Here is a 61,260-nt window from a genome sequence, read left to right on the forward strand (position 1 = left end):
TTACACGGGCACAGACATGACATACAATTAGAAATATGAATTACTTTCAATTAAGCGAATCAGTTTGAATCTGAAAGCAGAGAACATTCTGGTGGTGGCAGTTGTGCAGATGGGGACACACTTCAGCAAGCTCCAGGATGTCTGAGCACTTGATTCTGGAGACAAACCACCTCCACTGCCAAGGGCTAAGCTCTGGTCAGGGCACAGCACTATGCCACAGCACCAGCACCAGACACAGAACCGCTGGCCAATGTGCCTGCTTACAACTGAACTCCCTTTTGAAGCACTGGATGCTATCTGGCATTGAGAAAAGGCAAATTGAGTTTTTCTGCAAGCACACCAGTCCCAACCTGCTGTTTGATTAGAGTAACTGACTTCAGATTACACACAGCTCCTTCCAGGAGAATACTGCATTGCCACTTCCACCAATAATTGCAAATGGAAAATGAATAGAAAAGGGAAATCATGCTTTAAGTTCACATTACTTGCCTTTGGGGGGGTGGGGGTGGTGGGGTGGTGAGATTTCCAATATGGATAGCTAGTCTAACCAGAACATATCAAACTATACTGTTCAACTTGAACATATAAATCAAGTCGTAACAGCATTTGGCACCAAAATCTTTGGCAACAGAATGATGTGTTGCTTGCATGCCACACACGTTAAGTACTTTCAAGTGCTCTAAGTTTTGATCATTTTTAGCAGCATGTAAATATCTTGTCTGTAGACACTAGCAATGACCAGTTCTGAGCAGGTCCATTTGATTGGAACCAGTCTGCAGAAGATGAGGAGACAAAGATATGCTAGGTATGAGCACAAATCCAGTCCTCAGGCTTGAACGCAGTATAGGTGTTTGCCCTTAATCTCTTCTCCAGAATCAGTTGAAACACACTAACCATAAACTATAGGAAAAAAAAATCTGGGACATCCAGTGTTCAGGAATATTTCCACAGGTATTCTCAGCATGACCATTTCAGAGTTGAACTGTTGACATAGAATTTTTATTTAATCTTATCTGTTATAAATGCAGAGGTGAACGTAGAAGAGCAGCCCTTCATATCAGGGGGCTACACAGCTAAGATTCACTTAGGAAAACCTTAGTAAATTCTTTCTGCTTACATATTGACTAAAAAACACTACCGATGCTCAAAGGGTTACGAGCAGGCTCTGGAAACTTAAGGATTTACTGTTAGAGAGACACAGTATAGAATAGGCATACGTGCAAGAGCAAAAACCTACAAATAAGGAAGTTCTCCATAAAACAGAAGCAAAAGCCAAACCATGCATATCTAAGGGAAATAAGAGTTGTGGCTTCTGGGGAGAAAGGAAGGTTTGCTTGGGTTTTTTTAATTCCAAAATTCTGTTTGGTAAGGGCACTGACGAACCTGACCCCTTAAGGCTGGCTTCCATTGCCAGCCTGAGTATCTATGAACACACACCTGGGTGAGTTCCCTACTCAAAAATGCAAAATGCTTCCACATAAGAATGCAAGTAGTTTGTAAGCTTCCCTGTGTTTTACTATGTTCCAGTCTCCAGATAAATATGTTTTCTGGATTCAGATTCTCTTTGTCCTACTAGTTCCAATGAAACAGAGCTTCAGGACTCCATCACTGGACCAGTTCTAGCCAAGTGACAAACTTCCAGCCCTTCCATCAGTGAGGTGGATTCACAGCCTGGTTAGCAGCCCACTTTGCAAAACCACTTCAGTCGCTTCCTTCAGCACATGCATTGACCTGCAAGCATATTTTTTTTAGTCCAGGGTCTTGATTAGCCATCCACTTAATCCCAGCAATTTTTTTTTTTTTTTTAATGACACACTAGTCATTTATTTCCAGCTTGCAGAAAGCATCCCTGCAAAGCCACTGGGGTTCTCATGCTACTGGAATAGGTCCTTCAACAGAGAAGTAACAACTCCTAGGTAGACAGGGAGAAGAGGAAACCAACAGCCAAGTCACAGCATGCTGCAGCCTGCCACCACAGCCGCAAACAGAGCAGCAGTAATAGTTCCAAAATAATTATTCCTCTCCAAGCCTGTCCTGCCTGAATGCCAAACAGCATGCAAGCTTTCCTTACAGAAGCAGCTTACCTGAATGTGCTTTCTTCATAACTTGCTTTCAGGGCACTTAGATATTAATTTCATTTTTATCATACGTCACTATGCACATATAGATAGATAGATATAGATATATAGATAGATATAGATATATATATTGGGGCCCATACTCTCCAGTCTCTTCGATACTGCCTCTCTGTGAATTTCTGTTTGAAGGTACCAATTCTTTAATACATAAATTGGAAAGCTACCCTGTTTACTAAAATTCATAGATATGCAAGCACGTTTCTCAAAGAGACACATTAAGGTTCCTGTTAGACCCAATCAGACAGCAGTAGTGATGAAAAAGTATTTGAAGTTTAAGTTGGTTTCAGGGACCTCAAAACGAAAAAAAAGCCAACACAAAGCATGCATCTGCATGTCTTTCTAGTCTACAGTTGCCATTGCTGATACTGAGTCATGCTAGAAACACACAGTGCCACAAAAATAGCTATGTTAAGCTGGCAAAATGCCCTGTGAGCTCAGTGCCCAGGTTTCATCAGGGCATTATCTGTCATCCTCTGACAGACAATAACAGTTTAAAGTTGCTTAGTAGCATCTCCCCTGTCTTGCGAGAAAAGATGCCAAGCAACTACTGATAATAAAAGGTATACTCTTGCAGAAGGTAAATCACAGCAAAAGTTTAAAACAAGGCTTTAATTAACTGAGCCTGCTGCAACTTTTGTTGTTTGATAAAGTCTTGGAGAAATCACAGCCTCACTTAAGCCAACCAGATGTTTCAATAGCAACTTCAGAGTCCAAGATTTCACCCTTAAGATGTGGCTAGATTTTTAATGAAAGCTACAGAATATGGTTCGCAAAAGACTGCAGGGTATTTAAAGTCACAGATTTATAACTAGCAAGCCCTTGGAACAAAGTCTGCCCATTGTCACGCCACTTTTACGCCTCGAGCTCAATACAGGTGCAGTACAAAAGGTATAAACCATATTATTATGTAAGGATTAACCTAACAGCTTTGATAGTAATAGGAGTTTGACCCTGCTGGAAAACGATGGGTTTGATGAAAGTAGTCTTCATCAGGGCTCTTTAATAACGTGTTGGTCATCTGCCAACTGTTCTTCAGAAGGAAGTCAATCTTATCCAGTTTACTTCAGCAAAGGTATGGATGGTTAAAATAAAGAAGGGAGATTTTGTCCAACCTCTTCCACTTGTCAGCACTCACACACTTTGTTTCCTATTACAGCAAAAGAAAACATTGCAGAGAAACATCTCTCTGCAAATGCCTATTACACACTCCCATAGTTTCAACTCAGCCTGCATTGAATCAGCCAGCCAAGAACCCCACAAGACAGTCTTGCTTTGTCACATAAATAAGGTTCAAAGCAAGGAAGTAAGAAAATTAAGTGCAAGCCTCGAAAAATGCTTCTTGACTGAGTTAGAAGCCACATGAACTTGAACTGCTGATGCAACAGCCTGGTGGTCCTCTGTAGAGTAAGATTTTTCACAGCATGGATGAGGATTCAAGATTCTGCTGTCTTTTTTTTCTGCTCCCCTGTATGGTATCCTTAAATTTCTAAGCACCCACCCTTTCTGTAGGAAAACTGATAGTCCTTCCAATTCCTAAATTCAGTCCAAACTGTCAAAAAAACCCCCCAAACCCAAACATGCCATATGCTCTGTGAGGGTCACAAAATTCTCTACCTCTGAAATAAAATTTTCCAACTGAAGGTGTCAGATAGCAAAGGATTCTTTATCTTTCTTGGCCACACGAGTACCTTTTGCACATCTGAATTTGTCTAGTGTCAGCTGTTGGCTACTTGCTTGCTATGTTTCACACCGTAATTCCATAATCCATTTAATCTGTCACCACTCAGTGCTGCTGATTAAAGAGGCCAGTCCCATCTTCCTCCTCCATATTACAGCCATTCGTTCCACTATCTCCATTTGCATTGGTACTATCATTGGTGTGAGGAACCACACCAAAGGACTGAGTAAACTGAGAAACAAGTAATTTTTTTTGTTTCTTCTGGTTAGGAAATTCATCTGGCAAACCACCTCAGTTTCACCCAGGAAGCACAAACCCCAGAGCTAGCACAAGGGAGACCCAGAAATAAGCAAATAGATGACAGTGGGAATGCCCTTTTCAGCAGTCACATTAAATTATGCCAGATAAAACAGATCAAGGACCTACAGTACTAATCTGTCAAATTGATCAGTGTAACACCTCACTTAGGGAAGGATGGAGAGGATTTTTTGTGACTAGAAGACTAAATCAAGACTAGGTCTCCAAAACCATATGCTTAGCTTCTTCCAAAGATACAGGCTACATGAAGAAACACCTGGGTAAAACACTTTATTTTCTGTTCTACTACAGCGACGGCATTCTAGTGATCTCTTCTGGCTTTAAAATCTATGTGATTTATGTGAGAACAGCCTTACCCTTCCTGAAATACACTAGCTTATTAGAAATTTAACAAAACCCTGTAACAAATGATTTACATTTCTTAAGAAAGAATTTGTGACTTTTATCCATTGGTTTAACCTCTGCCATTAATACCTTGAGGACAACTGCCAGCCCTTTGCATTTACTGGCAGCCAATGCTTTTCCATCCACAGTGGGGGGAAGAAGGAAAAAAATAAACATCTACAGTTGTAGTGTAGTTCTTACTGTTCTGAGTGCATACAATATCCTAACTGAAGCCATAAGTCCATTTTTTCCCCACTTTAGAACACTACAAACTTTTTGTTAAACCAAAAGACTCCCTCAAAGTATGACGTATGGGGTCTGCACTATGCACCCAGTCTCACAGTGAAAGCAGACATGGGGGCTGCTTTATTCCAAACCCACAGATCTTCAGTCAAAAAAAGGTGCTTAAATATCTTTGGAATCTAAGGGGGTTTATACTGAACTTCATACTTCTTCCTATACTGGGTTTTACCAGGACTCTGAAATATACTGTTATGAAAAACTGATTAAAAGGACAAGATCTACAGACATCTTGCCCCTGAGGAGGAAGGAAAAAATTTTTGGGGGTGGAAAATTAAAAAAAAAAAAAACCAAACCAAAAACAAGAAGAATGAAGAGATGTTCTACAGGTTTTCACTGCCTCCTGCTGGCCTTGAAGCCACTGTTTTCAAAGGTATATGGTGCCCGGGTATCTGCCATTATTTTGCTCCCTTTGCCACCAAGCCAGACTCTCACGGTGGAGCCCACAGAGTCATGCAGTGGGCTTCCAGCTCACTGACTCAGCACTGAGAAGTACCCAGCAAGGTGCAGCGCTGCTGATCTCACCTCCCAAGCGCATGGCTGGATGATCAAACAGACCTTTGGTCCAGCTGTTTTTGGTATGTCAAGTTTGAGAGGAGGATAAAGGCTGCAGAGCTGCTCCTACCGCCCAAGACCCAATATCTACAGCGTTTCCAAATGCCTGAGACTTCTGCTCTGGTGCAGCCTCCCAGTTTGACACCCTTTGGCAGCCCTGGTCCCTCTCTCAACAGGTGGCTTGAAGTGCCACTGAGGAACTGGCACAATGGTGACATTATGAGTGGCCTGTTCTTAGCTGGGCTAATTAGCCTGAGCACAGCACTCAGTGTTAATGAAGCTCTATGGCTTGCAACGCACAAGCTCTCTTTTCTGAAGTTGGCTCAGACCTTTGCACAATGACGCATTATCCTGCAGTTACAGACAATAAAAATCCAAGGGAAACAAGTTTCTAGCACTCTCTCTCATACCTCCCACCCCTCCCCGCAGGTAGCCCACAGGCAGTGTTGATACACAAGAAAATTCAGATTTCTAAATTCCAAAGAATTCACAGTCAATGTTCAACACACATTATCACAAGCATTGGTTCTTAATGTCTCATTTCAAAGATCTTAAATGTTAAATTCAGCTATAAATCATCCCCTCTGGCAAACTTCAAACATCAGTAGACTCCTCAAAAGCTTCTAGTTAGGTCGTGGGCTGAGCAGAAAACTTTATTCAAATCACATAAGCCTAATTGATTGGCTTTGTCACCTGCACATAAACCTACAGGGTTCAGCAAGAATACCCAGTAGCTCCTCACAAAACATATTCAGGATTGTAGTTCCAATTTGAAAGTTCATGATGCCAATGCCATTTGGAGGTTGTTTTTCAGTTATTCAGCTCATTCATGTTTAGACCCTGCAACTGTCAATTTGACACTCAAGAGACCTCTAAAAACTCTTAAAGAATCTGACCAGGAGAATATATCTGCTGCTGTATTACACATCCTAAGAAACATGTGGGGTGGTCCCATGAGGCACAGGGAAATCTGCAAAAACAACATTAAGTTTCTTTCCTGTTGTGCAACCTCCCACTAGAACCGAGCCCTCCAGCCAACTTCTCTTTCACACTTACAAACATCTTCCAGGCTCTCCAAGAAACACAAGTTCAACCTTTGAGTTGGAGAAGTCAGTAAGAGCAGAGCAGACCTGGTATTTCCCTTCTTGGCTCCATGGCAAAATACCCAGTCCTGAGGATTTCAGTGGGGCTCCCACCTTCCATAGCCACAGAGCATTACCACCCTTCCCCCCATGATGGCAAAGCAGGACTTTGGTAAACAGCATCACTGCCAGAAGACCATTGGGTCACTTTCTCTTGTCTTGGACATCCTCTTCTTTTCCAGATCCTGCTTTCTCAAGTTGTAATACCATCAAGTACTTTTTTTGGTTTGAGTGTTTTGGTGTTTGCTTGTGGGTTTTTTGTTTTGTTTTGTTTTACATGGAGAAACAAGCCCTAGAGACATTCCAACAGTTTTGCTAAGGCAGTTGCTGTAAGTACATTTTGGAGTACACAGACTTCATTCTACGACCACTCGTGAATTAGAGCCCTATGAAAAAAAAGGTTACATTCTCATTTCTCAAACTACCTCATCTGAGGCTGGTGGGACAAAACAGTATGGTATGCAAATATTTCACATAGAAGCATATATATATATATGCATGAATTTTAATATGTAAGTCTGTGCATTACATGGTTAGTTCTAGGGAGCTAAGTCTTCCCCGGTTATGAAAGTGTGAGAGACAGTTTAGCAGGTCTCCTTGACATCACAGTCATGTACTACTCTTCAAAACATTTAATATAACACATTGCTTTCAATCAGGACAGCTGACCGAAGATACTCAAATAGCAAACATACCAAAACATGCTCAAGTCTTGCAGTGCTCACATACTACTACATATAAAAAGGGAAGATTGTAAACTGGCGTTTCTGAAACTCCTCTTTCTCTACAAAAGCTGCACTTGGCAAAAGCAACCTTGTGGATTGCGTTTGCAGGGCTTCCCAGATTTGTTGATGTCTGATCAGTGTGCATATTATTTTTAAGCTCTCATATTCTGGATGGATAATTTGTTTTCAAACCACTGAGCTGAGGTAAATTCTGCTCTAATTATGCTCCTCCCCCAAGGAATCAATGCAGTTCTTAAATTTAAATCTTTTTCGATGTCTGATTAATCATAAGGCAAATCCTACTTTTTACAAAAGATCAAGAAGAAATCAAAGTTATGTTTGAGACCGTAACAAGTGCTTGTTCTTTCCAAGAGCATCCCAGCAAACCAGGCAGATGTAGAACATGAGCTCTTGCAGATCAACCAGGGCATATACCCTTATGATGCCAGTTACTTCGTAAACTTAATTTTAGGATCCAAATTTACATATGTTGTGCCTATTTGTAGATTACCAAGTTGCTCTGCTTATACAAGGCAGTTGCCTTTGAGGTATGTCCCTGCTAGTTCTAAGTGTACAGGGGCTTCTAAATCTTAATAGCTTGTGTAATTTTTTTAAACATTTAGGAAAAAAACTCTAAGTGCAGCTGCAAGCATATGATCCCCACCCAACACAAAGGGAAAGATATGGAAACTAAGAATGGAAGCCTGCTCTAGAAAAAAAGGTTTATATATACAGGAATTTTTTTTTCCGACCTTGATTCTGGGTTTTATCCAGAAGAGAAAAATCAGTCCCTCATTTCTTATTATCAGAATCCTGCAGGAACAAGATCCCCTGTGGCACGTGGGTATACTCTCCAAGCACAAAGAGGAAATAGTCCAGAGAATTTCATTCATCTCGGTATCTTCAGCTGTCTAAAAGTCAAGTATCTAATCTAAACTAGACATCTAGGCTGCCTCAACAGAGAGAGAAGCATCTCCAGACAGTGATTCATCTCACCCTAAAAATAATATTTCAGTTAGGGGGAGGGGGACTTGCACAGGTACCTGGAGAGTATGATCACTCTCTCCCACCAGAAAATGAGCCTTCCTGAGGAACATCCACAAACTTTTAAAAAGCTGAGGTCACAGATTTGCTACATCTGCAGGTGGCTCTGCGTCACAGCATGAGATGTTTACATCCAAGCAAGCTTAAAACTAGCTGGCTGAGGGACTGAAAACAGCAGCCCTGTTGCAAAGGAGCACCATGCACAGGCACTGCAAAACCGCCCCGAGCGCTCACGCTGTCAGCCCACGATGTGCTCTACCAACAGCTGCACTGCTGCTGCTTTGCCAGAGAGTTTAGGACTGCTGCCTTGGCCACCATCATCACCGCCACGTCTAACACAGAGGTTCAAAGCTCTGTGAACAAGGCTTTGTCAGAGCAGCAGAGTTCCGTGGGCGTTCTGTTGTTTGGCTTTCCCTCTGCAGAAGAGCACAAACACAATGGACCACTGCTGACCCATAAACAAGCCACGCACCTGCCCTTTGCAGGCTGGTCTTTGGAGGCGTTTAGAACCTGCAGCTGCCAGAGCAGTGCTCTCAGGCATCCTCTGACCATCCAGTTGCAAAAAGCTTTCTGTTTAAAGACATTGTCTTTGGTAGGTTCCTTTCCCACATCTCATTCAGTAACCTGTAGCCTGAACCAAGTGTTTTTCATCCAATGAAAACCCATTTCATATAAAGAACAGGAATTTAATTTCCTATCACAGAGAACAATTACAGGAACGGTTTTGTCTCCTACAAAGAAGTGTTCGATATGCTTACCCATTTCGCAAAAAAGAGATTATCTCCAAATATCATCTTCCCATCCTGAAACCCTATTGTTAAAACTGCTGCCAAGATCTGCAATTAGCAAATGCCCGTATCTGCTGAGGGACTGGTCACACCAACTGTCACCAGTACAGACAGCAAACAGGAGGAGTGTTCTTAAGGAAGTTTAAATAAATCCATGAGCATCCTGTAAACTTAGCCTCTCAGAAGAAAAGCAATAGAACATAAAGCTTTACATCACAAGTCACAGTTCAAAATTTGTTCAGCTCAACAGCAACTGGAAGGCATTGCCAAACCGAAGCTTTCACCTACAGAAGCGTGCTGACTCCACAGTGTAGAATTAGTCTTTTACAATAGCATCTGACAGCTGCTTGATATTTCAGCCTTTTAAAAGGAATATATATGCCAAGAATCTCTATCATCTGAAAGGACTTGATGCAACAGACTGGCATCCCCCAAGGAGGAGGATGTTGGGTGTGAGACACATCAGTGGTGAAAAATGGAACTCTCAGCAGCTTGTCCTGCTGTTATTGCTGAAATCTTTGTCTTTCAGCTCTATGTGGAGGACATGTTTCAGAAGCACAGGGTTCAGATTTAACAAAATATGGGAAAAGAAACAAGGGGGGGGAAGAACTTTTAAAAATTTAGGTAATATTTCCAAGGGATCCTTGAAGATCAAAGGCAGAAGTCAGCTGGACCAGTTGTGCAGCACACTTAGTACAGGCTTCAAAGCTCAGAAAGCCAGAAGTTGCACAACTGGAAGTTAAATTGGATTTATTCAGCAGCATTGGACTGGGAGGGGCACAGAAGCTTCTCCGTATTTCACAATGGGAACTCTTCTTTATTCATCCTGCCTAATTATATACTGACAGTGGAAAATTACATTACGAGGGCAGTAACTTCTCTGAGTAACTGTCACTCAAAGCCATTCTGCAACGCTTTGTGATGCCTTCCAAAGCAGGCTATTAGAAGACTGGAAACACTTTCATATCAGAACAATTGGTTCATATATGATTATCTGAGGCATTTTGTTTTCTTCAGCTTCACATTATAAAAGCAGCTGCAACACCTGTTGGCTTAAGACATCTCATGTGTGTTTCATTTATCTTTTTGGATCAGCCACTGGAAACCTGGCCCTGACACTGAGATTATGAAAACTGGCCAGAGTTAAGAGCATTTGGTTTTGGCTTGGTTGGAGTTAACAGAATGTTTTCTTTGTGTAAGAAACTAGATGAAAGTTGCATTTTAGGTCTCAAAGGCTTGGGTCTTACCTTACAGTTTAACCCTTGAACAGAATTAATGCAGACTCAGTACACTGCTGGGAACAGTGAGGACCGGGCTTCAAGAGCTGGCCACAGGATGCTCATGATTCACTGGTCAGAAAGGAGAAGAGTAGCTGGGTAGGTGGGTTCAAGCATCTAAGACGACATGGGATCAAGGAAAGGACACAAGTAGCCACCGAGGTCCCAAGGTCTGTGAGCAACACAGCATTTAAATGAATTAACTAAGAAATTTCAAGCTTTACATGTTAGACACTCTGACCTAACCAGATTGTCAAGGTTATTAGATATATTATTGGATACTCTGATCTTCAGTGTGAGGGGAGGAATGAACACAGCGTGAGGACCCTGAAGTCTCACCTGTATGTCTGAGTAGTCCAATTTTCCAGAATCAGCCCTTAATATTAGAATGTATCAGGAAAGAATTTGAAGAATAGAAGTGTCAACCACACTTGATCTACCAAGTCAACAGAACTTCCACAAAATTACATCTAATAGGCCTTGCCAGGCATGGTTCTAGTTACACAGTCACTCACTAACGTCTCTGTGGTAGCAAACAGCAGATTATCTAGACATGCACTCGTATATGTAGCAAGCACTGTCAAAACTGCTTTGAAATGTGCTTTTGAAAGAAAGGAGATGTAAAAATCCTGCACTTACTCTTGCTTGAAATATTATCTTTCCAAAATGCTCGTCTAGATTGGAAGGTGAAAAAAAAAGTGTATCTGAAAACTTCTGTGGGCAAAACATTAGTGTGGATGTTTAAAAGCAAACAAGGAGTTGCCTTTTTTCCTAGTGCTCATTAGCTGTTCAGTTATAGACTCCTCAAGCAATACTGCACTGTGAACACCGTTAACCTTGCTGACAGAGACAGCAGGAACATTTGTGTCTATCAATATAAATAAATGTTGTGTATAGGTATGCACACACGCACACTCTTTCCATAAGCCTCGACTTCTTTTAGAGCAAGATTTCCAGGTCCTAATTACTGCCTCAAAGTATTAAAATAAGCAAGCATATAATGTTCTTACCAAGCTGATATTCTCATTTTCCCCTCCTGAAATCATCCTTCCAATAAAACCTTTTCATCACATTCTCCACAGCACACTTGTTCAAGTCTCCTTGGTCCCCATGACACACAACGATGCTCCAGCAATACTCTGGGGATGATGCGACAATATATTGGCATAGGTTCTCGAAAGAAACAACAAAGCGGGGTAAGTATACTTTCTGTTTACTTAAATGGGAAGATTAGCTCAGCACTAAATCTGGCTGTGCTGAATAATTGTGGTTTGCTCATCTCTGCAGATTTGTTAAGAAAGTTCCTAGTATGTACTATATAATGGAACTGCTTAACACCAAACATCTACCGAGATTATTCCAATATGTTGCTTGAGCCCGAGTGATCTCACACAGACTAAACTCCTGGTGACTTCAAATGGCTGTTTACTGCAGTTGCACATTTCTGGCCCACACCTGTGCTCAAGCACAATTGTAAAGCACGGTAAAAATGAAGCTGCAAAGGGCATAGGCTAAAGAGGAAGCCAATTTTATCAACCTTTATTTGGTAACTTTTTTATTTAAAAAAAAAAAAGAAGATAAAAGTGGTTCCACAGATAAGGGAGAGAGAGAATAACCAGACTTGCAGACCAAAATATTTTACATACCCACACCTTTTGAAGGTAACTTACTGACAGTCGTTTTAGCCATTCCCTTTCTCCTTGTAATATTCTCTGGTTTAATTACTGAGAATAGAAAATTTCCAAGTACCCTGAATTAGGGGAATCACACCAAAATGCATCTGCTTTATGGTCAGTTTTCCATTTTATCATCTCTCTGAGCATCTGTGCCCAATGTTAGTGATTACGAGTTGTACCATTCATTCCCCAGCAGGGGAAACTGTGCCAGAAATTCTGCTGTGTGTTTTGCTTGGCAAAAATAGCAAAATCCCTCTGGAAAAAGAAAAGGGAAGGAAAGTGGAAAGAAAAGAAGGTACCCGAGTCTGTTACATGGGGGTTTTGTATTTGTTCAGAACAAGTTTCCAAGTACAAGCAGGTGAGAACAAGTCCTGTACAGTCCTAAGTTTAAGGCAGAAAAATAGGAGGATTTAAGTGTGTCTATACACCGAGTTATGGCACGACAAGCTGACAGTTGCTGTTTCCAATTAATTTTTTTTCCTCCCCAATCTTCAAAATACTTGACCATAGGAATAGAAATCAAAGAACATACATTTTTCTACCAGACTTACAGTTTTGGAAATATCTGAGGATCCATATTAAATTTTTGTCAGAGAATTTCAAACAAAGAAAACATCTTTGGATCACAGTGTCTAGCAATGAAACTACCTAGCTACAGATTACAGAAAAAAATATCTTCTTTTTTAAATGGTAGTAAGGCAGTGACCATGTAACAGTTACTTATAGTACTTTTCATATTAATATTACAGAAAACTCTGTAATTTCTTCTATTTTGTCAGAATCCTAGCTTTCAGAAAATTTTGTGGCAAGAGAATTTTCAGAGATGCTATATGGCTTCTGTAAGTTTACAAGTACCCTCTACTGCCTTCCTAAAGCCAATCACATTCCTTCAACTTAAAAATGCAGTAAGATCCATGTGGTGGCAGGTATAGCATACAGCAGTCAAGCTGATTCTTCCTTTATTTCATATGAATTTCCAATAGAAATTAAAGCCCCTAGTGTATAGTGCTCTGATGAAACGAGCCCACCAACGAACATACTTCTTCCAGCCAGCAACAATTTTTGATTACCTTATAGCATATTATTTTTTTTAAGAAGTTTTTGTTGATTTTTACACTTCCATTCAAATACATGGCAGAAATGGGACACCACCTTTCAAACCTGCACATCTTGGATAACCTACTCTGCCCTCATAGGATTTTTAGGGTTAGAAAAAAAAAAAAAAAAAAGTCAATCTGTTAAAAATGCCTTTCAATGGAATCCACCTCTGCTGCTGTAGGAGGAGGGAAGCCACTGGGGACTGCCAGGCAGCAGATCCCACGGGTGTGAGCGTGCATGGGAACCCACGCCTGCCCTGACTTGCACATGGATTCAGCGGAACATCCACACAGGTTCAAAACAGGGCAACTGAAATGACAGCATAAAGACACAACTGACTTCTGACCTCCCCACAGGAAAAGCCTGGCCAATCTAAAGAATCAGAGGACTCTGTGCTTAGCCTTTTAAATTAGCTGTTTCTCCTCCGTACCCTTTTAATTATTTTTACATGGCACGTGCTAGGGAGGCTGCATAGAATTCATTTTTCTTTAGGAAAGAGAGATCTTGGGGCCTGCGGCAGCATCCCTCTAGTTTGCTTTCTCTATGACTGGTCCCTTTACTGGTAGAATCAGGCAGGACCATGGGAGTTAATAAGCAGTTGGCCAGATGGTGCCTGTCCAAAGGTGTTGGCTTAGTAGGCAATGGGAACTTCTCTTTGGGAATAAATCAGTGGTACAGGAGAGCCAGACTGCATTTCAATCAAGCACAAGCAGACAGACTATTAGTGGAGATAATTACCTTTGGTTGGGTTTGTGGTGGTGGGTTTTTTTCTGGCCTCCCCCTGCTTCCCCAAAACCAGTAGATACAGACCCAGGGAGTAAGAGACAAAGGATCCCCAAGGCTAAAAAGAACATTCTTCCAAATGCTACAGGCAGAAAGCTAAGTGTTATTTGAATAAATAACATGCTATCAGATGCTATCAGCACTTACACCCCCACTGCTATGTTAATACCTATGTACTAATGAAATGGCATGCAACAATGAAAGCCTTTGATATCGTAACTTAAAAATTACTTAAAGCCATAAACTATTGGTCTCGTGTTAAGGCCACTCCTGTGGCCTTTTGACCATTATCATAAGACACTTCAAGTGCCACTCATGCAGCCTTGGGCCATAGCAGCAACTATGTCGCTAGTGCCTCAACTAACTTCATATTCCAATATGGAAAACGTTTCAGTGCAGCTCAGGCCTGAAGGAGGGATCTACTGATACGTCCCAACATACAGTGTCACCGAATCCAATTTGACATCAGAAAAACATCTACATGGCTACAAAAGAAGATTTCTGCCAACAGAGTACTAAGTAAATAGGATAAGGCTGAAGATTTTTTCCTCAAAGAAAAATGACAGTTAAGGTAGTAACTAGGAATCTGAGATTGTTTTCCTTTTTGACCACAGACTTCACATTACTACAAACTAGTCACTTCTTCCAGAGCCCCTGCTCCACTGTAAAAAAGGCATAATGCAGGTTGTCTTAGCATGGTGTCTTTGGGCTGCAGACCTTAAGGACCCTCAGGAGTAACAATTGGAGCTACCAAGAAACTCAACACTAGTGTGCCGATACAGAACCAAACTAAGGACTTGCATGAACTTTCTTTACCCATTCCTTGAAACAATCTGGAACCAATTTGTTCTTCCAGAAAGTTCCCTCTGCCTGTAAACACACGCCTTTTCAGCAAGATCCCATTTTAGGCAGCATTAGGATCTTTTCCAGCTATTCCAGCGGCACCACTCCACAAAAGGTGTTTGCACTTGGAGAGATGACACGTGAGTTCCCTCGGAGCTGCAGCAATCAAGTCCCACAGTACATAAGCCCCTTCCCTCCATCCCATAGCACAACCACATAAGCCTGCTATACTGTCGCTGTCGTTAAGAAAAATGACCAGTTAGATCATCTATATTTGTTCCTCTCATATAGTGGGAAGCAATGAACTGCTCTTTACTGAAGAAAGGATTTCTGGAGTCACAGGCTTCTGGGTGGGAGCAGGTTCTTTGAAAACAGACTGCTCTGACAGTGTCATGCAACGGCTCCGATACATTTCAGATTCACATTGTTCCCTGCTGCATCATGTATTTAGGTTCCCACACGCAGAGCCTAACTGCAGCGCACACATCTTTCCAGAAGAAGAAGAAAAAAAGGAAAAAAAAGAAAAGGCGCTCTCCTCAAGTAACTTGGCAAACAGCTTCATTCTAGAGTCAGTGCAAGGACTGAACTCCAGATTATTTTCAGATCCTAGTTTAAAAGGAATCCTTTTTTGCACAGTACTAGGCTAATGTGAATAGCCTTTTCAGAGTCTTCACTGAGGAGTGCAAACTGAAAACTGTTTTGCAGTCCCCACATTTTTACTTCTTAAAAAGCATCTAAGAAACCAGAGTGATGCTATTTTCAGTTCAAGCTGTCTTCACTTGAGTTTCTCATGCAAGATTCATACTAGGTAAACAATTAAATTATCATTGTATTATGTCCAAAGCTGCTATCAGCTACAATAGAGTTACAGAGAATGCTCCTACACTGAATGTGGAAAGCATTTTCTGCAATGTCAAGTAAATCCTTCATGCAGATGACCCACGAATAGCACCATTTGGGAAGAGCACAAAACCAGAAAACCCACTAGCACACTTTTCTGAGCTTTTCTGCCCTGACACTTCTTTCATGATATTATCCCCTTTTCCCATCTGTGTAATGCCAATCACAGTATAAAAATTCAACTGTAGATAGATCCTTGGAGTCCACATAACAGAATTTTTGCATGACTGCATTAATTTCTAAGTTACAAATCTGTGATTTGTCTTCCTCCTTTCCAACTCTGACAAATGGGCATGTCATATGTTCATTAATGCCATTCACTCCATTTAAAAATCCCATACAGATGTATCTGCTGCCATTCTGTTTGCAGTTATATCCCTAACACAATGGGCCATGGCCACTAAAGAACAAAATTCAAGCACTAGGAGAAAAAAAAAAATCATCACACAAAGAAAAGTATTAGATAAAAGACCCTGCAGCAAGACTTCTGTTCCTCAGCTTCTTATCACCTGCAGTTTTCTTTTCATAACAGACTCGAGTGATTCCCCAACTTAAACAGCAGTATGGATGCAGCCCATCAGGCTTGCATCTTCATGTAGTCAAGGTAATGCCTCTGCCTGGTGTATTTACTCTGCCATGCCACACATGCAAACGGCACAACAGGATTAATCTGCCCATCTTTGACATCTTGTGCATTATAGAAATCATTGAATCACAGACTCATTCAAGTTGGAAGGGACCTCAAGAATCCTCTAGTCCAACCACCTGCTCAAAAGATCGGCTAGAATCAGACCAGCTTACTGAGGGCTTTATCCAGTTGAGTCCTGAAAACCTCCTGGGATGGAGGCTCCACATCCTTTCTAAGCAACTTATTCCACTTCCTGACTGTTCTCAAAAGGGAAAAGATTTTCCTCAGAGCCAGTCCATGCTGATGGTTCCCAAACACACTCTCCCACATCTGTGCAGAGATGTGCTCCAAGAGGACTCCCTCCATGCTTTTCCCACAGAGCAGAGAGAGGCTGCAGAGCCTGCAATTGCCTGCATTGCCTTTCTCCAGCCATTGGGGCTCTTCCCCGGTCTCCATGACCATCCAAAGATGACTGAAAGCAACCCTGCGCAGACACAAACCAGCTTTCTCAGGAGCCTTGGATGCACCTAGTTATGTCCTATTGACTTTTATGGGTCAAGTTCTCTCAAGCCCTGACTGTTGCTGTCCCCCGATGGGACTCCTTTCCCTTCTTGAACCCTTTCATTAAGCACAGAGGCCCATGAGGCCTCATTAGTGAGGACTGAGGCACAATCACCTCAGGCTTACCTGTGTCCCTTGCCACTAATTCACCCACCCCACCCAGCAAATCCCATCCTTCCATGTTCAGCCTGTTCCTACGGAGCGAGCAGCCAGTGGTGCTTAGCTGCCAGCTGGGGTTAAACCACAACGGTTTTCCCAGCAGATTTCAGAGAGGTTCAGCCTGTGAGCCAGTCTCCCTCAAGCTGTCTAAAGACTTTGTATGTCTCATCATCATCAGATGAGGCTCTGTAACAAACTCCCATCATGATGCACCCCTTAATGGCCTATCCCTTTATCATGACCGACAAGCTCTCGACATGCCTGTCCTCTGCCCCACAAAGAGCTTCATATATCCAAACTGCTTCCTCACTGAGAGGGAAACTCCCTCAATCCCTGTTCTCCCATCTTTTGTGAAGAACTTGTTCATTGCAGCACTCGTCATGCAAGTTGTCCCACCTTTTTGAAGTAATTCAAAGAGTGTTGTAGCTGCGTGACCACACACAGAGTTCTAGCTCCTCTGCTCACCCTGCACAACCATTCCTAAGGTCACTCTCGTGTAACTGTCACCCTGCATCATTTTCTTCTTGGTCCTGTCTACCACTTCCTTGCTGTTTACAGCTCTGTCTCCACCAGGCTTTCCAGCCTGTTGGCAGAGATGCTCTTGCCCCACTTAGGTGGATCTCATATTTTCCCAGCGGTCTTCAACCCCCAGAAGCTTCCATGACTACAAAAGCCAAATCCCCCTCAAAGACCACAGCTGCACAGCCGGATGTTGACTCACAGAATCCATCAACTCTTCCCAAGTCTTTCACCTTCACCATGGAGCCCCAGAGCCTTGCGGCCATTCTCAGTATGCTCAGTGTCTCCCTGCCAGTATTGTTGGTGCTCAGTACACAGCAGGAGGTGACAGTTCAGAAGACCAGCCTCAGCAGACTCTCCACAACATCCTGGCTCTAAGCACCTGGTAAGCAGAAAAACCCCTAAAACTTCAGGTCAGTACAGCAGATGGGTGCCTCCACCCTACACACGAGAGATCCTCCAGTAGCTATCACCCTCCTCTTTCCCTTTGTGTAGAAACCTATTTGAAGCTCATCTATCTCCAACACATGCCCTAAGGGAGGTCACCTTCCTCCCCCAGTTCCAGGGCACTGCACCCACTCTAACTGCAGCACCAGCCTGCAGCAAGTACAGAATTTCAGGGCTTTGGGAGAGCATTTCAGAATAGTGCAGAAGTAACCAATTAAATGAAAGAACTATTTCCCTTCATACAGATTTTGTTTGAAAAGAACAACCAACCAACCAAAAGACTTGATACAAGTGTATGAGGAGCACAAAGGATATTTACTATTTATTCGATTAGAAGACAAAACATTTGCAGCCTCCAAGAACGTGCACAAATCTCACCCAGTGAGTGACTCTGCAAGAACAGCAATGTAAGATTCCCCCATGTGAACAAGTTTTAACGATCCCCGAGTCCCAGGTTTTGTGCACCCATTTAGGAAAAGCATTCTCCCCACCTTACAACAAGTCACAAACAATTGGTCTGTTCCACCTCAACGGCCCCATTATCTTCAAAATATGTGCTGGGTAACACCAGTATAATAATTTTGTCTGTAATGAAATTCCATGGGTAAAACAGACTGGAAGAGAGCAAACACTGCTGGTGGAAACAAGGAATGAGCCCCACAGCTCACTCTGCCGCGGTCACATTCAGCACCAACTCCGCAGCCAGAATAGCAGCAGTTACCTCACAATGCCACCACCACCACGAATCACGACCAAAACTACATAGAAACAAATGATTACAAGATGTGATTTTTATACCAGACCACAGATGATGGAATTTTATAGTCATGCTATAGACCAAAACTAATTTCCAAAAGTTTAGGAATTAGATTTTTAGCATAATTATATTTTTATAGCCTTTACTTCAGACAGTAACCACCACTATATTACCTCCCAACAATACCAAAGCATTCCTTACGCTTTCTGACTAGCCGTATCAATCTGCGAAGACCAAATTTCACTATAAAATCCTCTACCAGACTGTGCAACTGTTACAAGCTCAGGTACACAAGGAGTGCAAATTTAGTGCATTTCTTGGCTGCACGTTATCCAAGGTGTAGATGACATTTTAGTGCAAAGTAGTTACATGCAACTGAGCCCTTATTTATACACCTATTCTTACAATCATTTAGTAGATGAGTTAACTTAGATAGCATCACTTTAATAGCTTTATATTGTACTTATGTAGCTAAAAATTACATAAGTCGAAGGCATCTGAAGTGGTCAGAATAAACCAGCAGAATGGTCCAAAAGGTCCAAGACCTGGTCTGAAGCTGAAGGCCATATAAGACAATCCCTAGCGTGGCTTTTTGCTGCTACAGCACAGACTGGAAGCATTCTGTTTATCTGTTTGTATATCAGTTTCAACCTGTACAGGAATATCAATTACTTTCCAAGGATAGCCTTCACCTTGTTGTTTCAAAAGTGAAGAGTGATAACAGTATACGTTGATTTTCTTATCTTTCTCACAAAACCAGTCACAATTTAAAATAAATACTAACCTTGCATTTCACAGACAAAAGGGCATTTATTTACCAGAATATTCTGAAGGTGTGAAAATTAAATTTAATAACAGGTATATTAAATAACAATGCTTTAGAAAATATATGTAATTAGATGCCAACATAGTCATTTAAGCAGATATTTCTATTGAATCTTTGCTAGACTCCATGCTTGTCACCAAATTAGATGTTGTCCCATGGTATGCATTATAAATGAGGTGATTCATTTCATGAGGTTTATAACCAGTGACTGGAATTATAATCAACAATATACATCAGTGTCTTCTAATATTTACAATATTTTGGAGCTTATTTTGATCTCGTGTTAGTTTCATATGACAGTAACTCCCTTGTCTGTGTATAGGCTCCCAATTTATGCTGGGGTAGGTTAGAATAAAGCCTCTGATTTTATATGAAGCATTATGGGGATCAAGTATGTTTTAAGGTACGTAGTAATATCAGATTATTTGCATTCTCCAAAAACAGTAAAGAGGTTGTTGGGTTGTTGATGTGGTGTTTTCTTTTTTCTCTTTTCTTTTTTTATTGGCTACCATCATTAACAAATTGTAGTCTTTCCGCTTAGTTAAAGCTGCAAGTCACCTACTCCCTTAGCCCCCCAGAAATAAAGGAATGGGATCATTTCTTTTCCTTTTTGAAGCTACATGCTGCAACCCATACAGCAATCCTGGCTGTCTTCTGCAAGTTTGATTAAAAAATTAGACAAAAAGATGCATTTTCTTCCATCTGCCATTGAATCCTACCAAGAAGTTTCTCCATTGCTCTCCGCAGCAGATGTCTCCACCTCCAACAGCTGTAATTATTTACAATGCATCTCAGCAACCTCACCCCATAGGTACCTACAGAATTTTTTTACCATACACAGCAGGTGCATTCTCTGTTTACATGTCAAAGACACAATAAAATCATATCTGAAGTCCCACAAAAGCAACAAGAAGGAATTGCTACAGTGCCTGCATCCCTACAGAAACTTGGAGAAAAAAAATTGTCTCACATGCAACACATTTGGACATTGGGTGGCATCTGGAATAATTGAAAAGCTGAGCTCCTCGTTCACAGAAAATGCCAGACTTCAGCTTGAGCAAGGCTAAAGTCTGGAAGTATTAACCTCTCTACAAACCAGACACACAAAGAAAAATTCAGTCATATTGCCCAGTGAAGACTGCCTGCAGGATCTCGGCAAAATTAAGCGTTGTTAATTTTCTGTCTCCTCCTTAAATATCTGCTATTATATTAAATATTATTCTCAGTTTTCATCATCAGCTACACAGGGTCCCAGTACCTACAGCTTTCAAACAGCCCCATTAGACATATTGTCCCAGAATCACTGACCTTGGGAACACTTCCTGGGTTTGCCATTCCTCAAATCCTGCCTCCGAGACCTCCAAGTTCCTTTCTACATGGACAAGGCCAAGCCTATGTGACAACCAGTCTCATATGGTGCCTGGCATGGGAGAAGAAAGTGTGGGAATTCCAGCCGAGCTATCCAATCTGATAGCTCTGCAAAGGTTTGTCATCCCTAAGGAAGTCTGCGAAGCAGGTTTGCTGCACAGCAACAAAAATTGGGAATCCCAACAAGCCAAGCGCCACAAGACTGAAGATGCAGGGCTTTCAAGACCCCTGGCTCAAAAGCAGAACTAAGAGGTGGGCAACTGACCTTAACACCACAAGGGTTCACGTCAACCCTGTCTCAGATCCTGCTGAACTGAAACCCTGCTCATCTAAAAATGTTGAAGAGAAAACATTCCAGGCTAAAGAAGGTGACGTTCTTCTGCCCACAGCCAGTTTCATCTGTTCATCTCTAAATATTCATCCACAGTCAGCAGCATCTTGTCTCAGCGCCTCATTTTCTGCACATTCATCCTCCATGCTGAGCAGAAGGGAGAAGGAAATAAATCTTTGCAATCAGGAAAAAAGTTTCCTAACAAATACTCATGAACTGAGTTGAGCTACACTCACTCTGTTCAACTCAGTTCCAGTCAAAGCTATCAGGTATAGGACTGAGTATTACACACAGCTAGGAGACACGGAACAACAAAAAAAGATTTAGATGTTATTTGGGGATTATAATTAATCCACTGTATAGCACTCATTAAACTAATTGATAGCAAATCATATTCTTGCTAAGATTGCCAGTGCAACACGTTCTCATAGAAGCTAGAAGTGGCAGGAAGAATTCTAAGCTCTGAAGAGTCCTTTGACTTGATGGGATAAAAAACACAGCTTCATGAGTATGAAAAGGAAGCGTAGCAGAACCACATGTATCCCAACAAAGTTGTCTATCCTGTTACAAGTAGTGATGTTGTCTAGGCTAACGAAATACCATGTTAAAACACTTTGCTAGAGAAAGACATAGGTTGTGTTTCTCTTCTTGTTACTATAAGCATAAACCTAGAGTATTTCCACTGAAGTGATTCTGCATAGCAGTGCCAGAGAGCACAAGCATACCACTATCGACCAAAATTCTGTAACTTTTCCCGAGTTGAAAGCTATAGTTAAGAAATAAAAATTAAAAACAAACAAAAAAACAAACAAACAAAAAAAGATAACCATAATGATACCAGCATTTTATAATCAGAATATGAAGGGCAAGAATGACTCAGCATAAAGACACTAAAGTAGAAAAAATAAATACTTAAAATTACTTTAAAGGAAGAGATGAACAAGACAGAAGAAACCATAAGCTTCTGATAAGGTGTAAACCAAATATTTCTGCTTTTAAAGAAGGCTTTGTAGCAAATCCATGACCAGTCTGAAACAGCATGAATATAAAAATCACTGAAACTTCATACTTAAGAAACATAGTAGGTCAGTTGATCAGAGAAGCACAGAAGCTGTTAAGCCGTAAGCCACACTCGGTCCTTCAAGCCAGACATTTAGGGGGAAGGTGAAAAAACAAAAAACCCACAACTTGGTGGCCAGCCACTGAAAAAAGTGAACAGCAACACAAAACATTAAGATGTCTTGGCCTTAAAAAGAAGGTTTTGCAGCACATTCACTGGAACTCAGCAAAAGGGAAAAAAACCCCTACATTTGACATTGTAGGGCTGGAAATAAATTGGTGAGACATCAGCTAAGGTGAAGGCCTTTTTGAAGGATGTGAAAAAGGCTGAAGGTTCTCGCCTAGTCACATCAAAACAAGGAAAATTAGTTTCCTCTAATACGGATCAGTAAGTGGTAAGTGAAGCAAAGGCTATAGGGGTACGAGCTGGAATCTCTCAGCTCACTTACAGACTTGGACAGGGATGTCGAAGGACTTAAAAGGAACAAAAATAAGGATTCAATTCTTTGCTAATCAACATGACTGCACAACTCTGATGTCTCCTTGAAACCTCCCATTTCCCGTTTGTATTATGAACATTAACCCACACTGACGCCAGTCAGCTGGGTCCTCCGAGCAATCTAACTGATGTACCCTCACTCAGTAGTCATGATCAAATGGAAACTACTTTTCCCTGTTCCTCAGCTATCCCGTATGCACAAACACAGCTCTTCACCTGCCACATTCATATGCAGCTTCTGCTGCACTATGCTTGGTTCTGCACTACAGATTTCAGGAAGCAATGCCACGATTGCACAGCCCAGGCTCCCCACGCCATAAAGCGCCAGCTTTTCTCCCTTCAGCAGGTAGGGTCTTCTCTGTAGCACCTAGCGAACGAACAGAGGTGCCTTGTATATAAAATATGCATAGAGGGCTGGACCCTCAATGCATGCCCTAGTACCTGTATTTTTGAAGCACTATTTATCATCCCTTAAAACAGAAACAAACAGAAGAGTAACAGCATCCGAAACAGAGTAGCAGATTTTAAGATATGCAGAAGTACAGAAATGCACATATTTTGCCTTACAGAGCACATCGCTTCACACAAAAAAACGTTACAGCATGCATTAGTCTCAAAATGTGTGTCTAAAGCAAGTTCGCTGGTTTCAGTAGCAGGCAGACCTGGTACATGGGATTCTACTGTTGATACCTGAAACTGAAAATACAAGCCCTGGTGAGACTGACAGCCACGTGAGCAGGGTATAGGAGAGGGGACTGGTGCTCCAGCAAAGATACCTAACGAGCAACCTCAAAGATTAGTAATGGCGTCCAAGTCATGGCATATAGTGAAATAGCATTCAGAAGCCTGATATATATCCATATATATATATATATATATATATATATATATATATATATATATATAATGTCAGGAGGCTTTGCTATTTATGACTTCTGTCTTCCAGAGCAACTGCCACGTATATTGAATATATATAAGTAAAACTCTAGACAGTGAATTACTTTTGACTGCAAGAAGAGAGCTTCTCATACAACTTTTTTCTTTTTTTTTTTTCTTTTTTTTTTTTTTTTTTTTTTTTTACAAAGCACTTTTTCTTCTTTTCAAAACACTTTTGGGCTGGTTAAGAATCCTCCTCATGTCCCAGATGCTGAGAGTTAATACAGGACACTTTCTCCTCAGCTGTTACAATACAGCATAGAAGGGCCCAGGTGACTTTTTTAACCTTGCCATGGAACATGTGTCTATTAGTGGGATGGTTCTGCAAATAACCTTGTGAGTGCCTGCCTTCACACCCAGGAACAGTTACAGTGAAGTCCTGCAACATATGAAGGTATGTTTTCAAACCGTGCAGGGGAAATAGACTTATCACAGTCACCTTGTTTACTTGCCTTGAGTCTTCTGAATAAAAGACAAATTGAGACAAACTTTTTATAACCATGTTCAAAGAACGGCTGCTTTGATCTAAGTCTCTCCTGTACGGTTCCCGTGACTTGCACATCCAACATCCTTGTGATGCATGGAAACAGCACTGCCCTCTTCCCACCTGGCAGACTCACGTGAACTTTTCCAGGTGGTGGATCACAGCAGCGTTCTTCACCAGGTACACACTCTCCTCTGCAAAGGAGGCTCTTTTCAACAGCGTCAGGAATGGGTTTAACACAAACAACATTTCTCATCTGCAGTATCCTGTGCTCTCCCTCTTTCAAACATGCAGGTATTTGTGTATGACCAGAAGAGGAGGGTTTCTCATTTTACTAGCCCATGCACAGGGTGAAGAGTTCATCAGTTTATCTGCTTTCACTAGAATCAAAGAAAAAAAAAAATCTTCATTGATTTCACTGCATTGCTGCCATATTACATCCCTTCATTCTGTTCTCTGCCTCCCGTACCCAGAACCCTGCCAATCACATTTGATAGCATCTCTGCAAAGCTGTAAGGGCTGCAGAGACTTTTCTGCTGATTTTCAGGTGAACAGAAGCAGCTATCCTTAGGTTCAGCCAACTGAGCTCTCAGATATTACTGGGGTATTGTATTGGTACCACCAGAAGCAGGGCTAGAGCCTGGAAAAAAGACTTCAAGATTTTATCAGTTTCCAAAAATACTTTCAGAAATATTGACATAGCTTCATATTTTACTAACATAATCTGACTGGAATAAATAAGAGTAATGGAATATCTACAAAATTACTATATAGTAAACGCCATGCTGACCATTATAGTGTTGCTTTTACAAGATTAACTTTCTAGAGATATCTAGCATAACAAAAAGTCACATAGGTTTCAAAACCAAAGTAAACCCCAAAATCAGTTATAACAGACATATATTCCAGTGCTTATCAGCTAGTATGAAACATACTTGCAATACTTGGCTTTTTAAGTCTATCAATATGGATTGCAGAACTAGGAGGTGTTTTATGTATCAAATACTGCCAAGCATAGGAAAACAAATATTTAGAAACACAGTAAAAGAAAGCTTAAACAGCTTCAAAACTGGAAGAACCAGGGCCCTTCCATCAAAAATTTTCTTTGTTGTAACAGAAAACATCGTGCTTGTACAGGGTCTGGCAGAGCCCCCAGCAGCACTGTGCTGGTACCAGTTGCTGGAGAGGTGGTGGCAGCACCACGGTGCTTTGGCTCCTCCTGCACTGGTGGGCGAGCTCTTGGGAAGAGTGGGGACGACAGGGGACACACAGCCAGGACAGCTGACCCAGGGTGGCCAAAGGGACATTCCAGCCTCTATGACATCTGCTCAGATAAAAAAAGCTCAGAGCAAGGAGAAAGGGGTGGGGGTGGCATTTATCATTTACAGTGTCGGTATTCCAGAGCATCCGCTGTACATGCCGAAGCCCTGCTTCCTGGGAAGCAGCTGGACATGCTTCTGATGGGAAAGAGAGAATAACATCTTACATTTTCCTTCACATCTGCACACATGATTTTCACTATTGCTTCATTAAACTTCCTTTATCTTGAACCACAAGTGTTTTTTTTTCCATCTTATTTTCTCCCACCACCCCATTCTGCTGAGGAGGGGGAGTGACATAGCAGCTTGGTGGGCACCTGGCACTCAGCCAAATAAACCCACCCCAGTGCTACATTATTTAAAAAAAAATAAATCATGTTTTGCAAACCACTATGTTATGAAATTTATTATTTACCTTGTTGTTCATGCTGGAGTATCTAAAATGCCTGTTATTCTGCTGCTGTAGTGCTGAGGGCTCCCATTTGCACATAAAGGTCTGAACTCCATGGTTATTGTGCAGCTCCTGATCACGTAAACCCTCAGCTGAATAGAACTTCTGCTGTAGTAAGAAAGGCAAAGCCTACCCCAGGAAACAATAGAAATTAAAATAGAATTAATTTAAGGAGACAACAGAGAGGGGAATCACAAAGGTGCTTAAAACATTGGTTTGTCCTTCACTGTGTTTGGTGAACTGAGTTGCAGAGGTTTTTAATGAGGATTGATGACCAGCTGGGGTTAATGGCCCTCAGCTGCACCTCAGGCCATTAACTCCTCCCTATCGGTTATTAATCCCCAGGAAATACCCTGTACCTCTCACTTTATTGCTTAATCATAAGTAGCAAGAGTTGATCAACCAGTCAAGATCCTTGCATGGTGTGAGTACTCCTGTTCCTGCCTCTTCACACAGCATGTCTGATGCTGTAGAACAAGCTATTTAGATATTACCCCATTGAGGTCACAAAAGGAAGAAGAAACACATGTGAACACAGAGAAAATAAATATTTTGCCTGGTGACTGCATTTTATATTTCTTCTTTAGAATAAACATAATATTTATAGCTTGTATACTTTGTGGGATTATACAAATCTGTTTGCAATCCCACTGCTATTAGACTACTGGGGGCTTTTTTCTTTGCAATTCTATAGCATGTAATGGGGCTAGTGTTCTTATTACTGCTGGGTTTAAAGCAAGAAAGTACCAAGCAAATGCTGTAACATATAGCCAAAGAAATACTTAAAGGGGACCTACAAGAAAGCTGGAGGGGGACTTTTTACAAGGGCCTGTAGTGACAGGACAGGGGGGAATGGCTTTAGGCTGAAAGAGGGCAGGTTTAGATTAGATATTAGGAAGAAATTCCTTACTGTGAGGGTGGTGAGGCACTGGCCCAGGCTGCCCAGAGCAGCTGTGGGTGCCCCATCCCTGGCAGGGCTCAGGGCCAGACTGGACGGGGCTGGGAGCAACCTGGCTGGTGGAAGGTGTCCTGGCCCGTGGCAGGGGGGTGGGACTAGGTGATCTTTAAGGTCCCTTCCAACCCAAACCATTCTGTGATTCTATGAAGTAAAAGCACCACAGTCAACCTAAGACACTGCAACCGAGAGATGCAGAGAAAGAGCAGAGCTCGAAGGAGAGTCAGACCACCCCTGCCCCTGGTTTTCCCCACCCTGAGAAATGGGTAGTTTGGCCTAGTCTCAAGCTCATATGTTAGCAGAGGACTATCAGAGAGTTTGTGCATGGACTTAGTGTAAGTGTATGAACACAACCTTTACGTTTTAATTTTGTTACAGAGAAAGACTGTACTGGAAGTTGTTGTGGCTGAGGAAGGGAAGTGGCATTTGTATGATACAGCATCCTACAGACAAAAATTATTCTGTCTTTCTTGAGTATCTCCACTCTGGAATCAAAATTTCTGATAACTTGACTATTGGTCAGGACACATATAAGTAACATAGTGTAGTTCATACCTACTGAGTTCAACCACTCCAAAAGATGACACACAAATACACTAATAAGTGGTGTGAAGATCATCTATCTTGACTGCATCTTCACTGAGTAACCCTACATCCTCTTGCAGTGTCCTTTTAGATCAGTCTCACACCAATGGCAAAAAAGGATTACTTTTCCATCTCATTATTTACCTTTCTATTATATTTGGACTGCTCGTGTCGTGAGGCTTGTGGGGCACTAACATTTTTTAAATCGATCAATAAATTATGTCCTGATGTCTTTCTGAAAACTCTTACAGGTAAAAGAAATTGTAACTTCCATCCCACGAACAATCCCATTCATGTCAATGGGAACACCAATGTCAATAAATGCTTGAAAAATTCCAGTCTTTAGGGGACAGATGGTACCTCAGTCCCCAAAGGCTACAAGATGTTGATTACTATTATTCTCTTTAAGGGGAATAAGATCACATTGAGCTTCAGACCAAAATATAGATCCTTTCAGGTCACATTTACCAATGATCCATGATGATATAAATTAAGTCAATTACATCTTTTATTTGTATACAAACCATAAGTTAAATGAATGTTCTGCTGCCCTACTTAAATGTTATTATCTATAAACACACCCAACACTTTTTGTGCTCCTTCTTCTGACAATCTCATCTATTCCTTACTTACAGGCAGGACACATTTTCAACATTCAGTAGAATAACCCACACTTAGAAACAATATTTGCTCAACTGAAGTTCTCTCGAGCTGGATGCTGTCAAAATTAGCAGAAGAATTGAGAAAAAGGTTGGAAAAAGAGGTAGTATACTTAATTTCAGAACACCTTGCTTAGGTCCTTACACTGCCTCAGCTGTAACAACATTTTCATCAACTTCAATAGGCTCTGGATCAGGCTCCGAGTTGGAATGGAAGTTGATCATAATAGCAGGGGTGCACTGACTGATGCCAACGGGCTTTGAATTGGTCCATTATTATGAAAGCCATTTATAAAGAATGAATAAGTAATCCACACTGTGCTATACACACTACCTCTCTCCTCAGAATAATTAGGCTACTGTGGCTTACTGAAACACTGTTTTTACCATTTGCACAGCCCCTTGATGTCTTGATGAACATTTCCAAAACCAAATTTTTAAATCTTTTTTGATTTGAAAAACCAAAGGTTTTCCTGGGGTTTATTAAAAAAAAAAATAAAAATTATAAGGTGGGACCTCTCTTCCTCCTACGCTAGTTTCTACTAACCTAACAGCCAAGCTAATCCTGATGAAACATCTTTACACAACTACTCATGTTTTACAGAATGTTTTTTCCCTAATTAATTGAATCATATGCATCACAGTCGCCTTTATTAAATTTTGTTATTAGGTACATTCTCACACATAAAATTTTAAAGATTTGTTTAATGTCATATCTATATATGGTAGACAATTAAATCATTATATTAAAATTATTCATTTAATCCCTTTGCTTGGCAGTAGGATATGGAACCATGTTTCAGTTCAATTTAACACTAAAAGCACACATTGCAAGCAGCAACAAGTGTACGTTTTTAATAATCACTTGTGAAATGTGCTGGACTTACAATGTCAGATTCTGAACCCTTCTGTTCCTGTAAAAGATTTACAGAATATAAGAGGCTCCTACCCAGCTATTGTGCTTGCCTCTTAGAATGGGGATTAAATAAGCAGTTACATCCACTTTAGCTTTTGTACTACGTTTTTTGTAAAATACATCAACTCAACTGATCATCAGAATGGGCTTCTGCAGAGGCTGACAACTAAAATTTCTTGGTTTATATTATTTAACAGTGGTTCACAATGGTCTCGCCTGTCCTTAAAGAACATAAATATATTATGAAAACAGTGCTACTGAGTAACAACTATAATAAAACCAAGTTTGTTTTCATGTCGTTGTACTGATCGTACACTCATGAGCGAATTGTACATGCAGGCATCTATCAAACGTATAATAGATGGTGATCACAAACCACTGCGTATGGTCTTTCAGAAATGTTTGTTGAGGGAGTTTTGGTCACCAGAATTCATAACTCACAAACCAGCCAACCCAGGCATTCAAGTTAGCAGCTGAGAGTAAGTTCTAGAAGATGGGTCTGCTTGTAGTTCATGGGAAAAGATGGCCATAGGGGCAGTTCATCCCACTGAAAATCTTTGGACAAGGGTATGTAGACATGGAGCTTGGGCTCCCAGTTTCAGGTGCTGTCTTAGCTCATGTTCCAACTCTGTACCGGGTCGGGATCAGGCACGCATGATCTATTCTCCCATTCTGCCGCAGTTACTACAAGAAGGCAATCTGACCACCTTGGACAGAGAGGAACTGCCATCAGCGCCAGCTAGATCCCTCAGTGGGACAAATCAACCTCACGGCTTGGACACCTGCCACACCGTGTACACACAGGCTGGTTTACGTACAGCCTTCCTCCTCACAAGTACAGCCTGTAGATAACACACTTGTAAATTAGATCCCTTAAGGTAAATGCTTGCAACTGGTTGGGATGAATCCAGGCTTAATAGCTACTTTGTTAATATAGTCACTTATTAATAGCAAAGCTTAAGACATATTAATCACTAATTGTCGGAAACACAAACCTTAACGTTAGTGTAGTCTGACGCCTTTCAATCATTCTACAGACGATAGTGACAAAACAGAACAAAACACAACAGCAGTATAAAGCAGCACTATAAACAAGATGTATTTTCCACCACAAAACTCGCATGCATTTTTAACACTACAAATATGGATCTACATTCAATTCTTGAGAACCCAGCTTGCATTTCGAACATAAATTTGCTTCGCCTTACTCATGGGGAGAAGGAAGAAATCTAATCAAATTCTACTGAGTGTTTTCTCTGCTATAATTTAGTGGTAAAACTGGCAGGCTGCCTAACCACGTCAAAAAGGGATACATTTGAAATGCTGTAACTATAAAATAACAAGGAAGCTTTTAGCCACATTCATATAGTGGAGACTATGAAAATGTTTACTTGTAATGTGGTTAGCATATGAAAAGATTAATCTAACAGGAAAATACATTTTAAAGTTGTGAAATTGTCTTGCCTGATGTATAAATATTTTATGTAAATAAAAGCGGATTTGAGATTCATATAACATTTATATATTTTTAAAACTAAAGGCGTAGCAACTGACTCTGCAAAACATTTTGCAGCAAAGCTCTCGCTCCGCTATTGACACTAATGCCTTTGTTTATAATTAGCTCTCACCCTAACGAAGATGGCGCCGTGGTTCTGTCTGGCTGAGCTGCTGACAGGACACCACCAGCTCTGACCGAAGGCATCACAGAAAGCAAGCAGGTGGGTTTCCAGATCAGTGACTCCGATTGCAGGCTATGGTGAAAGCAAACCGATGTCAATGGCAGGAACAAGGGAAGATGACTTTTGCCCAAGACTGTGGCTGGAGGAGTTTGAGAAAATTGGGGTGACATCTAGGGATGCTGTTCTAAGTACTTGGAACATCTGAGCTCATTTCCTTGAGTTGTTTTCTTTTTGCCACTTTCTTCATTAAGTGTGTCACTAGAACATAAAAGTCATTTTATATTCTTGAAGATTTGGAGACAGATTCTCAATTACATGCCAGAGCAGGGTAAAGGGGCCTAAACATAAATGAAAAGCCAGACATTCTTTTTCAGTTCTGACCCAACTTAATTGGAGCAATTTTTTTTATTATTTTTGTTATTTGGGACAATTAACAAATTGTCCCCCATCCAAGAAACAAAACACAACGGCCTGGCAGACTAATGGCCAACTGACAATAATTTTCCTGAGATGCAGACAGCTTTTTGATGAGTTTTGATGAGTTTTTGATGTGATCACCACAGCCTTCACTTCTGCAAGATGAGGGTGGATTACTTGGTGGATGAACCAACACTTTCCCCCAAAATTTCAAAGCATTTTCAAAAGCTGTGGCAGAAAATGAATGTCTGAGTCATGACCCAAAGCAAAGACTGACAATTTTACTGCTTTGGTGGCTAAAATTCACAAGTTTGTAGAGAACAGTAATGTGTTCATTAAAGAATACACAAAATGACACTTATTTTCTTTGGAAGCCAGATAGCATTAAAACCCAACTGAGAACAAAATAGTCTGTGACTGGGTATTGGGAAATGTAATGAGTTACCGCTTCTCACGTCATAATTATGGCATCAGAAAATTTTAATTATTTTATATATATAAAAAATTATATAACTGTTCTTAAAAAAGGAAAACCTCTGTGATCTATATAACTTTGATATACTTGTGGATTTTTTTTAAAAAAGACTCATTCTAACTTAGTATCATAGTATAAATCATTTCTCTCCTGTTAAATCTAAAGAAAACTGAAAGTGATAAATACAGTGAAGTCTATGTATTTGTGTCACCAAATTAATCAAATCAAAGGTGTTACATTCAAATTGAAATATATTTTTCCTGGATGGCCGCATAGCCAAGTTCACACAGTACAGCTTTGTGGATCATTCTGCCATTGTAAATGCTTGTGAATTTGGGGGGCAGGGGAGAGGGCTGTGAGGTGATGCTAATACACACAAAGAACTGGATGATTCAAGCACTTTTACAAACCTGACCTTGGACCATTGGCTTGACCCCTCTCCTAATGTGCAATGCACTCTGTACCAGGTTCCCAATTTTTTTTTTTTAAAGACATGTAGTTAGTACTGGACTCCAACAGGATGTCTCTGAAAATCAGATAATGACCTGCCACATATGGCTCCGAAATTCTCTCTTAAGCGGTAAGAACAGCATGGGCTCAGCTGGGGTACAGACAGCGTGTACCCTGAGAAAGCTCCAGCAAACTGAATCCAAGAGAAAACTTCAAAATCTCTCAAAGATTCCTAGGATAGTTTTACCAAAAGGCATACTGTACACAGAATAGATGCTCACAGGGTGGAGCTTAACGTTTGAAGCAGCAAGAGGTTAACACCAACACTCTTACCCGTTATACACAACCTGAAAGCGGGGCAGGGAAGGGTAACAACCACCTAAACAAATAACCCAATTCCCCAATACAGATCTGTATCATTCAAACCAAAGATTGTTTTGTTATTAATCAGAATAAGAGAATAAGTAATTTCTTTTTATTTTTTTCAGTATCAAATGCATCGAAGCAGCAGTAATTTATTTTATGTCATTATTTCTTTTGATACTATGCAAAATGCCATTTCTAAATGCTGCTTTTCTAAAAACATAACCATTAGGACAGTTGTTACATATTTAATTTCATGCTCCACTCAGCATAAAGCAGTTGAGAGACTGCCAGCCAGAGCAAATTAAGTAACCGGTTAGATAATTTCCTGCTTAATTGAAAGCAGGTAGTTTTTAAAAGTAATAATTGATTTTGTTTCTAATGAGTGTGTAGCTATTTCTTCCTTTTTCTATTCCTGTTATTAAACAAGATTGCACTGAACCTTTGTACACTGCTAATGACAGACACAGGAGGAAAAGAATGGGAGAATACTGTTTATTTAATATTTTAGCTTCCAACTGCAGTAAAAAAAAAACAAACAGCGGAATGGCATCTTAATATTGGTCCTCCACTTCAAGATGCAATCCAGGTCAAAAGTTCTTACCGTCATGCTCTTCAAGGGCAAGAAGTGAGCCAGCAATCCCAGCTTAGTTCAAAGTGAAGAAGCATCAGTCACCCTAGCAGAGAATAACTGACCTCAGGGGAAAAAAAAAAAAGGAATGGGGGAGTGAGGGGGTGTCTGGAATTACTACTTTCCTTTTACTTTTGGGAATGGTCATTCCAAAAGAAAGCCATGATGCCTAAAGAGAACAGATAAAGAAATCTCTGACTGACACTGTTATATCATTTGGTTAAAAAAGGACTTAATTCTCCTCAACTGTTGAAAAAGTGCCTGTCACAAGCAGTTAATTCACTTGAAAATTATATTTAAAAACAAAAGAATAATTGTTCTATTTAAAATGTTTGAACAAAATATTACATTTTCTGATCTAAAGAAAAAATTGAGATGACTGTCCATCTTATTTTCTTCCACTACTTTGAAAATTAACAAAAGGGAAAGCACATTCTACATGTGTAGAAAGTGTTCCTGCAAGCTTTCCATTACAATCCAGTGTTTTGACAAGTTAATATAAGAAACAGTCAAATTCCAGTGTGACTCATTTTAGACTCTATTCTCATAACTGAGCACCTAACTGCTTTCCTTCCACAGGTGCATATATATAAGCAATAATTCCCTGGAGTGATACAAAGCAACCTCGAGTCTAAAATCGATAATACGTCTGTATAAAAATCAGAAGCTATAGCGTCACATATACATATACACGGAGTACACTTAATAACGATCACAAAATGCTGAGATGAGTCTCCCAATGAAAAATCGCTGCTGATTTCAGGCCATTAACTAATTCCCATATTGCTATTACTGATTAGTGCGCTGAGACAATTAAGACCTGTGCCAGGCAGAGCAAGCAAGAGTTCTGCAGGCTGCCAGTAGCTTGATCCACACATTACTGAAAGCATCGTGTGCAGTTCTAAGTATTTAAACCTGGTATTTAGTATACAAATCCTTATTCTGAATCAGGCAAAGATTGAAGGAAAAATGCGGTATCCTCACAGAGCATAACAGAGAGGTATGCAAGGATGTCACGAGATTTGGCGTTATCTTTAGTTTGTGCAAAGAAAGCACAGTCACTGGCATTTGCTAGTATGCCAAATGACAAGAGGGTTTTTTGGTTTATCCACACTGGCAAATCTCTAAAGCAGTTAATAACCTTAACAGCAACACTATGATTTTTTTTTCTGAAAGTCGTGGCTGCTAACCATAAAAAATTCTCATTTTTTTAAAGGTCATCGGTACAGTACTTAGAGTTTACCTATTCATACATGAAGACGCCAGATCATGCCTGTATTTGTGATAACACACACCCCCATCCCCATTTTTCACATGTGAGTACATACATACGAACAGGGCTGAAACTATTACACGCAGACATGTGTGTATCCACCTCAGCCTATAATAGTGTGGTATAGAATGCAGGGGAGGTCAATGAGTTCAAAACAGGTATTTTATTCAAAGAAGAAAAAATATGAATAAGCCATGCAGTTTGTGCCGAACAAGTACCTGAAGAGCACCGTGTCACCACGGACTGCTTCTGTAACATAGTCATCCCCAGGGCAAAAGAGCCCTACAGCTTGCAGTTTCTCCACTGCAGATTAGGAGTGCTTCTCCTGTCTCACCACTTATGAAGCTAAATTCTGATGCTCCTGTCAGTTCAAGTTTTCAGTTCTCAGAGCAAAAAGAAATAAAACCCAACACACATGCAAACACTGCAAATCCTGGCATTAAGTAATATGTCTCACGCAGCGAAGTCACACATTTCATGTTTACTGTTAAAGCTATTTTGAGTTCAGCAATGGGATTAGGGCTGATTTACAATCTCCCCTTCCAATATTTGTGGCATTTCATAGTCCACCTTTTGTCTCCTTAGAGATTGAAGAAAACGACCATTAAAACTGCAAATTATTAAGTTGTCAATCACAAACCTAGGGCCTGGGTCACTTACAGATCAAACCTGTACACACAGGAGTTGTGGGAAAGGAAGACAGAAAAAGAGGAAGAAGTAGAAATATGACAAGGACGCATGAAAACTGGAAGTAGGAGAGAGGGAAACGCTTTACTTCATGATATCCAAATGAACACTTTATGAATGGTCACCCCAGTAAAAAGCTGTGATGCCTAAGGTCCATGGAAAAACTTCTGGCATTCTCCCCAACACCCCCCAAAAAGGACTTCATTCTTTATACTTATCCAAATATCACTTGGCAGACATCCAAACTCTGCTTTAAGATCTTAATAATTTATATCAAGTGACTTGGTCTTGTTGGTGCGGTGGACAAAAGCCAGCCAACACTAAAAAACATCCAAGATGCATGGTAAATACTTTCAGTCTGTGACTGCACTGTTACTATACTACATCTACACATGTACGGTGCAAGTACACATACATGTAACTCATGCAAATACACTCCACGTGTTTAGATTCTGCAGTCTGAAAAAATGCAAATAGAGGTCCTAAACACATGCTTCACTTCCGATACCTTCACTAGTCCTTCCACTGTTGAGGACAATGGATGTTTTGCTATTAGGATGGACTTCAGAGCACTACATTGAATAAGGACCACAGGTCACAACTACATGAGCTGTAGTTGACCACAACAACTGTGTGAGCTATTTGTAAAATCACCCCAAACTGACCCCACCTTAGAGGTTCTCAGTTTTCCACCAAACATGTGCCAAGAGCACATGGACAATTAATCTGTAAATATCTTATGAGTACATCTAATTTCTGAATGACTTTCTATAAGTGCATCTATTGAGTGCAGCTATTTTCCCCCCGCAAGCTTTAGGAAGGAAAGAAATTATTAAAGATTACAAATTTATAACAATAGGTTAAGGTCTAATAAATCATAATGATACTGAGTAGAAAGTCATGGTCAAAGCATTCACAATTATAAGAAAAGGTTAACCATTCTAAAGCATGTGGATGAGCACTGCAAAATCTGTTCTGTGGAACAGAGGCACTACTGCAAAACCAAACAGGTAACACATTTTGGGGGGAAATTAGAGACAAATATTATAAACTCATGTCCTTCAGAAGTATATGTATGTATGTGCAAACACACACTAATTCCAGTTCTACCTTTTTTGTAGTTTCAAGCTGAAGTTAATTGGGTCCAGAGAAGGCTGTGCTATAAGAGCAAGAATTTCTAGACAAAAGTATGGTCCTAAGCTTGTCTTATCCAAATGACTCAATGAGAATTCTACCATCAACCGAAGTAAGATTTCTGTCTAGTTCTTAGGAAATTCAAAGACACAGTAGCAAAGAACAATCTATCCTTTAACAAATAAGGTATTTGAAGAGGACAGCTGGGCCAACTGAAAGTCTTCAACAGATCAAGATTAATTACAATTCCTAGGAAAGAGAATAATCCTCTGTTCTCACTCCAGTCTTAAGAACACACTAGCTCAGAGAAGTCTGCACAAAAGCTAGGATAAAGCTTGAGATGCCTCTTGGAACTCACCGTGCTTAATCTTATCTTTTTCCGAGAGTTTATAGATCTTATCAGGTGACCCTCTGTATCATCTAGACTTATCTGTCAGTCAGCCTGGAATCACAGCTGCCACATCTGAAAGGAAGACAGGGAAGGATAATACTGGTGATTTTCTATAGAAACTATGGCCAAATCAAACAAACTTCTTTAAAATGTTAAACACATTTTTTAGACTAATAGCTAGAAAAATAAAACTTGACTTTGGATGGTTAAAAACTTCATGTAAATCCAGAGCAAGTTCCACAGGAGGGCTCTGATCTTACAAGTTGACTTGTGCACAAGGTCATACTTAGAGATAAATCAATTTAAAATTAAGCACTATGGATAGACCAGCTTCCTTAATGGTTATTAATCTCAAACCATCTGCCCTAAACCACCTTTATCAATGTGTTACCCACAGGAAAAGAAAAATTGTGGGGGGAAGGGATGGGGGAAGAAGTGTACATTGGAGAAGACATGAACTCCAGCACAGTATTTATCATGCAGTAAGATAATCAGCTACATAGCTTTCACTTCTGTATTTTAAATCTGCTTTGGAAAAATGGTAGTTCCTAGGAAAAAACAGCACAACATGGGTCAGCCAAACAACAACAACATCATCTGTATATATATGCTATTAAAGTCCCTGAGGGCTTAAAGAAAAGTATCTTTTATCCCCTGAAGGGAGAAAAGAAATGTTTATAAAAATCCAAATGAACTAACAAATAAAACCCTACTCAATAAAATACAGCTGTACTGGGAAAAATTCATCTGCTCTCCCTCCGCTCTTGAATAGCAACACTGCTAATGGGCTCAGCACCTAAGGGCCCCGTTGGAAGGAGTAGCTATGACTCTCTTAAGACAGGACCACAGTTACTAACTGGGCTCTGCTGCAGAGGTTATAGTTCCTCCTGGTCCCACAGGACGCCCCTCAGGGTAAGCATGTTAGCCTCCACACCAGTGTTATGTGGAATTCCTCCCTGTCGGCTGGCTTCACCCATCACTCCATAGTTTTCTATTGTAGTCCAAGTCCAACTCAATTGGCCTCACATGGGGCACCGATTGTTGCAGCACAAACAAACTAGGAGGCTGCAACAAGGCTTTTACTGTCCATATGGTTTCTCCTTCCTCCAGAGGCCAGACCACACTGCTCCTCCTCCATCCAATACCCTATCCCTCACTGCTCCTCCATCCAACCCCCTATCCCTCACTGCTCCTCCTCCTCCTCCCAACCCCCTATCCCTCACTGCTCCTCCTCCTCCTCCCAACCCCCTATCCCTCACTGCCCCTCCTCCTCCATCCAACCCCCTATCCCTCACTGCTCCTCCTCCATCCAAATATCTATCCCATCATCCTCAGGGTTATTTAACTACTTAGCAGGAAGGAGCTACAGCTGCACATCATCCATATCAATCAACCCACTGCCTTCGAGGCAAGGCCACATATTATCAATGCTAATCAACCCACTGCCTTCATTCCTTTACAGTTTTCTCTTAGTTGAAATGAAATTTTGGCAATCTATCATATGGATCAGAGCCCAGAGTCTGTGCCCACGGCTACTGTTGGGCAGGTGTCCAGGGACCTTTTGATGGGTTTTGCCTGGGACACCAATGGGTTTTATTGACTTGTGCTGCAACGCAGCATTTAAGGGCACCACCTGCCATGACAGACCAGAGGAAGAGGGAATGGATCTTGCAGGACTGAGGTTCTAACTCAAAATGCATTGAACTGAATGGTGTCATCCTTCCTCCAGGACTGACTCTTTGGCTGGGTTACAGGGAGCAATCTCCCCTCTCCTCGACCTTGGCCAGTACTCTCATATTGCCATTGAGTCCTATCTCGGCCACCAAGGTGGGAAATTCCAGAAAATAGTGCTCCAGATGATGACGGTCCTGGACAGGAATCCATCACCAGAGGGAACGTCCAGCTGGTAGTGCTCCAATTGTGAGCGTTCTGGGGGGGTATTCTGTTGCTGGGACCTCCACTTGGTTGCACTCCAGAAGTGAAGGTCCCAGACAGATATCCAATGCATCCATGGAGCACTAACCAGATAGGAAGAATGTAGGGATTGGTGGAACACACAAAGACCCAGCAGAAGAAAGTGGCTTGGTTCTTTTTCTGAAGAGCCCTACTAAACACTAGTAGCCATTTTCCATAATTTGTGAGCCACATGGACTAGCTTTGACTATATATAAACTGTATCTGCAGGGTTGTTCATGACATGCAGAAAAGGAGGCCAGTGTGAACCCTGTATGAAGGACAGCAGGTAGGACATGAAAAGGGAACTCTATAGCCATGACGTGTCACCTCAACCCACTGACATCAACATACCAGCTTTGGTTGGGTGGACAGGCCACCTTCCCAAAAAGGAATATTAAAATTATATACGTTCAAGAAATAGACTGGAATTTCAGGGTTAGAATGCTTAGTTTCTTGTTGCTGTTCATTCCAGGGAGATGTACATTATTTAGTAATGGAATTTTCCCACAAATTAATTAATTTTAATGATGTTATTAGTAATCAGATTGGGGGGGGTGGATATTTTATGTATACACACACACGCACACCACACAAGAACATTTTTCACACAGTTAATACAGTTCATAAAGTTGATATGAACCCGCTCATGCCCAAGCCCACCGACTGGGCAACTCTGGGGATGCAATCACATGTAATAACAAAGTACTATTTTTCATCTCTTATCCCAGTTCAAAGCCTGGAATATAACTTTCAGCCCTGGGCCTCCTTTCATCTCCTCACTCTCAATCAACAATAAAGAGCGACCTAAAATCCCGCCCATTTCATAGATCCTCTCCCACGCTCCCTTTTCCCTAAGACCACCTCCCAAAGCAGCATTCCATGCAGGGTTGTTCATGACATATGGAAAAGGAGGTCAGTGTGAACCCTGTATGAAGGACAGCAGGTAGGATGTGAAAAGGGAACTCTATAGCCATGATGTGTCATCTCAACCTGCTGACATCAACATACCAGCTTTAGTTGGGTGGACAGGCCACCTTCCTTAAAATAGCTCCACACAGACTATGTGGAGCCACACGTGAGGGTTCTGTGCTTGTTGCCCTGCACACAACTGTCCCAGCTGGCTAACGGCACACCTGACGAGCAAATTTCTTTTGCATACTGAAAAATCTGAAGCAAATACCTTTTGAGTAAACCCTGGTAAGAGACTCTGAACAGACACTACTGTGTCTTCCATGAAAAAGGCAGATCCTGCCCTACCCTGTAGGTGACAGGGGTCTCAGACAGAGCCTGAAATAGTTGCCCAGACACTGAGGAAAGAGGCTTGCGCAGGTTACTTGGTTGGTCACTAGGGCCACCACTGGGAAGCACAGCCAATTCCTCAGCTCCTGCACCTTGCAGAGGGAGTTACGTTTTCTCTGTGACACTCCACTGGAGCTTCTCCCTCCATACTATAGCCCATAGCACAGGCTGCCTGAAAACACATCCTTCAGGCCTCCACCTCCTTGAATGAGCACAGGGGGCTCATGACCATTTAACCCCCAAAACCCTCCAATAATTTCTGACTCGCTGGCACCCAGCATCCCTTGGCCTCTAAGCAAAAATGAAGAGAAAAAACTGGTTCAGAATAAGACAGCATGTTTGAATATATTCCAGTTATCAGAAGCAAGAGCTGTGAAGCCCCAATAATGCAAATAAACTCCAAAGATGAAAAGAAAATTCTGAGTCTGAGACAGCTGTCACTGATACACCCAGGTAAGCGTTTTGCAGTACTGACAAAGAAAGTGTATCAAAGGCTGTTTACAAATCAATAAACAGTTTCTAGCACATGAAAAGCTTTCAATATAATGATTTTATTTTTACACTAAGGGATTCTTCCCTTTTTGGACAAAGCAATTTCTATACAGGCAACTGAAGACTAGGCTTCCCATATTTCTTTATCAAGTTGCTGCCACCATCACAATATACAGCCAGTCCTCTTTTAAAAAATGGGAATTGTTTGTTTGTATTTCAAATGGATAAGAAAAGCATAAAAGGCTTTGAACGTGTTTCATAGGCACGTTGGCCCACACTATGTCACCAAAAGAAGTCCTCCAAGTTCAATTCTGACTGCCAAGGCTGCATACATGACATTTGCTATTTGAGTTCCTACGGGAGGCTCCAGATAAGATCCTTATGGGTAAGGAATAATGCTAGGCAATCTGTAGCCAAAGATTTCAGAGAATGTTTTAGGCTTTAGTTTTTGGAAGTACTAACAATGGCCCTGATCCAGTAATGCCCTAAAGAACATAACTGAAACGCTTTGCTAGATCAGAACTGTAGCATGCAATGGAAGAGAACACAGATATCTGACTATTACAAACACTGAAAGAGGAAACACGCAGCACAGTTAAAATTTAGTACCATGGTCATTTTTTCCTATAGTAAGTCCCACGTTCCCATGGATCTGCTCCCTTGCCCATAAGAAAAATTAACAGCCAAGTGTCAAGGTACAGACCTAGTCTTAAACACAATCCCCTTGTGCTACAAAGTGTGTCTTTCTATAAACTTCTCTCTTAATGCTTTTAGTGGTATTTTCTGCCCAACAACATTTTAGCTGATGCACCTACACATACACCACCTGGTAGAGTCAACCTGCAGGTGCTAAGTTGTAGATCAAGAGTGCTGAAGTGACAGAGAGCACCAGGCTGAGCTCCACACCAAGCCAGTTCAGATCTGATTGAGTTCATTAGCTCAGGCTGCATCCCAGACCTCTGCGGATTCACAGCCATACAAGTACTTTCATGCAGCATGAATGCATCTTGTAGATCTTGCCCAGTTATCCCTATGCTGTGCTCCCAGAAGAACTAGACAGCAAAGTCCAGATGGATTTGAGAGGCTCTCGGATGGAGCAGGTGCTATTAACCCCAGCCTGAACTCAGTCCGAGCCCCTGGCTGGGCACAGCACAGACCTGTGGGGCACAGCAGGCAGGCTCCCCGTGGTGCTGCAGTACTCGGGCTGAATCGGTCGCTCCAGGTCAGCACCAACCGTGCTGATGGCAGGCTCTGCTGGGTTCCTCAGCACTTCTCATAACTAGAACACAGAGTAGACACACCCAAGCAGGCACAGATATTGTTCAGCAAGCCTTAACACTTCGGTTCCATAGGGTAAGAAAGTGGCTGGACCTCATCCAGGCTCATACTCGGTGCTAGATGTTCCAGGCTTGCACCAGCTCCTGGTGAACTCATTAGACACCGTTGCAACATACCCTTAAGCTCACATCAGAGTTTCCACAGAACTCCTCAGCATCACTTACACTGGTCTGCTGTGACTCCTTTGTACAAGATCCAGTTCTGGCTGCCCTGAGTCTAGGTGCAGCTCCCTAAGAAAACACTCTATAAAAAGGTATGATGTGAAGATGTAGGAGACTAAGCCTGAGACATCAAAGCATCACAATACCGATGCAAAAGAAATCCCCAAATTAGCACGAGTTACTCCACGTAAATCACAATGGATACGGTACGATTCCATTACACAGAGACGATCTTTTCCATCAAGATGCCAGCATACCAGCCTGGTTCTTTCGTATCTAAAGCATTTGGTTAGAATGAGTTATAATTTGTTATAACAATGTTAATAAATTAAAAGCACAAAGGGGCAATTACAATCACATTAAAACATTCCGTAATTTTGGAAAATTAATGTTTCACTAAGTCTTCATTTTTACAGATAAATTGAGTCAGAACTGTGCTGTTCCTACACTGTGCTAACTAGTATCACTGTTAAGCTTTTTGGAACCATATGGAAAGCTATCAATTTTTTTCTTAAGTAGGATTCTCATCACTTTGTTTAATATCACTACAAATTACACAGGCTAATATTTACAGATGGTTTCCTGTAGGAACTGTGAATCAACAAACTGAAAGGCAATAGGTAGTAACTATTGGAACTGGGGTTGTTCAGCCTGGAGAGGAAGGGGCTTGGGGGGGCCCTGATGGCTCCCTACAGCTGCCTGACAGGGGGCTGTGGGCAGGGGGGTTGGTCTGTGCTCCCAGGGAACAAGAGACAGGACCAGAGGGAACGGCCTTGAGTTGCACCAGGGGAGGTTTAGATTGGATATTAGGAAAAAATTCTTCCTGGGAAGGGTGGTCAGGCACTGGCACAGGCTGCCCAGGGAGGGGGGAGTCACCATCCCTGGGGGTGTTTAAAAACCCTGTAGATGCAGGGCTTAGGGACAGCGTCTAGTGGTAGGCTTGGCAGGGCTGTATTAATGGTTGGACCTGATGATCTCAAAGATCTTTTCCAACCTAAATGATTCTATGATCCTATTAATTCCCAAAGGATGTGTTGTGAGCTACCTGCCAGAGGGCTGTACAGAGAACCGGGAAGCTCTCTCACCCTAATCCCTCATTTGACTCAGTACTCCTTTGGGACTTTGGAAAGTCACACGGAACCAAACTGCAGTAATACCAAACTGAAGCATGAGAAGTTTTTAAACCATATTAAAAAAAAAAAAATATATCACAGGATTGGCTTAAAAAGTCACAAGACTTTTTAATGTTATACTATAGGCTCCTTTTCTTTGTCTCCTGGTGCTTTTACTTCAAGTTTCAGTCAACTGAGACTTCAAAAGTATTCATTATGGACATTAAATATATAAACGTATCTTTTTGAGCAATAAAAAGGGTTATTCGCAAAGTTTGACATCAGCCCTAGGTCTCGCAGAGACTTCACGCATTTTAAGTTTCTCAGATGAGTTTAGAAAGCCTATAGCTTTAAAACTTTCAAAACCTTCAGTATCAGATTTTCGTGTACTTGACAACAATACTTGGGTAAAAAATGTTCATGCTTGGGCAGCTAAAGAGAAAGCAGTTTTCAAAAGTGCTTAGCACACAGCAGTCTCATATGCTGTTTCCATGAAATCCTTCTCCCACCATCTCAAAAAGGGTATCACACAACTACAGAGGTGCAGAGACGAGCAGGATGATCAGTCAGAATGGAGTCCATATGGGAGCGATTAAAGGAACATATTTTCTCCAGCACAAAAATTAATAATAATAATAATAATAAAAAAAAAATCTAGGGAGAATATGGCACAGAACAGCAAAATTAGTAATTGTGTCAAAAAGGTGAATATGGAAGTTACTCACTCTCTCCTAACACAGGAATTAGGAGGTGCCAGTTCTAATTATCAGCTGATGGATTTCTTGAACAATTGAAATAAATGTTTTGTCCATAAAACACCAGTGGAACTCATTGCCACCAGGTGCCACAGACTCACAAGAGCACAGAAGTATTTGCACAGAAAGGTCCATGGCTATTTATTAATGGATATCCATGGAAATGTATTAAATACCCACCCGTGAGCCAGAAAGTCCTTTAACCCCCGAGTCCTACAGATGCTGGCGCAGGGGTGACCCCCGCTGAGCCCCTCCGCACCCCCTGCTGTGCCCAGGGGCACTCTGCCAGGCTGTTAACCACCACCCCCCAGCACCCAGCTATTTAACGCGATATCTCCAGCTATCAGGGAGGCGGGCCCCACAGCAGAGCACCCCCAGCAAAACCTAGCACCTTTCCCTAGCCCATGGGCTAGAAGCCCACCCGGGGCATCCCCCCCGTTCCCGGCCCGGTGAATCGCATTTCGCCAGTGTTCGCTTCCCGGGACACCCCTCACGGCAGCCGGGGTGGGTTTACCCCCACGGCCCTGAGCTCGGGGCTTTACCCGGGGCAAAGGCGCGGGGAGATGGATGGGGGGTGGGATGCGGGGCGGGCGGCGGGCAGCGCAGCGCAGCGCCCGCAGGATTTGGCGTCCGCGTTGCCACGGCAACCGTCCCGGCGGCGCCAGGGAGCGGGTGACGTCACGCCCCCGGCGCCGGCCAGTCTGGGCCGCCCGGCCCACGGCGTCGGCGGCGGGGGGGGGGGGCGGGAAGGGGGGAGCCATCGGCCCCCAGCCCCGGCATCGGGGGTCGTGTGGCTGCGCGGGGGCTCCCCGCATGCCCGATGCCGGGGCTGGGGACTGATGGCTCCCCCCGCAGCGCCCTGTCCCCGCCGCGGGGGACGGTGGCATTTCCGCGGGGGCTGTCGCCACGGCTCGTTGCCACTTGGCCCCCGCTAGCCCCGGGGGCCGGCTGCCCTGGCCCGGGCCTTGCCAGCTCCATTGTTGGAGTGGCGGTGCCTCTGTTTCCATCCTCAATTCATTTGCGGGCACTTTAGAAAAGCGCTTTCCTGCGGGAACAGGGGCTTTTCACTGCGCTCCAGCGCGGTCCGCGATCCCTGCCAGCGCTCCCAACTTCCCGCATTCAGCCTCCAAGTTTCCCACTGCTTTCAGCAAGGAGATTCCCACACCGCGCGGTACCTGACCGTACTGGCAATTCAGCCGGTTGCAGTGCAACCTCCTTGCAGTGAGCGGTTCCCGTATGGAATTCTTCACCGCATTCCCGCTGCGTTTCTTCATGAGGGGGATGCATCCCTCATGGAGCGGCGTGGGCTCAGGGTGGGAAAAGCAGGTTGTTCCTGCATGTAGGCTGTTACTTACATAGATCCACTCTTTACATTTGTTTCAGTGGGCTCAGGACAAAGACCACTCGGCAAAAGCCAGTGTAGCTGCTTTGTGACCCAGCAGGAGAGGCAGGTTGGGTTTAAATACAAATTTCTCTCAGCAAAGACATTAAAGCACTGCAGAGTGCAGGTTTTTTGCAGTGAATGAAATGCCCCCCCGTCTGCCAGAAACTGCAGCTCCTCTGTGTTTTATCTCTTCTTCATTGCGCAGCACCTCTAGCTGTGGGCCTCAGAGCCTGCGTGCATGGGAGCTCTTCCAGGCTGAGGAGGAGGAGATCTGACATGAGGTTCCTCTACCAGTAAAATCTTAGAGTGACTTCAATTAATTGCACAGGTTTGTGTTTTATTTCACTTAGCATTTGCTGAGTAGCTGTTAGCATCCAGGCGGGTGGGACGTCTGCAATGATTTTCTTTGTAATTCTGCTTATTTTAATTCTCCTGTTAATAAATTGGTTTGGTGCGTAAGTTCTCAGGGAAAAAAAGGAGGTGGAGACCAAACCTTTAGGAATAATTACAACTGCTTGCAGTCATACAGAAGCCTTGAAGGCAGCAGAAACTTGCTGAAATGTCACCCATCAGCTTGCAGACCCTCTGCCCAAACCTTGCCACACACAGCAAAGGTGCAGCCACCCCAAGGAGCACGAGCAGCAGTGTGAGAGGAGGCATGTGGGGAGCAGCAGCATCTCGACACAGGGCTGGGGTGGGCAAAGCATCCTGGGAGGATGGGATGCAGGGACCCCCCAGGGCCGGCCATGGACCAGGGGGCTGGGGAGGAGGAATGATGGCAAGGGGACCCGTGCATCCCGCCAGCAGTTCAGCCCTAACCCTGAGGATGGACTTTTAAATCAGTTCAAGTGGTGCAGATATCAAGCAAGGCAATAGCTAACCCCCTGCAAAAGTCGGCAGGTGAAGGGCCCCTGCCTTGTGGCAGACCGATGGCACTGGTCACGGGTGTACAGCTGGGCGCGAGGACAGGCACGTGTGAAGGGCTCACCCTGCAAACGCTGATTTAATGGAGGTCGGCTAGTCCACACGCATGTGGCGGGATCAAACACTCCCCTTTCTCTGGTTTGCTGGACACTTTGGAAATGGGAGGGTGCAAACAAGCTGAGTTTATGTACGTATGGTTTTAGCATGAGTTAAGTCTTTCCAATTGTAACTACTCGATATGATGTTTAAATCTAAGTGACTTGTAACCTTTAAAATCTTGCTGGGATTTTAACACCGCCTGCTTTTGATGACTGCTTAAGGGAAATTAATCAGAACCATCATTGACAGTCAGCCATCTCCATCAGGTAACTTTGCAGTAGAAGAAATAAATTCCAGCTGGTGGGGGAAGGGAGAGAGCGTCCTGAGAAACTGGCTCCTCCGCTCCCATTGATCATCACCTGCGCTGGACCTCATACAGCAGTTTAATCCTATTCTCTCCCTCAAAGGTTTCAAGCCCCTGCAAGATCCTGACTGCTAGGGAACAAAGGCTGGTATGTGGTTCCCTCAAAGGTCAGTCATTAACCTGCCCCAACAACAGTTTTAGGAAGATCAAGGCAATGAAGAAAAACTAAGAAAAAGCACTTTCACTTTGGAATGAATTGTTCAAAATGCCCTTATACATTCAGTTTTATTCCCTTTCAGCTCCGCACTTTTTAGTTCCTGCACGTATTTATTTCTCATCAGGAATAATGGCAAGATTTGCTTTCCCAGAGATTTGACCTTAAGTTTACTCTAGCCACAACACTATAGAACATTTCATCAATTATGAATGTACTCATGTGTATAGAGGAACTGGCAAGGCAGCTCAGTAATGCTACCTTGTTCTGGAGACTTACCCTTATAAATAAATTAGGGGCATATCTTTATGAAATACCAGAAATAGAAGATGAAAGAAAAAGGGGGAAAAAGAGAGAAAGCAAAACAGAGGAAAAGCAGAGAAAGAAAGAGAAAGAAAAGTAAGAAGGGAAAGGGAAAGAAAAGGAAGAAAGAAGGAAGCAGAAGAAAGATGGAAAGGAAACAAAATCTAGAAAGCCACATTTTTCTAAAGATAAAAGGACAGAGGCTAATACCAAAAGTGCTTTCTCTGTGATTTGTATTTTCTGTGCCTGTGTGTCTCTGTGTGAGAGACAATATAGTGGACTTGCAGTAGCCAGACTATCAATAAGACATTTATTTCCATAAGTTATTGATGACCCTTTAGCTCACAAGTGACAGGCCAAAGTAGAGCCACGAGCAACTTCTGAAAGGTCATCAATAACAACTGAAAATAAATGTTTTATCCAGTGCCTTCCCATTGTGTGTCCTGTTTATGCAATGCCAGTTTAAGTTTCACCTGGCATAGTTTTTAATGGGCTGTAACTACCTCAGTCCCTGTCTACAGCAACCAAGTCTTCCAGCAAAGGGGGAAGGAGGACACACACACGGAGACAGACACACACACCCTTCCTTACTCACATGCTCCATGGAGTACCTTTTGTCAGATGCAGAGGTAAAAGCCTGCATCTTTCAGCACATCAGGATGAAACAGTACCCTAAAGAGTGAAAGGAGAGACTGCCACCTTACTGAAACATTAAAGACCATGGAGAATCCTGATGCTGCAAGTGTAAGAGCATTCAGAAGAAAGGAAATCCAGAGGGGACAGGGAGAAAAAAAACAAAAAGGAGAAGCTGAGATGCAAGGCTGTAAATAAATTATGCCTCATGCTAAGATTAAAAATACATAATATTCTATTAATGTATTTCTAATAATAATTCATACCATACTGCAAGGAAGATTGATGCGTTGTGTGTGTTCAGGAGTTCCTGGAGGCAAAAGAAAGCTCTTTATGTCTATAAGGAGTCTCTTACTCCCAGTGGAAAAAAAAGACTGCAACAGACACTGGATACAACGCAGTGGGGACCAAAAACTTACTTTGCATAGCCATCACCACTAACCACAATGTCTTTTAATCAAACTTTTGTATATAAAATTTCAAATTTTCTTACTCATTTGTATTTCCACATTTTAAAAAACAAGTTTTTTGAGAATCAGTTCTCAGGCACTGGATGTAGAGTAACTATTGCAAGAGGCTGGTCTGAAATAAGCTAATGACTTTGTATCCAGTGGTGAAACTTCTGCTCACTTGAGCAGCCCTTATACCCACATCCTTACTCAGGCAAATAAGCTCATTAACTTCAAGACAAACTTTCTATATAAGCAAGGATTTGTGCTGCTTTTCAAGTCGATTTCTCCATTGAGGTAAATTAAGACATTTGCTTGAGTAAAATGTATCGGTGCTTTAAAGTGTTGAAAGAGCATGTTAGTGGAGTAAAAATTACCCAAATAAATGTCATTAACACTTCAAGGTAAGTATGTGGAAACATACTGGGATGGAAGACAACTTGAAATAGTTACTTTGCATAAGCTGTGTGATTACCCAAAATATTCTTATATATGCACATCATTTAGCTTTAGGAAAATGAAGTCAAAATTGTAAGAAAATTTGCATGTTGAAGCATTTTTAACAGCAATGTTGAATATGTCTTTAAAATAGTTTTGCATGACTTGCCCCCTGCACAAGAAGCGAAAACATGAAGAATTGCTATGCAATTACTCTAAAATGGAAAATATCATTCATTCCCACTTCTTGTAGGGGAAAATTAGTAAGTAACAGAATATATTTAACTGTGAAGAATTGCAGTTCATGGATCATTGTCCTATATTCTTCTTACATCCATCTTTCTTTTTTCTGCATCTCCAGACATTTGCACCCTGCAATGTATATCTTGATTTAAATTCACGGTGCTACGCAGTGGTTTTCATTAGGTGTTGTCCTAATAAGCATATAAGGTCATTTTAGTATATACAGTTGCTGGAATTAAAAGTCATCAGTGTGACCCTGTCTGCCTAAAGGAGACATTACCTGTCATTGGGTTTTTTTCTTGCTCTCTAAACATGAAATCCTGCAAACACTGGTTTCTGTCAATGAAAGCTGAGGGCTCTTGTTTTCTTAAGTGACAACTTTCTCAGAAGCTGTGCAGGCTATAAGGAATGACCGCAGAAAGCATCCTACCACCAAAACTCATCTTTTTAGCAGACCGCTTTTTCAAACACACACGAGTACAGAAGCAAATTAAAATGGTGCTATAATCCTATAAATAATCCTCTACTGTTCTCCTATTTCTTCTGCAGGATGGAAGACCAGAATGAGAAAGAGCCTTTTGCTTCTGTCGATAAGCCCTTGGTAGAGCCTCGTGTTATGGCAACAGGAACTCTATGGCAGGTAAATAAATAGATAATAAGGTTACAGAATGCTGCATGCATTGGAAGTGCATGGCATGGCCCATAAACAGCTGTGGTCAGGGGATTTGGAGATACATTGAGCAGCTTCCCCTCCACACACACGACCACCAGACTTGAATTTCTAGTTCTTTCTGACTTCTGTTCCCCGCAATGACGCCAATGTGACTTGAGCCAAATCAACAAACAGCATTTTCTATAGTGCTTTAAATACTGGTCAGGCTGTCACTAGCATGAAGCAAAATGCAGAATCGTAAATTAGTATTTGGCAAGCAGGTGATAGCTGAAAGTGACGCTGACCCATAAAAGTACTTTGAGAACCGACTGCAGTTACGGAAAACATGGATGCATTTCCAGCAATGCAGAGGAAGCAAAGGTCTTCCTGTCTACCCTTGGATGTCCCTTTGCTGTGGGAAAGGCTGTCTTCACAGTCAGGGAGAGAGAGGTGATGTCTTCTCTTAATTTACAATAAATACATAAATAGATAAATAAAGATTAAAAAGATAACCCCCAAAGATTTGAACAGTTCTTTAAAACACTCATTATATACAAATGTGTTATATCAGCTTTCAAACTGTAAAATAAATAACAAATGTGTTAATATTAGCTTTCAAACTGTAAAATGTCGTATTGCTATTGTTTCTGCAGGGGTTTTTTTGTGGATTGAACTTAGGCTGCTTTTGCTGATGAAGCTCTTCAGGTCCCCTGGAAATAAATACCAGTATCATTGGTGTAATGATAACATATGCAGATGAGCATGTACACATCCAGATACTTATTTAATTTAGGTCGATTTGCTCATTGCCCCTGTAGGCTGCATTATTTGTGTGATTATAGAGCTCTTAATGCCAACTTGAAACCAACATGAAAATAATACGAGGCGGTATCATACCATCAGTTTTCAGGCAGATTGACTGAGGATTTCTGTCTAGAAACAAAGGGCACGACACTGCACATAAATCTGATCTAAATCTACGCAAAATGAAATTAAAGAAGTTAAGAGTCCAAATTCAATCTGTTACTATGTAACTCGGTTTAATGGAGTGCTCCTCAGGAAACTGCTCCCAATACTCCGAGATTATTTTCCCCTTCCCCAGAATCAGCATCTTGATTGCTTATATTTGGACTACACTGCAGAGGGCTGTCAAACATGAGTTATCTTTCTTGCTACAAGCTTGCTTTAGTCAACACAGAAATCTGACATTACCCAACACACCCAGTGTTTTTCTGGTCACCTGAACAAAGCAACCTTCTGAAGTGACATTCGCCTTCGGCCACCAGGCAAATGCCAGGGCGTCTGTCAGTGACATACCAGTGTTGCCTGCTGCCGCAGCCTCTCAGAGGGAGAAGGTGGGGTTGCACAAATTCACTTTTTTTCAAAAAAAGAAAAGAAAAGCTCTTGCAGATACTAACCCTGTTACAGCCTTTTTTGGTTCTCTCCCCTAACTGAGGTGAAATATTTCTTTATGCATTCATTTGCATGTTTGTGTAAAAAAGAGCTTACATAAGCATCAAGCCATGGAGAAGTTTTGGGGTTTTTTTAATTTGTTCCTCATCTTTCCAAAATGTTTGGTGTCACATGATTTTTTGTACCATACGAAGCTGAAGGAGAGCATAAAGAGGTGGGTAGGAGCACACTCCTGGCATTAGAAGGATGCTCTAAATTGGACAACTGCGTGAACATGAAAAAAATAAATTAAAAACTCCCTTTTGCCTGTGAAGAGCTGTAGCGAGCAATCAACATATGCTTTTCTTTTTATTTTATATTAAACTTCATGCACAGAGGGCAATGGGGAGGTGAAGGTCTTGAGAATCTCTTAGGTTTTCTCACTAAACAGAAAATTGTATCATGACCTCAACCAGAGAATGAGAAAAAACCCCATCACGTTAAGTGCGGCATGTGACTGGTATTTAGGGTTTGGATTTGCAGAAGACAGGGACAACAGCACTGAAGAGGACTTGCACTATTTGGGGAAAAGGTTTGAGTGAAGAAGAGTTTGGAAAAGCTCTGGTGAGGAATCATCCCTGGTGAGGAGTGGTACCAGAAGACTGATGGATTGCGGTCTGTTGGTGGTCTGCAGACTGAGGTGACTTCTCTGTGCTCCCTGAACGCCTGATGGATCTTCCCTGACCCATTTGGAGGACCCATGGGGTGTCACTGCAAAGAAGCCCGCAGCCTCACCTCCAGCCCGGTGTCCAAGGATACAGAGGCATGTAGGAATAATAATCCAATAAGGGATTTACATGTTCTTTCCTTCATCTCACTCCTCCACCCAATTTTTCATTTCATATCACTATCCCCTGTTGCCAAGAGGAGTTTATCTATGGTGTTTGATAAGGGAGCACTAAACACATTATAGTGCTATTTTAAATGACATCACAACTAACTAGATATTTTAATTGAAGGTAAATAACCAACATTATTGCCTTTTGAATGATAGCAATAGTGGAGAGTAATGGCACCACTGAGGAATCAATTGCTATTTCCCTCATAAACCATAAACCATTCAGAGATTTATAATGTTTTTTTAATGATCAGCCCTTCTAGGTGTTGAGCAGCTCCTCTGAGATCCTGAGTCTTCTGGCTGCCTGCTGAAGTCAACAGGAACGGGGGGCAGGGAGTCTCAGTATCACATACCTGTGTGCCCACCAGGATGAAACTTGTCCCACCTCAAGCAGCCTCAAGCAGAGGAAAGCCTGGGATTTTACTGCACCACCCTGATACGGTGTGCCCCAAGCCCCAAAACAGGGACACTTGACTCAACCACTGTTTCATAACCTGCTTAAGAATAAAAACGCATTGTGCATTTGTGTGCATTTCATGCCCTCTTAAGGTAGGTATAGCAAGTAACCTTGTGCAAGAAACCGCTTCCTTGCTTGCTTGCTTGCTTCCCTTTGCCTACCTAAATGTGTTCCCTTCAAATTTTATCTGCCCAGAGACTCCTTTAACGAATGCAGTACTATCCAATGCACCAGCTGGTTCAGTGGCATCGTATCGTGCACAAACATCTGTGGATCCAGAGTGCCGTCAGAGGAAATGTCCTGTATTGCCTGCTTGGAAGGACTGTCCCCCTTCCCTGGAGCCATGGCCCAGAGACGGTGTCAATGTCTCTGGTTCATTTTTTCAGCCAGAGTCAATGGCATGTTCATATACTCAGACCTGTGCTGACAAACTCAGCCTATGTTACTCATTAAGTTCAATGGGATTATCCTCATGACAAAGGAGATACAAGGCCAGTCATTATGTTTTCATGTTTAACTTGTTGTACTTTGGTTTTGAATCACAAGTGACTTTTTTAAGCTCCAGAGAGCACCTGTGATGTGATCTGAACTCATCAGTTCTCTTTTAATGGACCTAACTGGTCCATTCAAGCATTATCGGGGATCTCGTGGTAATATTGCAGGAGCTGGTTACAATGGAAATTCATGTCGGCTCTCTGGATGTGGGAGAAGAGCACAGAAAACCCCAGCCAAGACAGATGAACTCCTCCAGCCAGCCAGGAAGGGACCACATGCTTAAAGATGCACAGAATTTATTTTAAAACTCCAAACTCAGTCTGGTGAAAAAAAAGGAGTGTTAATCCCTATATAATCATGTCATGAAAAATATTGCTATTAATAGGACAAAAGCGTGAACACTAGCTACCATCCCTCTCTCTCGTGTACATACATCTTCAGGGATGAAGAGTTTCACTATGCCTACCTCCACTGCTAACATTCCGGGGTTTCCAACCCATTTCTAGAGCAATTTACTCAGCATCTGGTGCACATCCAATCTAAATTTTGAAAAAGCAGCCGACCCAACCTGCTCCCACTTAAGTCAATGACAAAACTCCCATTGACTTCAAGGAGAGCAGAAGCAGACTGGCTGTTAACAGGGAATTGGTGCCTATTGTTCAGCCGAGCATGTCGGACTAGCATGTATCAACTTCATGAGTATCAAAGGGAGTTACTAGAGGAAATCCCCTGAATATTTATGCGATAGTTGAAGGGGAGGGCTGTTTTTCCCCTCTCCCACATACCTCTGCTGCGATATGTTAGCTACGTGAGCACGCACAGCCTTGCCACTGCTTCAGCAATGCTTACAGACCCTTGGGTTTCCCTGTGTACCCTCTACGGTGGAAGGAACCCGATGGAAAAAGAGGTCTGCGGCAAATCCCAGTTCTTCACGGCTTTCCAGAAATACTGAGTCATCTTCGAGAGCCAACGTGGTCTCAGGGAATTTGCTACGGGGCTGCTACAGAGCGTGTGTGTGTCTGTGTGAGAGCATGCGTGCCTACAGAAATAATCTGTCCCAATGAGCTTTGGGAGAGCTAAAGAGGAACCAGTTACATACTGGGGTTCCCAGAGACTTCCACTGAGATCAGATGAGCTCCCAGGAGGGGTTCAGTACAAACAGAACAACCCAATATTGTGGGATATCTAGTTTCACACAGATTTTAATTAAATGGGACCAGCAAGATTTCAGCTCACCATAATTTACAAATATATATATATATATTTTTTAGATAGCACACTGAGTCTGTCCATATTACCAGGACTCTGAGAAACAAACAACATGTAACCATACAGTATGCTTTAAAGGCCCATATATCCCATATGTATTTCCACCTTGGGAGACTGGGAGACTGCAAGCAGTGGAGTTTTACAGAATAAAAGCAATGACTGTGGCAGAACTGGGATCATCCAACCCATAGCTAATGGAAATACATCTTTCCCATCGCACTGTCATGATGTAGCACACAAATCCAGACCTCAGTCTAGATTTACACCTCAAAGATTTACACCAAGCACTTAGATTTTGTGCCGAGAGAAGCCCAACTGCCACGGATGGCACTGGTAATGTGGGACAAAATAAGGAAAACAAGGGTGTGAGTATTTGTAAGCAGAGCCTCAAAACATATGTTTTTAAAGGGTGAGAGAGAATGAAAGTGTGCTTCATTATACGCTTCAGATGATCCAGTCTCACCGCTCATTCAAGTTCTGGGTTTGACAGCTTCCCACTGTATCCTTTATATATCACCCGTTGTGACTAAGCATTGAGGGGACATGCAATCATTAATCACCATTATGGATTTCTTCCCTTCTGTTGGGTTTGACTTACAAGCTTCGGGGCAGATCCTGCAGCCTTTACTCCTCCCCGCAGCCCTTTGGCCAAGCCATCAGCCCAACGTCGCCCACGGAGCCCTCCGGGCGCTGCAGCATCGGTAGGACTGGGCGCTGTGTTTCCAACACCCGCATCCCATTCCAACACGCGACGGCTCCTAATGCACAGCAGGAATTAGCAGAAACTTTGAACACTGCATTATTAAATTAAAAGGTTGCAATCTGCCATGAGATGACTTAAGCAGGACCTGGGAGTATGTGTCTGTTAATTTTAATGCTCTGTCTCAAAGTACAGAACTCCGGACATTTCCAACATCATATTTAAAACATGGTACATCTACTAATACGTGATCTGGTGCATTAATGGACCAAATTAAGTTACAGGTATGAATTTTACATAAAATGGATTAATATTATATGTCATGGAGGAATTTTAAATACTCCATCTCCATGCATTTTTAATAGTTATGTGCTCTAATTTAATGTTCCCAGGCATTGCTTCGCTTGAAGTCCCTAAACTCTCCTCCTTCCCCCTCCCCTTCACCACCCCCACCCCCCCAAGGTTTCCTTGGGATTTTCCCTGCCTTTAAACCGGCGTCCTGAAGTCCCTCAAAATATCTGTAAAGCCGGGCTGGGTCTCCGACACCGGGCGGATAAAATCGCGTTTCACGACCCGAGGAGATGGGGGGGGGGGGAGGGGGGGGGGGAGGGGGGGGGCGGGGGGGGGAGGGGGGGGGGCGGGGGGGGAGCCGCCTTCCTCCGGGCGGGCGGCGGGGAGCGGGGCCGGCCGCGCAGGGCTGCGCTCGCCCCCGCGGAGCTGCGCGGCAGCCCGCGGGGGCGGTGCCGAGGGCCGCTGGGCGGCGGGTCCCGCCCGCATTCCCGCAGTCCTCCCTCCCCGGGACCGCCTTCCTCCTCCTCCTCCTCCTCCTCCTCCGCCGCCGCCGCCGCCGCCGCCGCCGCCACCGCCGCCGCCGCCACCGCCCCCGGGGGTCAGCGCCAGCCGCCCGCCCCCTCCAGCAGCGCCACCGCCCCCCCGGCCCCGTCGCCATTGGCCGGCGCAGCGTTCCGGGGGGGACACGCCGCGCTCTGATTGGCTGCGGCGCGGCACCGTGGCGCCCCCCCCCCCCGCTCCCCGCGCCGCGCTCGCCTTGCCCCGCCGCGGCGGCGCCCCCGCCTCCCCCCGGCACCGCCCGCCGCGCCCCGCGCTATATAGCGGGCGGCGCGGGCAGCGACGGCGGCAGAGGCGGCCGTGGTGGCAGCCGGGTGGCAGAGGGCGGGTGTGTGTGGCCGTTGTCGCGCGGCCCTGCCAGCGCCTCTCGTTGCATCCCGGGGCGGGGGGGGCGCCCCGCCGGTAGTGCCAGCGAGGCTGCGGCCGTGCCGCGCTCCCCGTTGCGTTGCGGGTGGTGCGTTGTGCGGCTTGCCCGAGGTCGCCGGAGACGGCAGCGGCGGTGGAGAGGGAGGTCTGCCTCCCTCCCTGCGGCGCGATGAAAGCCGTGAGTCCTGTCCGACACCCCAGCCGCAAGGCGCAGCCCGGCGTGGCGGGCGGCGGCGGGGGACACCCGGCCCTGCGGTGCCTGGCCGAGCACAGCGGCTGCAAGGGGAGCCCGCCGTCGGGCGAGGAGCCGGCGGCGCTGTGCCTGCAGTGCGATATGAATGACTGTTACAGCCGGCTGAGGAAGCTGGTGCCCACCATCCCGCCCAACAAGAGGGTCAGCAAAGTGGAGATCCTGCAGCATGTCATCGACTACATCCTCGACCTGCAGCTGGCTCTGGAGACGCACCCGGCGCTGCTCCGGCAGCAGCAGCAGCAGCCGCCCGCCCTGCACCCGGGCAGCTACCCCGCGGGCACCCCCAGGACCCCGCTGACAGCCCTCAACACTGACCCGGTAAGAGGTGCGTGCCACGCCACCCGCGGCTCGGGGCGCGGAGCGGGAGGGGGTCAGCGCCGGCCGCCTTGGCAGCCCCCCCTCCGCGGTGGTACCTCACCGCCGCCGGCCCCGTGGCTCTGCCCCTGGAGGGGACGGAGCGTCGGAACGGCCGAGGGTGCGCTGGGGGGTGCCTGCATCCCCCCGGTGCAGGCAGGCACCCGCCCGGTGTTTACCGTGTAATTACGGGCTCTCGAGGGAGCCGCGGTAATCGCCGTGTTTGCACACAGGGAGCTGCCCTGCGCTTCCAGCGCTCCGCGGAGCGCGGCGGGGGCCGGCGGCCCCGGGGCTCTGCGCCTTGAGCGCCCACGGCGCGACGTGCTGTGGGATGAGGGGGGGCGGCTCCCCTCCGCGGGACCCCCGTGGCAGCCTGGCGGTGCATGCGGCCGGGCAACGGCGTGCTCAGTGCCCCCGGGGGCTCCCCCGGCTGGGCGGGCAAGCCCGCCGTCCCCGGGGCCGGTACCCGCCTGCGCACCCCCGGTACTCGGGGGCCGCCAGTGCCCTGTGCGCAGGGGTGGGGGTGTCTGGGGAGTGGGGGGAGATCTCAGTGTCCTTCGCCCCCCTAACTCGCCGTGTCCGTTGCTGCGCAGGCTGGCTCTGTTAACAAGCCGGGGGACAGCATCCTCTGCCGCTGACCGCCGCTCCGCAGGTGAGTGCCGGGGGGGCAGCGCAGGCTCCCGCACCGCCTCTGCCGGGAAGCCTGCCGAAGGGGGGGACCTCAGCCCGGCGAGACATTTTTGCAGGAGGCTGTGGGGGTTTATTTTTAATTACGGGGTGGTTATTTTATTTTCTTTAATTACCGGGTGTTGTGGTTTTTTTCCTTTCCCCCCTACCCCCGGAGCGCTTCTGGCTGCGGCGTGCAGCTGCGCATCCCTCCGCCTGGCCCAGCCTGGGAGCTGCGGTTGTTGTTTGACCTGGTTTGTTTTGGGTTGTTGATCAAGCATGTCTTGTGTTTTGTTGGTGGCGCCAGTCGGTCTGGAGCGGAGCGGTTCACACACCCCCTCTATTCATTCCTCTCCCACAGGTGTGCGGAGGCACCGCGGGGGGCGGGCGGCGGGGGGGGTGGTGGGGGCCGGCCCCGCCGCACCGGAGGAAGGAGCCATCCAACCCCCCCATCCCCAGCAATTCCCATGCTTCATCCCGGCAGACCCAGCCTTTTCACCGTTTTGCACGTCCGTAGCGGCCCCCCCGTCCCGTCCCGCCCCGTCTCTTCTCTTCGCTTCCCAGCAGATGCGAGCGGCGCGGCCGCGGTGCAGGCGCCTGGTGGACTCGAGCAGCAAAAGTTGCCACTCAGCCCCTGGTTAGCGAGGACCGAGCCGAAAGCAGACTTTAGAAGCGTTATAACTCTTTAAGGGGCCGAGCAGCTGAATCTTGAAGCTTTACTAATCTACCAGAGCATTTGTAGATATATTTGACATCTATTGTTTAAAATAGATGGATTTTATTGGGGCCCAGGGAACTTTCTACTCCCTGCAGGAATGTTACATATTGTATAGTTAAATGAGTGACATTTCATACTGTGTATATATAGAGATGTTCTATAAGTGTGAGAAAAGTATATGCTTTAATAGACTGCTGTAATTATAAAATATTTTTAATTAAATATTTTTTTGTAAATATTATAAAGGTGTGTATGTTTTTTTTAAATCTGTGGGATTATCTCTTTAGAAAAACCACAGCTCAAGTACAGAGCTGCTAATATGGAAGTATCTTGAATGTGTAGGGCTTTTTTTTGTCCCCAAATGTCCTTTAGACTCAGAAGTTACAGCTAATAGCTAGTGGTCCTGCATGATTGCATGAGATGTCTAATTGCAAATAAACTTGTTTGGAGTTCATACAAATGTGTTTTCCTCAATCTAGACTTAAAATGTTTGTAAGTGTATTATACATTTTGAGACTACACTTTTGTCATTTAGGCACAGGGGTTTTTAGTGCATTCTATAAAACTAGCGGTAAGATATGTAGTGGTTTTTTACTTAGAAAAACAAATTCTATCTAGTTTTTGCATTATGGGGGCGATGCTTTAGATCTTTAATCAGCTTTTTTTAAAATCTGCTGTTGCATCAGATCAAGAGTTGTTCTGGAACTTCATTTAGCACCAAAAGGTTTTATTGCAAACTTGCATTCCTACAGCCTAGTGATCACTTAAAAAGTGAAAACAGTTCTCTGCTTGCAACCAAAGGGCAAAACCATTAACAAAACCAGTTGCTGTTTCCTTCGTCCAAAGAGTATTAATACCGAACTGCAGAAAGGCACATGGGCAAAGTCATTATGATCAGTGATGTAAATTCATCTTAAAATTAAGTAGACCAAAAATCGGATAACTGCGTCAAGATTATTTTTCTAGTACAAAATGACTTACGTTTACCTGTAACATAGCTGCAGTGAAAATCCTGTTTAATCTCTGTGATGTGTAACTACTACATGTGAACATTAAACTAGATTTACCTGTCTTTAACTGTGATTTCTTCAGCTTATTTCTTCCATCCTCTGAATGTGCACATTCTCTCCACTGATTTTGTACGTACCGTTTGACGGGTGGATTAATCTCACAGCAGGGTTTTGTACCTTCAGGTCTTCCAGCCTGTGAACTGGTGTCCAGGCTCAGTGAAAGATGCTCGCCTTGTGTGATCAGTAGCCTGCGTGCTAGTGAAATGGGATTTTTCAGAGTGGGAGAATTAAGTAGGATTTAATTGGGTGCTTTGTAAATAGCTAGCCAACTGTGTGTGTAACATGGTCTGTTTGACTAAAAAAAGAGAATTTGATTCAAATTTATACAAGTGTCAAAAGTACTATAACCCAAGGGACAACTTCTATGAAATTAAATATTTATAAGGAAATTAACTACCAGGGTCATTAGCTATTGACTACAGTGATAATGTCAACAAGATGAGCATTCTCTTAATCAAAATAATTGCGTAAAGATCAAATCAAAAAGTGGCTAATGCATCTGCAAACAGAAGGCCTGTGTCACTGCAGATGCATTGAAAGTAGGGGCGTTCCACAGGCTGCCCTGTCGGGAGAGATGGGGAGCGGGTCCCTGCCTTGTGTTCCTCCAGCTCAGATGTTGCAATAATAGTAGTTTAACGAGCAAAATCCATGTTCCTGTAAAACTTGGGGACGCAGAATGGGAAGTTCAGGACTTAAGTAATACAGTGACAGTACGAATGCTATCCGTAGGGCTTTTTACTGCAGTTTGGGAATTCTGTTGTGTTTAAAAAAAAAGCAACAATTTTCCAAAGGAAAGGTTTAAATTGATGTTTGTTTTCTTTGTTTATCCTACTAATATTTGTAGTCTCCTGCTTTAGCTTGTATAGCTCAGCGTATTTTGTACACGGTGTTTCAGTAACATTAGTTCTCAATACCCCCATTTGTTTCTCTCCGCTGTTGCCAAATTGCGGTATTCTGTTACACAGCAGAGGAAGGGGGCAAAAAGTGCTGTCTTAAAATACGAAGCTACCTTGTCGAGTTTCTACATATCAAAGCTGGTGTACCCTGGGAGAGCTGCTCACCCACTGAACTGCTCTTCGAGGGAGGGCGTACCAAGCCCTGGATTGTTTCAGGTCAGGGCAATCTCCTGCTCAGTGGCTTAGGGGGTTGGTTTTGCTTTTTTAAAAACTGTTGCGGTGCAACAAGTTCGGACCTTTAGAAAATGTAGTCTTATTAAAGAGCTGTGAAAATTGTTTCTGTTATATAGCATTCTTGACAAATGTGAAAGCCTGTGTACGATACTCAAGAAAGCTCTTTATCAGAGCATGGTAGATGCTCGTCTTGATTTATTCCTAATGCTACGTATGAAACCTTCAGCAAGGAATACCTGATCGATCGCTTCCTGATGGCTGGAATCAGTACAGTCCTAAATACAGCCAGAGCTACTATTATTTTTCAAAGATTAATTTAGAGTCTTTCACCATATTATAATCCCATATCTTGTTCAAATCATGTTCTCCATATAGCAAAAGGTGTAAACGTTGGAACAAAGGCAAATTAAAAGGACTCTTTTCTTCTAACGCCTTGGATTTTCTCTTGGTCACAAAAGCATTCCTTAAAAGGAGCTTTTTGATTGCGTGATGAGGGTTGTGGTGAGGCTGCCAGATTAGGAATTAGGATACCAAATTCTGTTCCGAGCTCTGCTACTGAGGCTCTTCTGTGATCTTGAGCAAGTCACTGGCTGTCAAACAAACTTCCAGTTTTCCACTTGCAGCGTACCAGTGGCAACATGTACTCATCTTTATAGAAGCAGGGAGATGAACCAGGCAAAATGCACTTGTGGGTTTTTACTTCATCTTTCTTAAGGGGATTAAGTTTCAGGTAAGAAAGGCAGCAGAGGGAAAGCAGGGGTGATTGTCAGGAGAGCCTTCCAAGGAGGAGCCGACTGAGACATACACTGTGCGTAGAGGCCGCGAGGAACCTCTTGCCTGGGACACTGAGACTGTAAAGGACTAGGAAATTGTCTGGAGGAGGAACATCTGAGGGACCTAGGTCTTTTGTGTCCCTGACTGGTACGCTGCCTGCAGAGCACAGCAATGGATGCTGCTGGCGCTGCCTGTCCGTTTCGGGGAGCTGCAGTGCGGAGGTCCCAGTCCTCGCAGATGCTGAGACTCCCCTCTGAAATTTCCAAATGATAGGAGGTGCTCCTTTAGTGCAAAAGCCAAATGCCAGCTCTTGCAGTGATAGCTACATTTCCCCCGCTGTTTCACATGGGAATGGTATTTATTTTCACTTTCTAACCCATATAGAGTTGCTTTTAAGCAGTTGTTGCGTTTTCAGCCACAAGCGAAGTGGTCATAAAGAATGCTATAGCTGTCCTGCTGGTGGTTCGGAGAGTTAATGAATAAACCATGCATAGGATAAACAGGT

General features: G+C 43.3%; 1 protein-coding gene and 1 long non-coding RNA gene across 3 annotated transcripts; both read left to right on the forward strand.

Moving 5' to 3' along the window:
* The first annotated feature begins 45,327 nt into the window (after positions 1-45,327).
* LOC114011667 (uncharacterized) lies at positions 45,328-53,199 on the forward strand. The gene is made up of 3 exons (XR_003553710.2): positions 45,328-45,433; positions 49,262-49,352; positions 51,909-53,199. It is a non-coding gene; the product is annotated as an uncharacterized LOC114011667 (long non-coding RNA).
* A 2,497-nt stretch (positions 53,200-55,696) lies between these two features.
* On the forward strand, positions 55,697-58,858 carry ID4 (inhibitor of DNA binding 4). Of its 2 annotated transcripts, none has more exons than XM_055800715.1 (3): positions 55,697-56,368; positions 56,991-57,049; positions 57,425-58,858. In XM_055800715.1, the coding sequence occupies exons 1-2, from the start codon at positions 55,960-55,962 to the stop codon at positions 57,002-57,004; spliced, it is 423 nt and encodes a 140-aa protein (XP_055656690.1). In that variant the 5' UTR covers positions 55,697-55,959; the 3' UTR covers positions 57,005-57,049; positions 57,425-58,858. The 2 variants fall into 2 exon arrangements, with proteins under 2 accessions (XP_055656690.1, XP_055656689.1); XM_055800714.1 differs by having other exon boundaries at positions 55,697-56,361.
* Positions 58,859-61,260: the final 2,402 nt, after the last annotated feature.

The sequence above is a fragment of the Falco peregrinus genome, chromosome 3 (assembly GCF_023634155.1).
Source record: "Falco peregrinus isolate bFalPer1 chromosome 3, bFalPer1.pri, whole genome shotgun sequence".
Lineage (NCBI taxonomy): Eukaryota > Metazoa > Chordata > Aves > Falconiformes > Falconidae > Falco > Falco peregrinus.

Excerpts from the sequence above, each read along its gene's own strand:
- ID4 (XM_055800714.1), top strand. The coding sequence starts at position 55,960 with ATGAAAGCCGTGAGTCCTGTCCGACACCCCAGCCGCAAGGCGCAGCCC. Across the intron at positions 56,362-56,990 it reads CAGCCCTCAACACTGACCCG|GCTGGCTCTGTTAACAAGCC; the intron begins GTAAGAGGTGCG and ends GTTGCTGCGCAG.